Raw genomic sequence first — 72,089 nt, 5'->3', positions numbered from 1 at the left:
AATTAAATAAAGATGTTATTAATTTAGAACTAATTTAGAACAATATATTCAAGCCATTCACTTGGAGAGGTGGATTGCCTTGACGAGACCTGTGCCCTCGTCCATGCATATAGATATGGAACTTGCCATATTGGGTTATTCAGCGGACTATATGCTGTGGTTCCCTTTTAAAAAGCCAGATAAAAATGCAATATTTAGTGTTATCACACAAGGAACTGTCATATCATGTAATAAGACAAAAGCACTCAATATGGGAAGGGGGAAGCTGTCACCTCTGACACCACTCAGAATGTTGCCCCAGATCTTGAACACATCTCATGTTGAGACCAGCCCCATTTGGAAGTCTTTACTGGGAGTAGTGGTAGGGGATTTGGTGAAAACTAGTGACCAGCAAGGATATTATGCCTCCCTTAGTGGAAGTAATAGTATAAAGTGGGATTTCCTTCAAGTGCAGGACTTCGAGAACACATGTGCCAAGTTCAAAAAGTCTAAGTTTGTTCCTCTTGAGGAACCTACCTGGCTAGAAACATACACATTGCTCCCCAAATTTCCCCCGAAATGCATTTCGCTTATTTATAAACAACTGATGAGAGATAGAGGTGATAGCTCTCCTTCTTATGTGGAAGCTTGGGAGAAAGAGTTGGATTGTGTGCTGGAGGATTCGGATAGGAGATATGTTCTGACTCACATGGTTTCTCTAAGTGCATCTTAACCCAAGAAAACTCCCTGAAAATACTCACTAGATGGTACAGAACACCTGAGTGGTTATTCCAAGTGGGGCTAGGACAAGATGATCTCTGTTGGAGGTGTGGGGAAAGTAGGGGATCGCTGTCACATATCTGGTGGTTTTGCCCGAGGCTGAAGAAATTCTGGGATGACATCGAAAAAGCGATTAACCAGATTTGTTTAGTGAACCTGAAGCTCACACAGAAGCTAGTTCTACTATGGCTACCCACGAAGGACTTCAGACCGGGCAAAATGAGTCTGCCCACACACATGATAGCAGCAGCTAAATTATTGATACCTGTAAAATGGAGAGATAAAGAGCCACCGTCCTAAAGATGTGGCATGAAAAAATGGCAGACATATGCAGAATGGAGGAATTAGTGGGTTGGACATATCATACTAGAGAAAGATATTTGCGAGTATGGGAACCATGGATAAAATATGTAAAAGAGAGGGAAGGAGACAATTTAGATGAATCCAGGAATACTGAGTGAACCAGCCATCTTGGAGACATAATTAAAGGTACTAGATACCATGAGGGACTAGTAAATAAGTACTTGACAAGATATATTATGTTAGCTCAGTCTATTGACTACCCCTTTATTCGCGTAGGTGACGAATAGCGGTGATTTTGAAAAAGTAATGGAAGACAGGAATCCCATTTGTTTTTGTATGTTGTTATTTTTTCTCTCCTCTCCTTGTTTGTTTTCTCCAAGCACTTAAGTATACATCTAGTGAATAGCAAATATGTTTTGCATGATTGCAATGGTTCACCGACCTGTATTGTTGGGTTGATACCCTGGAAGCCTAAAATGACTTAGAATATGATAATGTGGATATCTGTAATCTGTCATCTGATTTAAGATGTTTATACATGACCTGCATTTATTTTGTGCAAGCTGAATTTCTTCATAACAATAAAAACAGATTTGACCAATTTAGAACTAATTGAATAATTGTGTCTTTATTTAATATTAGAAATATAGGTGAAAATAAATAATGGGAATTATGCCATCATGTACTTATAAGGGAAACGCATGACCTGTCGCCATTGTCCGTGGACCCTCATAGTAATGCCCTCACGAAACTAAGCTGCAGTGTAAAGCAGGACAAACTATGTGTCTATACATCAATGCATGAAGCTGACACAAAGACAGAGAATGCACAGAGCAGGGCATGGCGGCCTTACACTGTGTCGGTGACTGAGAGGGTGAAGATTCAGGTTCATCTGCGGAACTGAGAGAGTAGAACTTTGCATCAGAACTGTGGTTCAGCATTGGAAATGGGGGGTTCACTTCGCACCCAAAACACATATTACTGACAGCATAGTCACTTCTCACCTGAAGTCATAGTTTCTGCAGAAGTCACTCTCATCATCCTCTATACTGTCACTTGCAAGTTGCTTGCTGAGGAATGAAATCCCGACTCCTGTGGCACAGGACATCAAGTTCCTCTGCTGGGCACTAGGCAAGCCAATCAGCAGCAGGCTCTGCAAGCATTGCTAATGCTGATTGGCCAGCCCAACGCCCAGCGGTGAGACAACATAGAGCGCTAGTCGGGACTCCAGCGGGTACAGCGCTAGCCACTGATGATGTGCTAAGTAAAGGGGCCCCCGAGGACAGGGAGCTGGAAAGCAGAGCCTGAGCCACATACAGGGAGTCAAGACAGGAGCGAAAATTAAGTGTAATTAGACAGCGGGGCCTATTGTCCAAGATAGGGCCCCCTTCCTACAGGGGCCCCATAGCAACTGTGTGGTCTACCTCCGTTGGAGGTACAACGCTAACTGTTCCTCTTAATTTTTATTTTATTTTTTCAGTAGGATCTGTATAAGGCCCCATGCACACAACCATATCGGTTTTTGTGGTCTTCAAATCGCAGATCCGCAAAAAAATATGTATGTGGTCCATGTTACAGCCACATTTTTTGTAAACCCATTGACTTCTATGGGTATGTGGTCTGTAGATAGTTTCTGGCAATACAAAACTTTCCCCTATCCACAGAATATCTGAGACCACCATTGATCATGAGAACTGGATCCTGTGTACCCTTATGAATGAAGAGGCAAGTCGAGCGTGCACATAGCTACTCTGCTAACTCTCTATGGGACTGCTGGAGATAGCCGAGTACAATGCTCAGCTATTTCCAGAAGTCCCATAGACATTAAATGAAGCAGAAGGGAACATGGGTCACCTACCATTCCATTTCTTTGGGGACTCAGGATCCCCAGTCTCATGATCATGGGGGACCCATCAATCTCCACCGATCAGATACTTATCCCCTATCCTGTATGTAGGGAATTAAAAAAATAAGCTGAGCTGTAAAACCAAGAAAGGCCATCAGTATCTGATCAGCAAGGGTCCAAAACCCTGCACCCCCAGTTGACTATGAAGATTCATAAAGAGGCTCAGACACACCACTACTTCTTTATTAACTGCAAGCTATCATATGTACAGTAGATGTTCTCATTAGAAGTCAGGGCACTGGTCTTAAATGTGGCCCTGTTGACAATGGGCCTTCAACTTATAAAGAGTCGGGCCTTCAGCACTCAGGATAGGAACCCCCCCAGTGGAGAAAACCTCTAGGGAACCATGGCTGAAGGACTGCCCTTCACCTAGGCGGTGGAGGAAAACGATGGCACGTGACAAGGACGGTAGATTTTTCCTTGAATCAATGGTGAATGTCAAGTGCGTTGATGTCTGCAGAGACCAAGCCTGGAATCTGCCTTTTGATGCAGTAGGAAACTAACTTCTTCGGTGAATACATCTGACTGTGGAAAGTCAGGTGAATGAAAAGTCCAGTGGTGAATACAGAGACTGAGCCCAGAATCTGCCTCTTAATGCAGCAGGAAACTCACTTCTTTAGTGAATACATCTGCCTGCGGAACATCCGGTAAATGTCAAGTCCAGTGGTTATTGCAGACATCAAACCTGGAATCTGCATTTGATGCAGCAGAAAACTCAGTTCTTTAGTGAATACGTCTGACTGCAGAAAGTCCGGTGGGTAAGTGCAGAGACCAAGCCCGGAATCTGCCTCTTGCTGAAGCGCAGGTTATCTGATCCTGACTTGTGGTAGAGTCATCACCTCCAGCTGTATCCTATATTGATTGCAGGGACACAGTGAGACCCCCGCTCTGGTACAGGAATCTCTTTGGTTCTTAAGACCAATACCTTCTAGCAGGGGTCACGGGTAAAGATCAGGGGATGGTTTATTCTGCGCCTCATTTTGTCTCAGACCTCTGTTGATCCGATCTGCTGCAATTGCCTTCTTAATCCTAGGCTGTTTTTATTTCCAGTGGTGACCAGTGGATACCGCTGTGTCCAAATTATACAGAAAACACCATAAATATCAAGAAGCAGAAAAATCACAAATCATCAATATACCCAATAAAGATACAAGGTCTTCCCTATCATCTGATAGTCTGACACATGTTCCCGGGACACAACTGCCTGATAATCAGGTCTCTAGGACCGAGTTAAAATAATACATTTGCATACCCCCTCATTGATAGGTATAACTACAGAGGCAGCAAAGTTATGGGGCCCATAGGCTAAAAGGCCAATGTTTGTGGGGTGTGATTATCCCGAACCTTTGGTGGTTGTCTAAATACTTACTACAGATTTTTATATTATCACATGCGAAGAGAGAAGACATTATTACAATCAGTACATGAAGATGATCAAACTTAGAAAAGTGAAGAATAGAAAGGCTGAGCACTCTCCACCTGGGCCAGACAGAGACACAGACCAGATAATAGGTAGTAGTGACAATATTTATTACACCTAATGTAGACTCAACAGTTTAAAGGGACTCTGTCACCACTTTCTAACCCCCACTTTTAAAACTATAGTTCTGTCCATGGAGCCCCTGTGATTACAATGGTGTTGTTATATGCGAAATCTGCTGGCTCGTTTTGATAAAAAAAACTTTTATCTAACCTGTCAATCATGAGGATAAGGTGCCCAGGGCGTTTCTCCTGGTCTGAACATGCCGCCGCCGCCGTTGGTGCCCAGCTCCTCCTCTGATCCTTTCAGCGCCGCCTGAATGTGAAGAAATACGCCTCCGGCTCTCCCTCAGTCCCCCCTCCTCCTTTTCTAAGATCCCGCGCGTGCGGCAGTGTTCGCGTTATCGGGAGGTTGAGCGAAGTGCGCATGCGCACTTCGCTCAATGAGGCTGAATCGAAAAGTCCGCACGGGTGCATCAGGCACAGGCCTGTGCGCACGCGCGAAATTTTAGTAAAAGGAGGGGGGACTGAGGGAGAGCCGGAGGCGTATTTCTTCACATTCAGGCGGCGCTGAAAGGATCAGAGGAGGAGCTGGGCACCAACGGAGGCGGCGGGCGGCATGTTCAGACCAGGAGAAACGCCCTGGGCACCTTATCCTCATGATTGACAGGTTAGATAAAAGTTTTTTTTTATCAAAACGAGCCAGCAGATTTCGCATATAACAACACCATTGAAATCACAGGGGCTCCATGGACAGAACTATAGTTTTAAAAGTGGGGGTTAGAAAGTGGTGACAGAGTCCCTTTAAAATCTGTGATACTAAAACAATAACAGTTAGTGAATTGTAAAACAAATGTAAATAATTTGTATAACTCGCAAAATACATCAATACATCTAATATATGTAAATAGCAATAAATATAAGCATACTATTTGATGATGGTGAATAATAAAATAGCTACAATGGCAGAAAAACCTATGGACATAAAAATTATTGATAAAATATGATCAATAAAAATCAATGAGAAAAATCGATGAAAAAAACTATAGAAACTTCGCCAATAAAGTGCTCGATCTTTTTACAGATGTATATGTAGACAAAGTTCATTATCGATAGAATCAGTTCGATCGTTTGGACAAATTCGGCATATGTTCAGTGAATGGAATACACCTCTTAATGCAGTTCAGTTGCCGTCTGACATGAGCTTGTAGTGGCGTCCCATGTGGCTCACAATGTCAGATCCGGCGGTACCTGATTCTAGTTGATTTGTTGGAGCGGTTCGGGTGGTTCTGTAGTCCCCAGTATGAACGGTCTCCAGATGGTCTTCACCAGTTTTAGAATCAGGACCTGGTTTGTTAGTATCGAGGTGTCCACTCTATGTTAAGAAAGTCGAAAATTCGACAAAGTTGAAATCCAAATGCCAAGATGTTGGGGTCTCGTAAGTTTTCATCAGCTGATGTGCGGGTCTTACAGTAACCAGACACGATTCGGGGTCTTTTCCTGGCCCCTTCCTCAGTGGTGACCCGCAATGGGAATCTGTCCCTTTTTATACCCAACATCCTTTAGGGTCTGATGGAACAAAAGTGTGGGGTGGATCCAATCAGATATAAAGTCTGGTGTGGAATAATCGAAATGGTAACTTACAGTCATGTGAAAAAATTAGGACACCCTTTGAAAGCATGTGGTTTTTTGTAACATTTTTAATAAAAGGTTATTTCATCTCCGTTTCAACAATACAGAGAGATTAAAGTAATCCAACTAAACAAAGAAAACTGAAGAAAAGTCTTTTCAAGATCTTCTGTAAATGTCATTCTACAAAAATGCCTATTCTAACTGAGGAAAAAGATAGGACACCCTCACATGTATTCCCTCTTAAATTGGCTCAGATCTCACACAGGTATATCACACCAGGTGCACATAATTAGTAGATCGTTACTCTGCATGTTGAATGAGGCTTGCCCTATTTAAACCTCAGACATTTAGTTTGGTGTGCTCCTGACTGTTGAAGTGAGAGTGAGCACCATGGTGAGAGCAAAAGAGCTGTCAGAGGACTTCAGAAAAAAGATTGTAGCAGCCTATGAGTCTGGGAAGGGATTTAAAAAGATCTCAAAAGATTTTGAAATCAGCCATTCCACTGTCCGGAAGATAGTCTACAAGTGGAGGGCTTTCAAAACAACTGCCAACATGCCCAGGACTGGTCGCCCCAGCAAGTTCACCCCAAGAGCAGACCGCAAGATGCTAAAAGAGGTCTCCAAAAACCCTAAAGTGTCATCTCGAGAACTACAGCAGGCTCTGGCTACTGTTGATGTAGAAGTACATGCCTCTACAATCAGAAAGAGACTGTACAAGTTTAACTTGCATGGGAGGTGTGCAAGGCGGAAACCTTTGCTTTCCAAGAGAAACATCGAGGCCAGACTGACATTTGCCAGAGATAAAGTTGACAAAGACCAGGACTTCTGGAATAATGTTCTTTGGACAGATGAGTCCAAAATTGAATTATTTGGACACAACAGCAGAGGACATGTTTGGCGTAAACCAAACACAGCATTCCAAGAAAAGAACCTCATACCAACTGTGAAGCATGGAGGTGGAAGTGTCATGGTTTGGGGCTGCTTGGCTGCAGCAGGACCTGGTCAGCTCACCATCATAGAATCCACGATGAATTCTACTGTGTATCAGAAGGTGCTTGAAGAACATGTGAGACCATCAGTTAGAAAATTAAAGCTGAAGCGGAACTAGACCATGCAACATGACAATGACCCAAAACATACTAGTAAATCAACCAAAGATTGGCTGAAAAAGAAGAAATGGAGAGTCCTGGAATGGCCAAGTCAAAGTCCAGATTTGAATCCCATTGAGATGCTGTGGGGTGACTTGAAAAGGGCTGTATGTGCAAGAAACCCCTCAAACATCTCACAGCTGAAAAAGTTCTGCATTGAGGAGTGGGGTAAAATTTCCTCAGACCGATGTCGAAGACTGGTAGATGGCTACAAGAACCATCTCACTGCAGTTATTTCAGCCAAAGGAGGTAACACTCGCTATTAGGGGCAAGGGTGTCCTATCTTTTTCCTCAGTTAGAATAGGCATTTTTGTAGAATGACATTTACAGAAGATCTTGAAAAGACTTTTCTTCAGTTTTCTTTGTTTAGTCGGATTACTTTAATCTCTCTGTATTGTTGAAACGGAGATGAAATAACCTTTTATTAAAAATGTTACAAAAAACCACATGCTTTCAAAGGGTGTCCTAATTTTTTCACATGACTGTATATGGAGAAAAGAGCACTTTCAAAGCATATACTTGTATAATAGTTTTCGGTGATAGTGTTTTTTAACATTTGCCATTGGATTCTGTCATTATTATACATAAATACATTATATCAATTATATCAATTTCATACAATTTAACCCTTAAAATATAATATAAAACATTAAAAATACAATATATAAATTAATTACATTTAAAATGGGTAGTTAACATTCTTGTCCAGTCATAACATTTTGCGAGTTATACAAATTATTTACATTTGTTTTACAATTCACTAACTGTTATTGTTTTAGTATCACAGATTTTAAACTGTTGAGTCTACATTAGGTGTAATAAATATTGTCACTACTACCTATTATCTGGTCTGTGTCTCTGTCTGGCCCAGGTGGAGAGAGCTCAGCCTTTCTATTCTTCACATTTGTACCTATTTATGACTGGGTGAGTCATTTCAGGCTTAGCACCCACCCCATAACTATAAACAGAGTGAGCCACCAAAGCTTTGTATATTTTATCTGTAGGTTCTAGACCTGTATCATGGGTCAGCGGTTGTAATCTGGTGTTGGATAGAGATTGCAGCTTTGGTGATGTAGAGGATCCAGGTTTGTTTCGGTAATATCAGGCTTCTAGTCAGGGCGATCTCTTGGCCCATCATAGACTTGACATGTCATGAAAGACATGGAGTTGCTATTTGACCTTTTTGGTAAAGACTGTGATCCTGCTATTCTGCAGGCTGGATATTAGATGGTCTCTCATCACGTTGTGCTGGAAGATCGCCGTGGGTTCACCGTCATCTGCCAGAAACTCAAAAGGCAAATGCTATGGCGAATACCCCAGATTCATAGGTGTTTCTCTGCTGATCCACGTTGAGAAATTTTAGATGTTTTCATTGACCACTACGCTGTAGATGTTATTAATCTGCTTGCCGTCATTTTTGAAGCAGGTGATCAGCCAGTGCACCCTGTCCTTGTCGTAGTGGATTTGTATGGCCTTTTTTTTAGCACACTGTACCCTGTAAAGAGAATAGCAGCGGTGGGCTGCACGCCATCAAAGTCCCAAAACTGATTCTACAGGAGATCCTGGGCCTTGTTAATGATGTCATCATCCAGCATGCCTTCTTGGCCGCTACTCTTCAGGATGGATAAGTGCTTTGGACACAAGTTGTTCTGTGCTCTCCGGGTATAGGCCATCTCCACTTGTGGTGTTCCCAGCTCCGGGCTTCCTACATCTTTGGTAGATGGAGCGGACGTGTTTTCTGCCGCAGCTCTTTTGTCTGGTGGAAATGCCCCGGACTGACTGTCATTGTCGTACTCTTATTCCGGCCGCCTCTCAGCATGTTTCGGTGCTGCCGCCGGAACTCCGGCCTGCCCCGATTATAGCCAATGGGGCCGGAGCGGTAGTCTAGGGGCCACGCGTGCACTAGTGGCAGCACGGATCCGACAGGCTGTTCACCCGCCGGAACAGCCTGCCGGAGTTCCTTGGCGCTAGTGTGAAACTAGCCTAATCCTTTAAATTAATTTACAGAATTTGAGATGCAGATGCCGCAGAACCTCTTTTCTGAAAAGGAAGAGATTCCTGTCCACCGTTTATTGTTTGGATAAGGCCTCGTCCTACCTCATAAGAAGATCTGCACTATATGAGATGTGTATTTTTGTATTGTGCCCACACTGGTGATTACGAAGGGGTTGTCCAAATTGTAGAGTCCATTTAATTTCGGCTATCCATTGACACCAGAGTAATATGCAAGTTGAAGGCTGCCATAATACAGCCCCCAAAGTAGTCCTCTTCTCTCTGAGGGTTTGGGTCCCTATAGTTTATAATCTTCTGTCCTTACTGTAACCTGTCCACGTACTGACCTCCCACTTACATACAGCAGGAAAATTGAACAGGCAGTGCTGCAGTGAAAAGCATGAGGGAGATACAGAAGAGCAGACAAAGTTTATATGGAGACAGGACCTCCTATACACAATGTAGCTAAGCTGCAGCAGTCACTGATCATAGCTGGGAAGCCTCCTGTTAAAGTGCAATGAGCTGCCATGACTTTTTTTAATGAGATATAAGCATAATCATAAATACTGTACCGTATTAGTTTCATGACGGGGTATTGGTTATTAGCCGCTCGCCCCTCCCGATCAGTCACCTACTAACCCTTGACTCACTTACCACAAGCCCTAACATTCTAAACCGGCCCCGTCAGAACCCCAATAAGACACAGACACCAAGTTGGATTATATCGGCCACAGCAGCCGTTTATTGAAAACATATACATAAATAATTAACCTTTTATTTCCCACAAAACATCCCCATAAGATATAACCAACTTAATTCCATGAGTAACACGGGGGAGGTCCTGGAAGCCCCAAACCTCAGAATTTTTCCCAGTCCTTTTTGAGCCGACTTGCCCCCAGCCGTTAAGCACCAGCTCGGAGGCACCACTGACGGCTCGCCCAAATTCCGCCACAACCGACCACCAGCCATAGGAGTCCAGCCCCAACCGTGGAGCCCTCCCATCCTCGTCAACTGAATCTCTCCAACTTCAAGGACCTCCCACCGCCACAGCCGCCGTGACAAAATAATTAACATTGAAGATCACCAATCATTACACGATCACCCCACTCCGACCCCCCCCATCCCCCGCCATCCGCCCAGGCTCTGGAACCTGAACAACCAAGGGGTGGGTGGGTGGGAGCTCCGATTTTTTGCCCAAAATGGCCTCCTTCACCCCGGGCCCTCACCTATTTAACCCCTCATACCCCCGCCCCCATAACTTAAACCAACCAATCCCTCCCCAGGGGCTCCCTCAAACCAGCCCCCCGTCATGGTCGCCTCCCCCTAAGGCTGCGCCCCCAGTCCGGCTCTGTCTTGACGGGGTATTGGTTATTAGCCGCTCGCCCCTCCCGATCAGTCACCTACTAACCCTTGACTCACTTACCACAAGCCCTAACATTCTAAACCGGCCCCGTCAGAACCCCAATAAGACACAGACACCAAGTTGGATTATATCGGCCACAGCAGCCGTTTATTGAAAACATATACATAAATAATTAACCTTTTATTTCCCACAAAACATCCCCATAAGATATAACCAACTTAATTCCATGAGTAACACGGGGGAGGTCCTGGAAGCCCCAAACCTCGGAATTTTTCCCAGTCCTTTTTGAGCCGACTTGCCCCCAGCCGTTAAGCACCAGCTCGGAGGCACCACTGACGGCTCGCCCAAATTCCGCCACAACCGACCACCAGCCATAGGAGTCCAGCCCCAACCGTGGAGCCCTCCCATCCTCGTCACCTGAATCTCTCCAACTTCAAGGACCTCCCACCGCCATGAACGCACATGCTTGACACCTTAAGCCTGTGCGTCCCTCCACATCCGCAAAGCTGTCTCAATGCCCTCCTGTATCGCCAGACACCACATGTCAATCCCCACTGCATTCAAGTGAACGCCGTCAGCCCGCCAAAAAGCTCCAACCCCTTTCTCCAGTTCGGTATGCCGTACTACCACCGCCCCATTCCTCGCCATAAACCGCCCTATGGCCCGGTTGGCTTTGATCCTAGCCTTATTTATCCCCTCCACCGAACGCGCCCCCCTCCACACTTTGCGGGGAACAATGTCCGACCAAACGGAAATAATACCTGGAAACAGCGCCCACAACCGGAGTAGGTCGAATTTAACGTCCTTCACCAATTCCCGCAACGGCCGTGCCCCCAAATCGTTGCCCCCCACGTGCAACACCAACACATCCGGCACTCTATCCAACCTAACAAACCTGTGGACCTCAGGTAACATGCCCCCCCACACCATACCCCGACGCCCCAGCCATCTTACCACCGCCACCGACCGGTCAATCCCCAACTGTTGTCCATCCGGCCGAACCGCTGCCCGGATGGCTCCCCAGAAAACATAGGAGTGACCCATTATCCAGATTAGCGCTGGGTCCGAACCTGCAACGAAATAACAATAACAAAAGCATACCGTGCGGGATGAGACAGAATACAATGCAATATCACAACCGATCTAGACGAATATACGATCTAAAGCGAATCGATTCCCACCTTCCTATCCGCATGATCACATCCTGCCCCAAACCGCATCTGGCCGCCTCCGTCGCTGCACCAATTCTGAAAGAATGGCTAGAGTAGCCCCCCAGCGCTAAGCCCAACTGCCCTAGACACCGCTGAAAGACCGCCGTAAACTGGAAACGGGAAAGGAAAGACCCGTCCGCATGCACCAAGAGAGGGGAATTCGTCCCCACCACCGCAACCCCATACTCCCTTAAGCAACATACCGGACACATCGCGCAACCCGGGACCGCAAACAAAACAACCTTCCGACCTCTCCCCTCTACATCAGTTTTAGACCGCCTAATACGAAACTCCACCCTGTCCAGAAAAAGGTCCACATCGTCCCTATACAACCCCCCCTGTCTCTTGACCGACGGAGAAACCAACTCGCCCAAACGCAAGGCCCCAAAAAATGCCAGCGAAAAAGCCAGCCGAAACAAACGCAACTCCCACGGCGAGGCACAAACGTCGACTAGTTGCTCCCCCAATCTCAACAGCAAAGCAAAAGACACCGGCCTACGGTCATCCTGCCCTGACTGAGAACGCCGCCAACCCTTCAAAGCCCTCACCACCAGAAAAGACTTAGTGACATCCGGCAGATGCCGAAGACGAAAACCGAACGCCAAGCCTGAAATACAACTATTAATCCTGGAGACAGACCACCCTTCCTCCCTATAATGCCCAATGAACAATAGCAAGGGAATCTCAAAGTCATCCGACACAACAGCCAACCTGGTCTTCCAATCCTCCCAACATTGCCATGCCCTATCATAGGTGTCCCACGTACCGGGTGCAAGTGAAGCCCGTATGAGACCAGCTACGGTGTCTCCAGAAGTTCCCATAGGCCACTCGGGCAGTCCAGCCCGTGCTCCTCTGCCCCCGGGGCCAGCTGGCGGAAACGTTCCCACTGTGAACGAGAGAGAGCGTCAGCAATACCGTTATCAACCCCTGGTACATGCACTGCCACTACCCACGCATTAAGTGACAAGCACTCCAGCACCAGCCTCTGCAACAGACGCACCACCAACGGCGAAGAAGCTGACAACCCGTTAATCGCTTGCACCACCCCCAAGTTGTCACAATGGAAACGAACCTTCTTGTTCCTAAACTCCTCCCCCCACAACAGTACTGCCACCACAATAGGGAACAACTCCAGCAATGCTAAATTCTTGACCCAGCCTCTCTCCACCCAGGTATCAGGCCAACCCCCCGCACACCACTGCCCCCCACAATAGACCCCGAAACCGCCTCCCCCCGCCGCGTCAGAGAAAAGGTCAAAATCAAAAGAGTCTACCGCCTCACCCATAAACAGACCTCTGCCATTATAACACTCCAAAAAAGATGCCCAAACTCGCAAATCCGCCCTAAGCTCCTTCCCCAATCTAACAAAATGGTGCGGCGCCGCCACCCCCGCCGTTGCCGCCGCCAACCGTCTACTAAACACCCTGCCCATGGGGATAATCCTACAGGCGAAATTTAGCTTCCCCAGGAGTGACTGTAAGCTCCGCAATTGGATTTTCCGCAGTCGCCCTGCCCTGGCGACCTCCATTCTCAAGTCTTCAACCTTGTCCAAGGGCAGCCTACATTCCATCCTCACTGAGTCAATCACTATGCCAAGGAAGCTCAATTCCGTGGTCGGCCCCACCGTTTTTGCTGCCGCCAAGGGGACCCCAAAGGAATCAAACAACGCCTCCATCGTGTGCAACAGCAAAGAGCACACCCTGGATCCCGGGGGGCCAATACATAAGAAATCATCCAGATAGTGAATGAGTGATTCACATCCGGAGGAATCCACTACCGCCCATTCCAGAAAAGAACTAAACGTTTCAAAATACGCGCAGGACAACGAACACCCCATAGGCAAGCAACGATCAACAAAAAACTTACCCTCCCAAAAACATCCCAACAAATGCAGGCTCTCAGGGTGCACCGGCAACAACCTAAAAGCTGACTCAATATCAGTTTTCGCCATCAACGCACCCCTCCCAAACTTCCTAACCCACTTCACTGCCGCATAAAACGAGGTATAGACTACCGAGCACAGCGCCGGGTCAATACCATCGTTGACCGACGATCCCTTAGGAAAGGATAGATGTTGAATCAGGCGAAACGCATTCGCCTCTTTCTTTGGAACCACCCCCAGAGGCGACACCCGCAAGTTCTGCAAAGGTGGTTCCAAAAACGGGCCAGCCATCCTTCCCAGTCTAACTTCCTTCTCTAATTTCGCCGTCACCACCTCAGGGTGCTCCCTTGCCGACTGAAAATTCCTCTTAAGCAACACCGGCCCTGATGGAACAAACGGAATCTTAAACCCCCCCGAAAACCCGTCCCGCAACAACTGCGCAGCCCCCCTATCCGGATACCTAATGAGAAACCGGTCCATCTCTCCCAGCCGCACTGGCGTCACCCCCTTTTCCAGAACTCTCGCCCCCCTTCTGTCGTGCCCCTCTAAAGCACCGCGTGGCTCCGTGAGACCCGCCACAGGTGGAACATTCGTGCTTAAATTTGCACTTGGCTCCAAATTTACACCCCCCTTCATTGAATAAAAAACACAACCCCTTCGCGGATGCTGCCGCGAATCCGGATTGTCCCCCCGCCCCGGAATCACTCCGAAAGGGCTGACCCGACCGAACCGGCGCTGTCACCTTGAGCCACAAGGCGATATCCTTGTGGTCCCACTTGATGCTAGGGCGTACCGCCTTCCGCTGCCTAAACTGTTCGTCGTAACGCAGCCAGGCCATGCCCCCATACACCCGGTAAGCCTCCCCAATAGCATCCAGGTAACAAAAAAGCGCGGAGCAGCACTCCGGCGCCTTCTCCCCTATCACACTGGCCAATATCGCGAACGCCTGCAACCAGTTAGGGAACGTCCGCGGTATCAGTCGGTGCCTACGCTTCTCCTCGTCCTCCCGCTTACCCTCATCCTTCCGCGCCCTATCCAAATTAAACCTGTCCAAAGGGAGTAAGGAAAATATATCCACATACTCCCCTTTCCAAATGCGCTCCCTAACCTCCAGCTTTAAATGTGCCCCCAATGGGCCCTCAAAACAAACATAAACCTCTCCCTTAGCCCTATCATCTAACCGCATACCATCCTCCTGCTCGGACCCACCTACCTGCGTCTGAACGGACGCCGAAGTCCCACATGAAACCACCGTGGGTGCACTCGAAGCAGGCGGCCCCCCAACGACCGCCCCCACACCCCACGCCGGCAACGGCCCTGACGCTCCCGCCCCGCCGCCGCCACCCCCCAGGCCCCCCAACGGTAACACGGGATTCCCTGCCGCCCCCAAATTCGCTAACAACCCCACCAAACCCCCCACGAGCTGGCCCAGTCCCTTACTCAAATCCGACTGAGACCCCCCAGCCCCCCCAGACACTAACTGACATAAAGGTCCCCAAGGTGCCTCACCTGGCTGCCTGGGTGCTGTGACCCCATCAGCCGCAGATCCTGACTCCCGCCGCTCGGTCCTCTGAGACGGTCCTGGCACCGCGATCTCCCACGGATGTCCCCTGGCCGGGCTGGGGCCAGGGACGTGATCTTCCGGATCCCCTCTGGAGACGACTGGCGCGGCGACGACTTCCTCCTCGCCTTGCCTGGCCGACGAGGGCCTGCTGCCAAGGTCCGCAGCAGCCCCGTGCCCTCTGGAACACTGCTCTGGCTGAGGGGCCTCATCCACAACTGGAACCTGGAGGGAGCCCGCCGTTCCCGGTCCCGACCACAAGGTGGCGCTGCTGCGCTGCTGCTGAGGCCTGCTGAGGCCTGCGCAAGGGCTCCGCCTACTGGCCGGATTCCTCCCACGTCTGGGCGCCCGGGAAGGAGCTGCACCCGGCGCCTGCAGGCGTGGAGGGTCCTGAGAAGCAGGGCTCCGTCTGCGGCGCTGAGCCCGAGGGGAGGCCATGTCTGGGCTGAAGCGCGCCGGCGGCCGGGCCCGCCGCGGCCGGGATGCCCGTGGCTGAGGCGAAGCGGGAGCCTCAGCCGCCCCTCCGAGCAGCTGCTGGACCTGCTCCTGGAGCCAGCCGGGTCCCCGAGCAGCTGCTGCCGACCTAAGCTCCGCCAGAATTGCCTCCACGTCCATGGTACAGTAAGTTCACTCCGTCCAGAGCGCAGTGCATACAGCTCCGATTTTTTGCCCAAAATGGCCTCCTTCACCCCGGGCCCTCACCTATTTAACCCCTCATACCCCCGCCCCCATAACTTAAACCAACCAATCCCTCCCCAGGGGCTCCCTCAAACCAGCCCCCCGTCATGGTCGCCTCCCCCTAAGGCTGCGCCCCCAGTCCGGCTCTGTCTTATGTCCTATTTGTGCACATATCTTTTGCACAAAGTAATCACATATGTGCTATGAACTCCGGCATTCTGTTTTGGTGATGAATCAGACTGAATTCACTGTATCCGGCATACATGTCAGCTTTCTGTCGAACAAAAATACTACACGCAGCATTTTTTGTATGTCCGAAAGCCAGTATATATGCCGGAAAGTTTCCGGATCCCATTACAGTGAATGGGGATCCGTTGGTGCATGGTGGTATCCGGCTATGCCGGTGGAGAAACACACAGCGCATATGTGAACCCAGCCCGAAACTGATAAGGCTTTTGCTAAAAAAATAATAATATATGTTTAAGCGCCCATATGGCGGTCGTGCCTGTGTTGTGGACAGTAAACAGAAAGTCAGCAACACACGGCCACCGGCCCTGTGAACTCCGTGCTGCAATGCAAACCCATCGAATGGGTCTGCGATCTGAAAAATACGGCAAAAGATAGGACATTTCCTATCTTTTTCAGAGCGGAGGCACGGATCGTAAGCCCTTCTCTCTTTTGCACATCACAGAGCCATTGTATGGGTTCGCAGGGTAACACAGCGTTCATGCAGCCGGTGTACGTGTATTGCGGGCCCGCAGTTTGCTGTCCACAACACGGGCACGACGGCCATACGGTCATGTGAATGGGCCCTAACTGATAGTCTTCAGTTTTTCTTATGGGATGGGAAAGCACCGCATGTTGCTCTTTTCCATCCAGCAACAAAACTGATGCAGTGATTTCAGTTGCTATCAGGCAAAAAAAAAACTATTGAAAGTAACAGGAGGATCAGTAAAAGTGATTGCATACTAAGGCCGCGTTCACATCTGCAGTCTGTTCCAGCGGAGGAGGCATAGCCGGATACCACCGTGCACCACCGGATCCCACTTTACGTCATACATGCTGGCTTTCGGCCAAGCAAAAAAATGCTGCGTGTAGTATTTTTTTTGTACTGGCCAAAAGCCAGTATTTTGCCAGATACAGTGACTGGAACAGAGTGCCGGAGATCGCAGATGTGAACCCGGCCTAAGCTAGACGCAGTACAGTAAATGATTAGATATTCCCCATTTGCCAGAAATTGTTGCCAAGACCAAATAGATGTTGATGTGACAGCTGAATGTGTGCACTGTACCTAAGGCCTCATGCACACGACCGTTTTTTGGGTCCACTTCCGAGCCACAGTTTTTGCGGCTCGGGTGCGGACCCATTCATTTCAATGGGCCCGCAAAAGATGCAGACAGCACTCCGTGTGCTTTCCGCATCCGTAGCTCCATTCCGTGGCCCCGCCAAAAAAATATAGCATGTCCTATTCTTGTCCGTTTTGCAGACAAGAAAAGGCATTTCTACAATGGGCCGCCTGTTCCATTCCGCAAATTGCAGAAGGCACACGGGCGGCTTCCGTTTTTTGCGGCTCCGCGGTTTGCGTACTGCAAAAAACTGAACGGTCGTGTGCATGAGGCCTAACAGTGATTCAGGTTGCCTGTTTATTACCTGTAATCCTCTTTGTGGTTTAGGCCACAGGGAGATGTATTACGGCCCAGAACGGTTTGTGCCCAGAAGGTGATCAAATTTTTGCTTTCAAAGGTCTCTAAGGTAATAATTGGGAAAGGTGTGCCTGCTTTGTTCTGAGAGTATTTAATCCCATTCTTGGCAAAAAATATACTGGTGTCTTATTACAGCCACCTGACAAAAAGCTACCGGTATTTATCAGCTAGCTACAGAATCAGTGATCAGTATCAGATAGCGAGGGCTTAAAGGGGTTATCCATCATCTATAATGCCCCCCCTATGTCTGGGGTTCTCACAGAGGTTGTACTCATCTCGCTTCCCGGCACCCAGGTCGTTTCTCATACCGGTATGGCCGCCACTGCATCTCACCGTTGCGTGGATGAAAACATTTGAGGGGGAGGGGAGGTGGAAGCTAATAGGCCACGACAGGAGACTCGTCCCCGTCACCGCCTGCTATTGGCTGCCCCTTGGACGCTGAATGTTTTCATCCACAAGATGGGGAGATTCAGCGGCGACGGTCAGTATGAGAAGTGACGTGGGTGCTGGGAAGTGAGGTCAGTACACATTTCTTCTGTATTTACCACAACCTTAGGGATATTCAGTTTTACCAGTCATGTTGCTTTTTTTTTATAGCGGCTACTGCAAAAACCAACTCTCCCGGATCAGGTGGGACACTTTCAGATTACGGTGGCTGTCCAGCGGTCCTGGAGCGGTTTAGGTATGTCCCGCTGTCAGACAGCTGATTGTAATAGTGAAGCAGGGAGCTGTCTGCTCCCCTCTTCACCATTCAGCTCAGCTGCCGGCGCTCCGCACTGCTGGTCTGTGTAGAAGGAGCAGTGCAGACCTGGAATCCGCCTCTGCTCCTCCAACTCAGTCCAGCAGTGTGATGTGTGGCCGTACCCTGCCTGTGCTGGAGAGCATAGATCATCGGAGGAACTAGGTGACTATTTTCTGTGTTTTGTTTTTAACTTCCTTTGAAGGGACACATATCTGGGCATAACTACTGTGAATAGGGTACATCTGAGCATAACTACTGTGAATAGGGTACATTTGAGCATAACTACCGTGAAGGGGGCACATCTGGGCATAAATACTGTGATGGGGGCACATATCTGGGCATAACTACCAGGAAGGGGGAATATACCTGGGCATAACTACTGTAAAGGAGGCACATATCTAGGCATAACTACTGTGAAGGTGGAACATACCTGGGCATAACTACTGTGACGGAGCGCATATCTCGGCATAACTACTGTGAATAGGGTACTTCTGGGCATAAATACTGTGAAGGGGCACATTTCTGGGCATAACTACCGTGAAGGGGGAACATAAATGGGCATAACTACTGTAAACCGGGGCACATGTCTGATCATAACTACTGTGAAGGGGACACATCTGGTCATAATTACTGTAAAAGGGGCACATATCTGGGCATAACTATTGTGAAGAGGGCACATCTGGTTAAAAAAACTGAGGGGGGCACATGTGGGCATAACTACTGTGAGGAGGACACATATCTGATCATAACTATTGTGAAGGGGACATATCTGAGCATAACTACTGCAAGGGGCACAATGTGGGGGCATTATTACTGTGTGGTGGCATAAAGGGCACTGGGTGGGATTGAGTGTGTATAGTTATGTTTTTGGTGGTCAGAGGCGTGGCCTAGTATGAAAAAATCTGCTACGGCGTGCGTAGCACATATTGTCCAATTTTGTGCTTTTCAATAGTTGAGTTTGACAAATGGGAAAAAAAACACAACAGGGGTCATTTATCAAAGCTGGTGTAAAGGAAAACTGGCTTAGTTACCCACAGCAACCAATCAGATTCCCCCTTCCCTTTTTCAGACCTCCTTTGAAAAATGAAAGGATGAATCTGATTGGTTGCTATGGGACTAAGTTTTCCTTTGCACTAGTTTTAATAAATCTCCCCCCAACAGGTCTGAATATGTCCTTAAAGGGGTTTGCCAGTTTCTAGATATTGATGAGCTATCCTCAAGATAGACGATCTAATCGGGGAGACCACCCCCATCATTATCTAGAAACCAGAACCCCCCCATATCCGCATTTACTGTACAGTTATTATTGACTAATAAAGTTTATCGATTGAAAAAAAAAAAAGTCTCGTTTCCTACATTTGTCTGTGGCGCGCCCTCTTGTGGCTGTTGTCGGAATAGGCGGCGCACTGAATGGAGGCTCATGTTGTGGTCCCGGGACCGCACAGATGACGTCCTGAGCCGCCGGCTCGTCATTTTTCGTCCCTTTCCCATCTTAGTCTACGACAATGGCGACGTTTGTCAGCGAACTGGAAGCGGCTAAGAAGAGCCTGAGTGAGGCGCTGGGCGAGAACGTGAAGCAGTGAGTGCAGTGCCTTCCCCCCCATAGCAGCAGCACCGGGAGGCCTACACATCCTCGGGCTAGAGTTATTGTGTAGCCGGGTGTAGTGGTGTGAGGCTGGGCTGGGCTGTCACATGCAGCTGCCTCTGAAATGATTTCATGCTGGTTAATAATAATCACCTCGGTTATTATATGGTTAACTTATTACATCACGTGTCTGTACTTATTACATCATGTGTCTGGTTCTATCAGTGTGATGAATGGGAATCCTGGGGCTGGGCGCTGTTCACACCAAGGCAATCAATGGGCGGCATATACAGAATATACATTCAGCAATGCACTGCTGCCATATGTAATAGATCTGTGATGTCAGTAAAATTCACAGCTATTGTGCCAAACATTATCAAATGGCATCATATATTTGTAGCAATCAAATTAGATTTTTTACATTTCAACTTTTATTTTTTATGGAACATACAATCGCCTGTATGCTGCAATAAGGAGACCTGTCCCCTCTGCTGACACGTCTGTTTCAGAAACTACTTGCATTCCCCTTGTAATAACATTTCCGCGGCATCCGTTCTTAGGACTCTATTAGGCTTTGTTCACATGGCAGTTATTTCCATCGGTGATTATGAGCCAAAACCAGGTGCAGGCTCAAAAACACAGAACAGCTGCACATCTTTTCATTATACTTTATCTCTGTGTAGTCTCCCCTCCTGGTTTTGGCTCACAAAAACTGATAGAAATAACTGATGTGTGAACTGGGCCTTAGGGCACTTTCACACTAGCGTTTTTTCTTTTCCGGCACAGAGTTCCGTCCTAGGGGCTCAATACCGGAAAAGAACTGATCAGTTTTATCCCCATGCATTCTGAATGGAGAGCAATCCGTTCAGGATATCTTCAGTTCAGTCTTTTTGACTGTTCAGGACAGAGAAAATACCGCAGCACGCTATGGTTTTATCTCCGTCCCAAAAAACTGAAGACTTGCCTAAATGCCGGATCCGGCATTTTTCCCCCCCCATAGGAATGTATTAGTGCTGGATCCAGCATTCAAAATGCCGGATCAGTCCTTCCTGCGCAGACCGAAAAAAATGCTGGTTCCGATTTGCCGGATGACACCGGAAAGACGGATCCGGCATTTCAAAAAAAATTGCTGACTGATCAGGATCCTGATCAGTGTTACTAATGCCACCGGTTGGCATATGTTTTGCCTGATCCGGCAGGCAGTTCCGGCGACGTAACTGCTTGCCGGATCTCTCTGCCGCAAGTGTGATAGTAGCCTTATTCCTGCTAGAAGACATTATGAATTAATTGCTAGCAGTTTGCAATAAAGATCCAACTGGGTGTTACCAGTTAAGGGCGTGCCCTTGCAGAGTATGACACCTGCAGCACTGTTTGGATAAATTGAGACTGTGCCGCTGCTGGGATGTACACCGCGGACGGCGCCAGAAGCTTCTGTCCGCTTTGTGGTGGCCATTTAAGTAAAGGGGCACTGAGCAGTAGTACATTGGCACCGGAAACTGCACCCTGGATGTGCTTCCGGCTCTGTGCCCTATTTAGTGGCTGTCAGACCGCCACTAGAGTATAGGCCAGTGATGGCTAACCTTGGCACTCCAGCTGTGGTAAAACTACAACTCCCAAAATGCCCCCCTTGCTTGGCTGCTCTCAGAACTCTGTAGAAATAAATGGAGCATGCTGGGAGTCGTAGTTTCACCACAGCTGGAGTGCCAAGGTTAGCCATCACTGGTATAGGCCATCAACATTAGGGGTGAGCGGATCGCGCTTTGGATCTAAGATCCAAAGTCAATTCGTTCCCCAACTTCGTTTTAATGCTGTATGGAGACCTGTCTCCGTACAGCATTAAAACGTATGGGCTGTGCAGAGGCAATATTTGATAAATCCGAAGGCCTCACGAGCTGGTACTGAAGCAGACAAATGTTTTTAAAGTTGTAGAATTGAAGGCCAAAGTCTCATGAAACTTCGGACTTATCAAATTTTGCCTCCCTGCGGCCCGTACATTTTAATGCTGTACAGAGACAGGTCTTCGTACAGCATTACAACAAAGTTGGGGAACGAATCGACTTTGGATCTTGGATCTGAAGGGTGTTTCGCTCACCCCTAATCAAAATCAAAGTCCCTGAAAACCCCCTTGAAGAGGTTCTTCAGGATTTACATATTGATGACCTGTCCTCAGGATAGGCCAGTATGTGAATCTTGGAGAACCCCTTTAAGACCTCTTCACACGGGCGAGATTTCCGAGCGGGTGCAATGCGTGAGGTGAACGCATTGCACCCGCACTGAATCCGGACCCATTCATTTCTATGAGGCTGTGCACATGAGCGGTGATTTTCACGCATCACTTTTGCGTTGCGTGAAAATCGCAGCATGCTCTATACTGTGCGTTTTTCACACAACGCAGGCCCCATAGAAGTGAATGGGGCTACGTGAAAATTGCAAGCAAGTGCGGATGCGGTGTGTTGTTTTTTTTTTTTCCCTTCACGCATGCTTGCTAGGTGACGATCGGGATGGGGACCCAATCTTTATTATTTTCCCTTATGACATGGTTATAAGGGAAAACAATAGCATTCTGAATACAGAATGCTTAATAAAATGTGGATTGAGGGATTAAAAAAAAAACACTCGCCTCCCCCTCTTGATCGCGTAGTTGCCGATCTCTTCTTACTTCTTTAATCATGAGCTGCCGGCTAAAGGACCTGTGGTGACGTCACATCACATGGTCCATCACCGTGGTGATGGACCATGTGATGAGCTCAGCAACATCACCACAGGTCCTGAAGAAAGAGCAGAGACCTGCAGCTATGGAGGAGGTGAGTTAATTATTATTTTTTTTAACCCTCAATTGACTTTCTACTATGCATTCTGTATTAAAGAATGCTATTTTCCCTTATAACCATGTTATAAGGGAAAATAATAAAATCTACACTACAACTAACCCAAACCCGAACTTCATTGAAGAAGTTCTGGTCTGGGTACCACATTCAGTTTTTTCTCACGCGTGTGCAAAACGCATTGCACTCGCGTGGAAAAAACTGAACCACGCAATGCAATCGCAGTCAGAACTGACAGAAATTGTGTGCTCACTCGCACGATTTCCCCGCCACGCACCCGCATCCTATCCGGCCCCAATCCGTTACGCCTGTGTGAAAGAGGCCTAAGTGTTGCAGTGTATTATAGCCGTCCGCTTAAGCCTCATGCACACTAGTGTAATACAGCTCTGGGCGGGTTTGCAGTTGTGCCATACAGTGCCCAGAGATTCTATGTGACCACATTGTACAGAATGAATTTTATTCAGTATGAAAGGGACAGGAACAGAGCGTTGTCCCGTCCCATGGAACACGTTATCACAATGCTATACTCCCACCAGAAGTGTTGCACTGCTTAGTGCACTCGTCCGGTACGGGGACACATGGAGTCCCTATGGTCCTATATTATAGATCACACATTTTCCTGGAAAGCCTCTTAATGAATGTATTTGTGTTTTCAGGTACTGGGCAAATCTGAAACTTTGGTTCAAGCAGAAGATAAGTAAGGAAGAGTTTGATGTTGAAGCTCGGCGGCTTCTCACGCAGGAAAACGGTAAGTGAGACTGAGTCTGCTGCTCTTTGGCTTTCTGTAGAGCTGGGTGACCTGCGAGTCACGTGGTACAGGGGCCAATCATTTTAGACCACTCCATTGAGTAATGTATGGTGTGATGGGGATTGATCTGCCTTAATTTGCTATTAAAAGGGTTCCTCCTGAAACCGGACAGCGCTTAAATGTGCATTCAGAGCTGGTTCAGGTGGTCAGCTGGTTGAATTGCTCGTAGATTTAGCTAACCCCCTCAGTCCCTGTAAAAAAAAAAAAAAAAGCCCTCATACAGCTATGGCCTCTTTCACACTTGCGTTGTCCGGATCCGGCGTGTACTCCACTTGCCGGAATTACACGCCGGATCCGGAAAAACGCAAGTGTACTGAAAGCATTTGAAGACGGATCCGTCTTCAAAATGCTTTGTGTTACTATGGCACCCAGGACGCTATTAAAGTCCTGGTTGCCATAGTAGGAGCGGGGGAGCGGTATACTTACCATCCGTGCGGCTCCCGGGGCGCTCCAGAGTGACGTCAGAGCGCCCCATGCGCATGGATGACGTGCCATGCGATCACGTCATCCATGCGCCTGGGGCGCCCTGAAGTCACTCTGGAGCGCCCCGGGAGCCGCACGGACGGTAAGTATGCTGCTCCCCCGCTACACTTTACCATGGCTGCCGGGACTTTAGCGTTCCGGCAGCCATGGTAACCACTCTAAAAAAGCTAAACGTCGTATCCGCCAATGCGCCGAAACGACGTTTAGCTTAAGGCCGGATCCAGATCAATGCCTTTCAATGGGCATTCATTCCGGATCCGGCCTTGCGGCAAGTCTTCAGTTTTTTTGGCCGGAGCAAAAAGCGCAGCATGCTGCGGTATTTTCTCCGGCCAAAAAACGTTCCGTTCCGGAACTGAAGACATCCTGATGCATCCTGAACGGATTTCACTCCATTCAGAATACATTAGGATAATCCTGATCAGGATTCTTCCGGCATAGAGCCCCGACGACGGAACTCTATGCCGGAAGACAATAACGCAGGTGTGAAAGAGCCCTAAGTCAGGCATTGCCAACCTGCGTCTCTACAGCTTTTGTAAGGCCCCTTTCACACGGCGTTGCGGGAAAAGGTGCGGGTGCGTTGCGGGAACATGCACGATTTTTCTACGCGAGTGCAAAACATTGTAATGCGTTTTGCACGCGTGTGAGAAAAATCGGCATGTTTGGTACCCAAACCTGAACTTCTTCACAGAAGTTTGGGCTTGGGATCGGTGTTCTGTAGATTGTATTATGTTCCCTTATAACATGGTTATAAGGGAAAATAATAGCATTCCGAATACAGAATGCATAGTACAATAGCGCTGGAGGGGTTAAAAAAAATTAACTCGCCTTAATCCACTTGATCGCGCAGCCCGGCTTCTCTTCTGTGCTGTGTACAGGAAAAGGACCTGTGGTGACGTCACTCCGGTCATCACATGGTCCGTCACATGATCTTTTACCATGGTGATGGACCATGTGATGACCGGAGTGATGTCGCCACAGATCCTTTTCCTGCACGCAGCAAAGAAGACAGAAGAGATGCCGGCTGCGCGAACAAGTGGATTAAGGTGAGTTAAATTATTTTTTATTTATTTTTTAACCCCTCCAGCACTATTATACTATGCATTCTGTATTCAGAATGCTATTATTTTCCCTTATAACCATGTTATATGGGAAAATAATAATGATCGGGTCTCCATCCCGATTGTCTCCTAGCAACCGTGCATGAAAATCGCACCGCATCCGCACTTGCTTGGGGATGCTTGCGATTTTCACGCAACCCCATTCATTTCCATGGGGCCTACGTTACATGAAAAACGCACAAAGAGGAGCATGCTGCGATTTTCACGCAACGCACAAGTGATGCATGAAAATCACTGCTCATGTGCACAGCCCCATAGAAACGAATGGGTCAGGATTCAGTGCGGGTGCAATGCGTTCAACTCGCGCATCGCATCCGTGTGGAATACTCGCCTGTGGGAAAGGGGCCTAAAACTACAATTCCCACCATGCCCTGCTGTAGGCAGTCTGAGCATGATGGGAGTTGTAGTTTTGCAGAAGCTGGAGAGCCTCAGGTTGGCCATCCCTGGGCTATGTGAATAAAGATATGGCTCTGGGAAGGCAAAGAGAAAAAACGGAAATGAAAAAATGATCGCAAGCTCCTAACAGGGTTAGGGCTCTTTCACACTTGCGTTGTCCGGATCCGGCGTGTACTCTACTTGCCGGAATTACACGCCGGATCCGGAAAAACGCAAGTGACCTGAAAGCATTTGAAGACAGATCCGTCTTCAAAATGCGTTCAGTGTTACTATGGCAGCCAGGACGCTATTAAAGTCCTGGTTGCCATAGTAGTAGTGGGGAGCGGGGGAGCAGTATACTTACAGTCCGTGCAGCTCCCGGGGCGCTCCAGAATGACGTCAGAGCGCCCCATGCGCATGGATGACGTGCCATGCGATCACGTCATCCATGCGTGTGGGGCGCCCTGACGTCACTCTGAAGCGCCCCAGGTGCCGCACGGACGGTAAGTATGCTGCTCCCCCGCTCCCCACTACACTTTACCATGGCTGCCAGGACTTTAGCGTCCCGGCAGCCATGGTAACCATTCAGAAAAAGCTAAACGTCGGATCCGGCAATGCGCCGAAACGACGTTTAGCTTAAGGCCGGATCCGGATTAATGCCTTTCAATGGGCATTAATTCCGGATCCGGCCTTGCGGCAAGTCTTCAGGAATTTTGGCCGGAGCAAAAAGCGCATGCTGTGGTATTTTCTCCAGCCAAAAAACGTTCCGGTCCTGAACTGAAGACATCCTGATGCATCCTGAACGGATTTCTCTCCATTCAGAATGCATTAGGATAAAACTGATCAGGATTCTTCCGGCATAGAGCCCCGACGACGGAACTCTATGCCGGAAGAAAATAACGCAGGTGTGAAAGAGCCCTTAACTGCTGAGACCATGACTTTCCTTTTTATAATATGATCTGATGTATGGTGGAAGCGCAAGGAGCAGGAGGGTATATATCGTCTATATCGGGGATCAGCAACCTCCGGCACTCCAGATGTTCTGAAACTACAACTCCCAGAATGCTCCAGTCACTTTTATGGGAGATGTGAGAACAGCCAAGCTTGGAGTTGTAGTATCACAGCAGCTGGAGTGCCAAAGGTTTCTGATCCCTGGTCTATGTAGACGCAGCCTTATTCCTGATGACACTGAATTCTCTCTGGTCTGTTAACACAAATGTCTACTATCGTTGCAGTGCACTCCCACAACGACTTCCTCCTGGCCATTCTTACTCGATGCCAAATTCTTATTTCTTCTCCTGGTAAGCGAGTTGGGAAAGAGAAATCGGTCACCTGAGCAATAGATATAATGCAACATGACGGTTCACACAATGTTCTGTTAATTCCAGAGGGAGCAGGAGCACTACCCTGTGCGGCCAAGACGAAGCCTAAAGGAAAGAAAAAAATCACATCTGCTCGACAGAAGTTTGATGTAAGCCCATCTATATGTAACGCAGATGATGTTATACTTTGCTGTTTATTATAAAGGGGTTGTCCTCTCATAGACAGTCCTTTTTCAGAATCTGGGCCTGAGATGATCAGTTGATCAGTTACGTCCCGCTCCTATTTTGCCTGGCTATTCAAACGCACGGCCCTCAGATTGGGAGACACCATTACATGTATTAATTACATAGACAGAGGGGGCAAAAATATGCGAGATGGCAGTCCTTCAATGTCTTAGAACATAAAGGGGTTTTCTGGGATTTTCATATTAATGGCCTGTCCTCAGGGTCCAACTCCCAGCACCCCCACTGATCAGCTGTTTGAGGAAGTTAAATGGGTTGTGCAGATGGTATCATTTGACCACCTGTTTGAGGAGGAGGTGGCGCTCCATACGAGGGCTATCTCCTCTTCATCACACTGTCCGTCTTCTCGGAAGTTCAGTGTAATTACCAGTACTCGCTCTATTCACTTGACTGGAATGAGTACTTGTAATTACACAGCGCCGTCCAAACTTCTGAGATGAAAGGTAGTGAAATGAGGTTATGGCGCTTTCATGGACCGCCGCCTCCCCTTCAGAGAGCTGATCGGTGGGGTGTTGGGCCCCGGCCAATCAGACATTGATGACCTATCCTGAACATATACCATCTTTGCAACCCCTTTAAAGGGGTTATTCGAGTTATTTTTTTTGTTCTTTCTATGTTCCTAACTAGGCAAATGTAACAGCTTTCCAATTCACTCACTTTATTTCCGGTGGCTGGTTTCTCAGATTTCACTGAGGGTCACATGACCTGTGATGTCAGCTTCTCTCCCTGCTCTGATAAAGGTTGTTTACAAGCCTGTAAACGAGATGTCACTGTGCTGGCCACGCCCCCCCCTTCACTTCTTTGCTAGGATACTTAACCCCTTCAGCTGCACAGCTCTGCAGGCAGGGACAATTCTGGGCACTGGAGCTGATATACTAGAGAGAGCATTACGCAAGAAGGTAGGGGGAAGATCCTGTGTGTATTAGCAGTGTCATTATACAGCTGGGACTTGTAGTCCTACACATACAACATGCTGCAGTGTCTCCCAGCAGGCGGACATGTCACTCAGGGCAGCTCTTGTATTCACTCCCCTAGCAGTGTCATTATACAGCTGGGACTTGTAGTCCTCCACATACAACATGCTGCAGAGTCTCCCAGCAGGCAGACATGTCACTCAGGGCAGCTCTTGTATGCACTCCCTTAGCAGAGCAGGGGGAGGGGCAGAGATTGTTTTTATTGCATGTAAACAAAGGCCCAGATAAGAACCAGGGAAATGAGGAAAAATATACAGTACAGACCAAAAGTTTGGACACACCTTCTCATTCAAAGAGTTTTCTTTATTTTCAGGACTATGAAAATTGTAGATTCACACTGAAGGCATCAAAACTATGAATTAACACATGTGGAATTATATACATAATAAAAAAGTGTGAAACAACTGAAAATATGTCATATTCTAGGTTCTTCAAAGTAGCCACCTTTTGCTTTGATTACTGCTTTGCACACTCTTGGCATTCTCTTGATGAGCTTCAAGAGGTAGTCACCTGAAATGGTCTTCCAGTCTTGAAGGAGTTCCCAGAGATGCTTAGCACTTGTTGGCCCTTTTGCCTTCACTCTGCGGTCCAGCTCACCCCAAACCATCTCGATTGGGTTCAGGTCCGGTGACTGTGGAGGCCAGGTCATCTGGCGCAGCACCCCATCACTCTACTTCATGGTCAAATAGCCCTTACACAGCCTGGAGGTGTGTTTGGGGTCATCGTCCTGTTGAAAAATAAATGATGGTCCAACTAAACGCAAACCGGATGGAATAGCATGCCGCTGCAAGATGCTGTGGTAGCCATGCTGGTTCAGTATGCCTTCAATTTTTAATAAATCCCCAACAGTGTCACCAGCAAAGCACCCCCACACCATCACACCTCCTCCTCCATGCTTCACGGTGGGAACCAGGCATGTAGAGTCCATCCAATCACCTTTTCTGCGTCGCACAAAGACACGGTGGTTGGAACCAAAGATCTCAAATTTGGACTCATCAGACCAAAGCACAGATTTCCACTGGTCTAATGTCCATTCCTTGTGTTCTTTAGCCCAAACAAGTCTCTTCTGCTTGTTGCCTGTCCTTAGCAGTGGTTTCCTAGCAGATATTCTACCATGAAGGCCTGATTCACACAGTCTCCTCTTAACAGTTGTTCCAGAGATGTGTCTGCTGCTAGAACTCTGTGTGGCATTGACCTGGTCTCTAATCTGAGCTGCTGTTAACCTGCGATTTCTAAAGGCTGGTGACTCGGATGAACGTATCCTCCGCAGCAGAGGTGACTCTTGGTCTTCCTTTCCTGGGGCGGTCCGCATGTGAGCCAGTTTCTTTGTAGCGCTTGATGGTTTTTGTGACTGCACTTGGGGACACTTTCAAAGTTTTCCCAATTTATCGGACTGACTGACCTTCATTTCTTAAAGTAATGATGGCAACTCGTTTTTCTTTACTTAGCTGCTTTTTTTTCTTGCCATAATAAAAATTCTAAGTAAAGAAAAACGAGTTGCCATCATTACTTTAAGAAATGAAGGTCAGTCAGTCCGATAAATTGGGAAAACTTTGAAAGTGTCCCCAAGTGCAGTCACAAAAACCATCAAGCGCTACAAAGAAACTGGCTCACATGCGGACCGCCCCAGGAAAGGAAGACCAAGAGTCACCTCTGCTGCGGAGGATACGTTCATCCGAGTCACCAGCCTTTAGAAATCGCAGGTTAACAGCAGCTCAGATTAGAGACCAGGTCAATGCCTCACAGAGTTCTAGCAGAACACATCTCTGGAACAACTGTTAAGAGGAGACTGTGTGAATCAGGCCTTCATGGTAGAATATCTGCTAGGAAACCACTGCTAAGGACAGGCAACAAGCAGAAGAGACTTGTTTGGGCTAAAGAACACAAGGAATGGACATTAGACCAGTGGAAATCTGTGCTTTGGTCTGATGAGTCCAAATTTGAGATCTTTGGTTCCAACCACCGTGTCTTTGTGCGACGCAGAAAAGGTGATTGGATGGACTCTACATGCCTGGTTCCCACCTGTGAAGCATGGAGGAGGAGGTGTGATGGTGTGGGGGTGCTTTGCTGGTGACACTGTTGGGGATTTATTAAAAATTAAGGCATACTGAACCAGCATGGCTACCACAGCATCTTGCAGCGGCATGCTATTCCATCCGGTTTGCGTTTAGTTGGACCATCATTTATTTTTCAACAGGACGATGACCCCAAACACACCTCCAGGCTGTGTAAGGGCTATTTGACCATGAAGTAGAGTGATGGGGTGCTGCGCCAGATGACCTGGCCTCCACAGTCACCGGACCTGAACCCAATCGAGATGGTTTGGGGTGAGCTGGACCGCAGAGTGAAGGCAAAAGGGCCCACAAGTGCTAAGCATCTCTGGGAACTCCTTCAAGACTGGAAGACCATTTCAGGTGACTACCTCTTGAAGCTCATCAAGAGAATGCCAAGAGTGTGCAAAGCAGTAATCAAAGCAAAAGGTGGCTACTTTGAAGAACCTAGAATATGACATATTTTCAGTTGTTTCACACTTTTTTGTTATGTATATAATTCCACATGTGTTAATTCATAGTTTTGATGCCTTCAGTGTGAATCTACAATTTTCATAGTCCTGAAAATAAAGAAAACTCTTTGAATGAGAAGGTGTGTCCAAACTTTTGGTCTGTACTGTAGGTGGTAGATGTATTATAGTTGTTTTATAGGATATGAACTAAAGTTGTGTTAACATTTCCACTGCATTGGGGAAGATGCCGCTACATCCTGGCCTTCACTGTACGCTATAACTCTGTATAAGACTGCAGGTGCTGGTATGCTCTACTGCAGGGATGCCCAACCTGCGGCCCTCCAGCTGTTGCAAAACTACAACTCCCAGCATGTTCGGACAGCCTATAGCTATCAACCTGCAATCAGGGCATGATGGCAGTTGTAGTTTTACAACAGCTGGAGGGCCGCAGGTTGGGCATCACTGCTCTACTGCAATGGTGTTGCTGATTTTGATAGGACTGAGCTGCGCCTAGGTCACATGCCTGATGAATGTGACGTCATATGGCCTCATTGAGCGCCACAGCCTTTTTGTACAGCTGATTGCCGGGATTGCTGGGAGTCAGACTCCCGCCGGTCTCGATCTTGAGAAAAGGGCATAAATATGAAAATCCCGGAAAACTGAAAGATTTAGATGTAGTTGTTTTTGCTGCAATTTTTCATAATGCGCAGTATAAAAGGCGTCTGTGAATAAACTGCAATTGTTCATTTGCCCCTTCCAGCCTGGTTCTGTAATAGCACCTCATAGTACTGCAGTAAGCTAGCCAAATTTGAAGAGAAAGCACCAAAATAGCATTTTTTTTTTTTTTTTTTTTGTTCATTCCTTTGACTAGAAAATGGAATAAAAAGTGATCACAAAGCTGTACGTACCCCAAAATGGTACCAGTGGAAACTACAAGCTGTTCTACAAAAAGCAAGTCTGTCGATGGAAAAAGAAAGAAGCTGTAGTTCTGATGTCCCCAAAACAATATCAGAATTATTTTTAATTAACACCCCTAAAAAGAAAAAGAGAACTTAAAAGGGTTTTCTGAGATTTTCATATTGATGACCTATCCTCAGGTTAGATCATCAGTATCTGATTGGTGGTGGTGTGACACACGGGACTCCGCTGCCTTTTCCCTGCACGATACATTGTACAGTACTGTGCTTGGTATCGCAGCTCAGCCCCATTCACCGCTAAGGGGCTGAGCCGCTCCCTGGTCAGGTGAGATTAACGTGTCGTCACTGGACTAGGGAAAGCAGAGAGAAGGCCGCAGTGCTACTGTGAACAGCTGATCGGCGGGGTAGTCGCGGGTGTCCTCTGGATAGGTCATCGGGAAATATGACATTACATGTACAAGTAGAAAATTAGGGGTTAACAAGATTTTGCTTGTTAGGTCCACATGCAGCTGATGCTCCCCACACCTCCAATGGTCAGTGGCTGCACGGCTTTATGGGTAAAGCCCGAGGTATTAGCTTCATGTAATACAAATTGCAGGCCTCCACCCACTGTCCCAGAATGGGGGGGGGGGGATACATTTATGTGATGGATGTGACAATGGAAGGCCTTTGCTGAGTTATAGGACATACCCCAAGTACCGGTACCTACTAAGCAAGAATATCATGGACTATGTTTGGTACAATGGACAGACACTGTTTTTTACTGTCCTGTTATTCAAACCCTCACCGTTTACTCTTCGTTGTATGTGACACAGACACAGCTATAACTGTACTTTAATATTCTCCTCTAGCATCGTTTCCAGCCCCAGAATCCTTTGGCCGGAGCTCAACAATTTGTGAGTCGGGATCCTCAAGAGGACTATGAACTCAAGCTGTGTTCTCACACTATGACTTTGCCCACCAGAGGGCAGCTGGAGGGGCGCATGATTGTTACTGCCTTTGAACATGGCTTGGACAATGTAACAGAGGACGCAGTGACCATTGTTATCCATGCGTTAGAGGTATGGGTAAACAAAACTTTGCAGAACTAGACCAGGCGCAATGAATCATGTTCCGCACGGCTTGTCTTCTACCTGTCAGTAGTCTGTAGTCTGCAGACCATGGTGTGACATCAGTAAGTCTACAGTCTCTTGACAGATCCTCAGCCTGAATGTTTTTATGACTTTTTCTGCTTACTGAAATAATAATTTTATTACGATTGTGGGGGTCTGTCTCCAGGGCTCCATGTATATTCATTGTTTATCCAGGCACATCTCCTGACATACAGTGCCTTTGCCTTTTAAAAGTATTCTCCCCCCCCCCCCCATTTTTTTTTGTATTTTGGTGCCTCACAGCCTGGAATTAACATGGATTGTTTGACGATTTGCATCATTTAGGCTACTTTCACACTTGCGTTCGGGGTTCTGCTTGTGAGTTCCGTTTGAAGGCTCTCACAAGCGGCCCCGAACGGATCCGTACGGCCCCAATGCATTCTGAGTGGATGCGGATCCGCTCAGAATGCATCAGTATGGCACCGTTTGACCTCCGTTCCGCTCAGCAGGCGGACGCCCGAACGCTGCTTGCAGCCGTGCGGAGCCAAACGGATCAGTCCAGACTTACAATGTAAGTCAATGGGGACGGATCCGTTTGAAGTTGACACAATATGGTGCAATTTTAAACTGATCCGTCCCCCATTGACTTTCAATGCAAAGTCTGGATGGATCCGTCTGACTAACTTTCAGACTTAGAATTTTTTCTGAAAGATAATGCAGACGGATCCGTTCTGAACAGATCCCATCGTTTGCATTATAGGAACGGATCCGTCTGTGCAGACACCAGACAGATCCGCTCCGAACGCAAGTGTGAAAGTAGCCTAAATTTACAGAACATGTTGTTTTTTTTTTTCTTTATTGTGAAGCAAACAACAAATAGAACAAAATAACAGAAAAAGTCATTGTGCATAACTATTCACCCCCCTAAAGCCAATACTTTGTAGAGCCACCTTTTGTGGCAATCACAGCTCCAAGTCGCTTTGGATAAGTTTCTGTGAGCAGTTGCCACATCTTACCACTGGGATTTTCGCCCATTGCTCCTTGCAAAACTGCTCCAGCTCCTTCAAGTTGGATGGTTTGCGCTTGTGAACAGTAATCTTTAAGTCTGACCACAGATTTTCTATTGGATTGAGATCTGGGCTTTGACGAGGCCATCCCAACACATTTACATGTTTCCCCTTAAACCACTGAAGTGTTGCTTTAGCAGTGTGTTTGGGGTCATTGTCCTGCTGGAAGGTGGACCTCCGTCCTAGCCTCAAATCACGCACAGAGTGGTGCAGGTTTTGCTCAAGGATATCCCTGTATTTAGCACCATCCTTCTTTCCCTCAACTCTGACCAGTTTCCCAGTCCCATCCCCACAGCATGATGCTGCCACCACCATGTCTCACTGTGGGGATGGTGTTGTTTGGGTGATGTGAGGTGTTGGGTTTGCACCAGACATAGTGTTTTCTTTGATGGCCGAAAAGTTCAATTTTAGTCTCATCAGGCCAGAGCACCTTCCTCCATACATTTTGGGAGTACTCCCACATGCCTTTTCGCAAACTCGCAACATGCCCTTTTTGTTTTTTGTTGAAAGTAATGGCTTTCTTCTGGCCACTCTGCCATAAAGCCCAACTCTATGAAGCGTACGGCTTATTGTCCTATGTACAAATACTCCAATCTCTGCTGTGGAACTCTGCAGCTCCTCCAGGGTTGCCTTAGGTCTCTGTGCTGCCTCTCTGATTAATGCCCTCCTTGCCTGGTCCGTGAGTTTTGGTGGGCAGCCGTCTCTTGGCAGGTTTGCTGTTGTGCCATGTTCTTTCCATTTGGTTATGATAGATTTGATGGTGCTCCTGGGGATCGTCAAAGATTTGGATATTTTTTTATAACCTAACCCTGACTTCTCAACAACATTGTCCCTTACTTGTTTGGAGAGTTCCTTGGTCTTCACAGCAGTGTTTGGCTAATGATGCCTCTTGCTTAGGTGTTGCAGCCTCTGGGGTCTTTCAAAAAAGGTGTTTATATGTAATGACAGATCATGTGACACTTAGATTGCACACAGGTGACATAATTTCACCAATTATGTGACTTCTGAAGGTAATTGGCCGCACCAGAGCTTTTTATGGGCTTCCTAACAAAGAGGGTGAATACATACGCACATGACAATTTTCTGTTTTCTATTTCTAAACAATAGTTTTATTTATATATTTTTCTCATTTCACTTCACCAACTTTTGACTACTTTTCACTACTATTGTGTTCTGATGCATCACATAAAATTCAGATTAACAAAACATTGAACTTTCACACTTGCGGCAGAGTGATCCGGCAAGCAGTTCCGTCGCCGGAACTGCCTGCCGGATTCGTCAAAACGTATGCCAACTGATGGCATTTGTAAGACTGATCAGGATGCATTGAAATGACGGATCCGTCTTTCCGGTGTTATCCGGAAAAACGGATCAGGCATTTATTTTTTTCAATTTATTTTTTCGGTCTGCGCAGACCGGAAGGACGAATCCGGCATTCTGGTATTTTGAATTCTGGATCCAGCACTAATACATTCCTATGGAAAAAAAAATCTGGATCTGGCATTCAGGCAAGTGTTCATTTTTTTTGTCCAGAGATAAAACCGCAGCATGCTGCGGTATTATCTCTGTGCTGAAAAGGCAAAAAGACTGAACTGAAGACATCCTGATGCATCCTGAACGGATTGCTCTCCATTCAGAATGCATGGGGATAAAACTGATCAGCTCTTTTCTGGTATAGAGCCCCTAGGACAGAACTCGGTGCCGGAAAAGAAAAACGCTAGTGTGAAAGTACCCATAAAGAGGACCTTTCACCTGGAAAAACATTGTGAACTAAGTATCATGACATATACAGCGGCGCCCAGGGATCTCGCTGCACTTACTATTATGGGCGCCGCTCCGTTCGGCCGCGATGTCCTCCGGTATCTTCGCTCACTTTGTTATAGTAGGCGGAGACTTAGGAGACTTGGTTATAGTAGGCGGAGTCTGCCCTTGTTCTGCTGGGCATCTCCTCCTCCTAGGCTGTAGCGCTGGCCAATCGCAGCGAGAGAGATCACAGCCTGGGAGGTTTTTTTTCTCCCAGGCCTGTGAGCTCTGCGCTGCGATTGGCCAGCACTACAGCATGGGAGAAGGAGACACCCAGCAGAACAAGGGCAGACTCCGCCTACTATAACCAAGTGAGTGAAGATACCAGAGGGCACAGCGGCCGAACGGAGCGGCGCCAAGAAGTGCAGTGAGATCCCTGGGCGCCGCTGTATATGTCATGATACTTAGTTCACAATGTTTTTCAAGGTGAAAGGTCCTCTTTAAGACTGTAATGTAACAAAATATGAAAAAAGTCGAGGGGGTGGGGGTGGTTAATACTTTTGCAAGGCACTGTATATGGGTGACTGTTTCTTTTAATGCAGGGTGTTTTTTGCACCTAAAAATCACCATTTAATTTGTTTTTTGGGGGAATTTTTTTTTTTAACTTTTTTAGGCTACTTTCACACTTGCGTTAGGAGCGGATCCGTCTGGTGTCTGCACAGACGGATCCGCTCCTATAATGCAAACGCTTGCATCCGTTGCGGCAGACCCCCCCCCCCCTCCTGTATTTAACTTATTGGTGGCCAGTGCGGCCCCCCCTCCCTCCCCAGTATTAAATATGACCAGTGCGGCCTCCCCCTCCCTCCCTCCCCAGTATTAAATATTACCAGTGCGGCCCCCTCCCTCTATATTTATTGGTGGCCGGGCCAGTGCGGATTCCAAGTATTGTGAGCAGTGCGGCCTCCCCTCTGTGCGGCGCATTGCCTATAGCACAGACCTGTCACTTACCAGTAGGAGGAGCGCCCGGCCGGTCAGACATCGCAGCTCTTCAGGTAAGTATAATGCTTGTATTTATTGCTAAGTAACCATGGCAGCCAAGACTGCAATAGCGTCTTGGTTGCCATGGTAACCGATCGGAGCCCCAGCGATTTAAACTGGGACTCCGATCGGTACTCTCCGCTGCCACCAATGATGGGGGGGGGGGGGGTGATTTTAATTAGGGGGGGAGAGGGGAGGCCGCACTGCTCACAATACTTGGAATCCGCACTGGCCCGGCCACCAATAAATATAGAGGGAGGGGGCCGCACTGGTAATATTTAATACTGGGGAGGGAGGGAGGGGGAGGCCGCCGCACTGGTAATATTTAATACTGGGGAGGGAGGGGGAGGCCGCACTGGTAATATTTAATACTGGGGAGGGAGGGGGGCCCGCACTGGCCACCAATAAGTTAATTACAGGAGGAGGGGGGGGTCTGCCCCCTGCTGCCTGGCAGCATCTGCCAGGCAGCAGGGGGCAGTCATGTACACAGTTCTCAGTATATTCTAACATGAAGCGTCCCCATCACCATGGGAACGCCTCTGTGTTAGAATATACTGTCGGATCTGAGGTTTACGATGTAACTCAAATCCGATGGTATATTCTAACATAGAGGCGTTCCCATGGTGATGGGGACGCTTCAAGTTAAATATACCATCGGATCGGAGAAAACTCCGATCTGATGGGGACTCCTGACTTTGCATTGAAAGTCAATGGGGGACGGATCCGTTTGAAATTGCACCATATTGTGTCAACGTCAAACGGATCCGTCCCCATTGACTTGCATTGTAAGTCTGGACGGATCCGTTTGGCTCCGCACGGCCAGGCGGACACGAAAACGCTGCAAGCAGCGTTCAGGTGTCCGCCTGCTGAGCGGAGCGGAGGCCAAACGGTGCCAAACTGATGCATTCTGAGCGGATCCGCATCCACTCAGAATGCATTGGGGCTGTACGGATCCGTTCGGGGCCGCTTGTGAGAGCCTTCAAACGGAACTCACAAGCGGAGCCCCGAACGCTAGTGTGAAAGTAGCCTTAGTCTCACAATTTTTGGGGGGCTTTTTCCAGTCTTTTTTCCTATAGTGAAATTTGCCTGAAAAACACCACACCCAGAGCCTACTGCAAGTTGAAAAACGCTCTGTAAAACGCTCAACAAGGAGAAACCAATGCTTCCCTATGGGAATGGTTCTCACCTGGGCGTTTTACAGCGCGTACGATCGCGCTGTAAAACGCCCGACGCTCAAAAAAGTTCTTGAGCTTCTTTGGGGCGTTTTGTCGCGCGTTCCCGTACATAGACTTTCGGGAACGCGCGACAATGGGCGTTCGCTTGTCTCTGTATGCGCGATTGTAAACGCCGGTACAATCGCGCATACAGAGCGCTCCATCGCGAACGCTCAGGTGTGGACCCAGCGTTAGGGAAGCAGCATAGCTGCAGCAGCTCCTTACATTCCCTCAACCACCGTAACGTACTGGTACGTCACGGGGGTTGAAGCGGTGAATGTTTGGACTGCATTTGACCGGCCTTCTGTTTGTTTTCAGATTTTTTTCACTGGACAGGATAGCGCAGTCTACCACACTAATCTCTGTGCTGAAAAAGCCGGAAACCAGGTGGAAATCAGGTCAAATTGATCATTGGTCAGATGATTCCTTTGAACACCGTTTGACCCATTGACGTGAATGCAACCATCATGGTAAATGCTTGAGCACTGTTTTTGGGGTATTCAGATGTATACCCCTGACTAAAATCCTTGCGGAGGGCTGAAATGCAGTGTGAACCTAGCTTTATAGGTGGGTTAGCCACAGATTTCACCCTTTGCTTTGCAAAGGCGAAATCCACAGTGAAAATCTGCAGCGTCAATTGACCCAAGTTCCCTCCAGCTTTTTTCCACAGGATGTCGATTAGATTTCGGGAGATCGCGTCCACTTTGCTGCTAGTGTGCTGCCCCGTGAGATCGTACCCTAAGCTACAAAAGGCCACTTGAGAACACTGCATGTGTTAATGAAGAATTCCTACTTTTTACAGGTCTGGCTTAGTTCAGGGTTTTGTCTTAGTCCCCCTAATACTGCTCCACCAGGGCACACAGCTCACGCTGAAGAGCAGTCCTAGTGTTAGATGACGTGTGCAGTTTGCACAGAATTGACGTAATTATTTTGTCTGTCTCCACAGAAACATTTAAAGAATCTGTTGACTTGCGTGGTGGTGCGTCGACGAGCGTACCGCCTTAAAGATGGACACTTCCGATACGCCTTCGGCTGCAATATCAATCCCCAGCCATACCTAAGAAACAGCGTGGCAACCTACAATCAGCTTGTTGAATGGTAAGTGCTGGCACATATAGATCTGTGGAATTATTTTGACCTCGTACAGTTTGTCACGGTAAATTAAGCAGCATCTGTTCTGTATAGTTATTCTGAAAATGACAAAAATAAGAACTAATATAATTAAAGACCATCATTAAAAAATAGTCAGTCCCTGTGCAACATATGTTGGGGAAGTACACTGAAAGCCAGTGGAAAATACACTCATACAAAGGAACTGGCACTGCCTGAAGTGGCTTTGCTCTTATTATAGGGGAACTCCACCCCAGATGTTGACCCATGGTATGCTGTTATTAATGAAGCGGTAGAATTTTATTTCTGATTAACTGCTTTCCATTGGTTCACTACTCTATGGGCCACATAGGTACAGTATGCACAACAAAGCTATATGGTTGTCTGAGGCAGTGTAACCAGTTTTCGTGGTGACGCCAAGCTTTACATGCAGATATTGTTGATAGGAAGTCCTTAGGGAAGAATTATCTACAGTCTAATGCAACCCAGCATCAAGGAGATGTCAGTCCTGAGTGTAACTCCAGTTGAGCAGGGCTAAATGTGGGCATGTTGCATCGGCTTTACTGACTGTACATTAGCGTTTTATAGATGCCTGTATATGCAGGCATATATACAGATGCAGCTAAGGCTACTTTCACACTAGCGTTCGGGTGTCCGCTTGTGAGTTCCGTTTGAAGGGGCTCACAAGCGGTCCCGAACGCATCCGTCCAGCACGAATGCATTCTGAGTGGACGCGGATCCGCTCAGAATGCATCAGTCTGGCAGCGTTCAGCCTCCGCTCCGCTCAGCAGGCGGACACCTGAACGTGCAGAGGCAAGCGGATCCGTCCAGACTTGCAATGTAAGTCAATGGGGATGGATCCGTTTGAAGATGACACAATATGGCTCAATCTTCAAACGGATCCGTCCCCCCATTGACTTTCAATGTAAAAGTCTGGACGGATCCGTCTGAGGCTACTTTCACACTTAGAATTTTTTTTACAATATAATGCAGACGGATCCGTTCTGAACGGATCCACCGTCTGCATTATATGAGCGGATCCGTCTCAGACGGATCCGCTCTGAACGCAAGTGTGAAAGTAGCCTAAACCGGTGGTGCAAAACTTGTGATCTGAGAGCCCTGTGCGGCTTGTGATGCTATTCTGTGTGGGCCCCGAACCACAAGACATGCTTGTCTGTGTCTGGTGGCCTCTTCAGAGCAAAAAGGAAAGGTGCATATCCTAGGAGCAGAGACAGTGCGCTGTGTGCCTGTTTTTTAGACCCCCATATGTTGGCAGAGAGACGGTCTTATGCAGCTGTAGCTTTTGGGAGTTATGAAATATTTGTTTAAATGGGTTTTCTGAGAGTTTCTTACTGATCGGTTGAGGTCCAACACCCAAGACCCCAGCCAATTTTTTTTTTTTAGAGCTGATACAGATCACCTGTGAACTTTCAGGCTGATAGCCGATAACTTATACTGATATTCCCTAATAACCCTAATGGAGCTCTATTAGGGTGAATAGGACTTCACACTCTCCCTGCTGCCCTGTGCATAGTACACACAGCAGCAGGGAGATTACCATGGCAGTCAGGGCTTCAGTAGCGTCCTGGCTGCCATGATAACCGTTCAGAGCCCAGCGATGATTACATTGCTGGGGCTCCGTTGAGAACTGCCACCAATGAAATTACTTGGATGGGGGGGGCACCGTCACCAATGACTTTTAATACTGCGCCACCTATGATAATTAACCTTTAACCCCTTAAGGACATAGGATGTACCGGTACGCCCTATTTCCAGAGTCCTTAAGGACCAAGGAGGTACCGGTACGTCCTAACTTTAAATCGGGATTCCGGCGCCCCAGGGATTAATCTGAACAGGATGCCGGCTGAAATCATTCAGCCGGCATCCTGTCATAACGCCAGGGGGGGGGGGGTTATCGCAGCAAACCGTAGGTCAATTCAGACCTGCGGTTTGCTGCGCTTTTTGCAGTTTCTGATCCCCGCGGTCAGAAACTTCAGAGTGCCTAAAATCAAGATTTTGCACCCCCACCCTGCACCCCTGCACGATTTGATGGCGGCGGGTGGTGCAGGGGGGGGTGTCGCAGGCGGTGGGGGCGTTGCGTCCGTAACTACCTGATCTATAAAACGGTCATGTTACTTTCCCCGCACGGTGAACGCCATAAAAATAAAAAAATTAAAACTATGAGAAAATTGAAATTTTGCCCACCTTACTTCCCAAAAAAGGTAATAAAAGTGATCAAAAAAGTCGCATGTACGCCAAAATAGTACCAATCAAACCGTCATCTCATCCCGCAAAAAATGAGACCATACTCAAGATAATCGCCCAAAAACTGAAAAAACTATGGCTCTTAGACTATGGAAACACTAAAACATGATTTTTTTTTGTTTCAAAAATAAAATCATTGTGTAAAACTTACATAAATAAAGTATACATATTAGGTATCGCCGCGTCCGTATCGACCGGCCCTATAAAAATATCACATGACCTAACCCCTCAGGTGACCACCGTAAAAAAAAAAAAAAAGGTGTAAAAAAAAAAGCAATTTTTTGCCATCTTACGTCACAAAAAGTGTAATAGCAAGCGATCAAAAAGTCATATGCACCCCAAAATAGTGCCAATCAAACCGTCATCTCATCCCGCAAAAAATTAGACTCTACTCAAGATAATCGCCCAAAAACTGAAAAAACTATGGCTCTTAGACTATGGAGACACTAAACAATTTTTTGGTTTTAAAAATGAAGTTATTGTATAAAACTTACATAAATAAAAAAAATTGTATACATATTAGGTATCGCCGCGTCCGTGACAACCTGCTCTATAAAATTACCACATGATCTAACCTGTCAGATGAATGTTGGAAATAAAAAAAAAAGCTATTTCTTGTTACCTTGCCGCACAAAAAGTGTAATATAGAGCAACCAAAAATCATATGTACCCTAAACTAGTACCAACAAAACTGCCACCCTATTCCGTACTTTCTAAAATAGGGTCACTTTTTTGGAGTTTCTACTCTAGGGGTTCAATCAGGGGGGCTTCAAATGGGACATGGTGTCAAAAAAACAGTCCAGCAAAATCTGCCTTCCAAAAACCGTATGGCATTCCTTTCCTTCTGCGCCCTGCCGTGTGCCTGTACAGCAGTTTACGACCACATGTGGGGTGTTTCTGTAAACTACAGAATTGCGGCCATAAATAATGAGTTTTGTTTGGCTGTTAACCCTTGCTTTGTAACTGGAAAAAAAAATATTAAAATGGAAAATCTGCCAAAAAAGTGAAATTTTGAAATTGTATCTCTATTTTCCATTAAATCTTGTGCAACACCTAAAGGGTTAACAAAGTTTGTAAAATCAGTTTTGAATACCTTGAGGGGTGTAGTTTCTTAGATGGGGTCACTTTTATGGAGTTTCTACTCTAGGGGTGCATCAGGGGGCTTCAAATGGGACATGGTGTCAAAAAAACTGTCCAGCAAAATCTGGCTTCCAAAAACCATACGGCGCACCTTTCACTCTACGCCCCGCTGTGTGGCCGTACAGTAGTTTACGGCCACATATGGGGTGTTTCTGTAAACAGCAGAGTCAGGGCAATAAAGATACAGTCTTGTTTGGCTGTTAACCCTTGCTTTGTTAGTGGAAAAAATGGGTTAAAATGGAAAATTAGGCAAAAAAATGAAATTCTCAAATTTCATCCCCATTTGCCAATAACTCTTGTGCAACACCTAAAGGGTTAACAAAGTTTGTAAAATGAGTTTTGAATACCTTGAGGGGTGTAGTTTATAGAATGGGGTAATTTTTGGGCGGTTTCTATTATGTAAGCCTCGCAAAGTGACTTCAGAGCTGTAGTGGTCCCTAAAAATTGGGTTTTTGTAAATTTCTGAAAAATTTCAAGATTTGCTTCTAAACTTCTAAGCCTTGTAACATCCCCAAAAAATAAAATATCATTCCCAAAATAATTCAAACATGAAGTAGACATATGGGGAATGTAAAGTCATCACAATTTTGGGGGGTATTACTATGTATTACAGAAGTAGAGAAACTGAAACTTTGAAATTTGCTAATTTTTCCAAACTTTTGGTAAATTAGGTATTTTATTATGCAAAAAATAAAAAAAAATTTTTACTTTATTTTACCAGTGTCATGAAGTACAATATGTGACGAAAAAACAATCTCAGAACGGCCTGGATAAGTCAAAGTGTTTTAAAGTTATCAGCACTTAAAGTGACACTGGTCAGATTTGCAAAAAATGGCCTGGTCCTTAAGGGGTTAATACAGATACAGGAGGCGGGTACAGCCTGCATCCGCCTCCTGTATTTGTATTAAAGGTTAATTATCATTGGTGGAACAGTATCCAGGCACCTGCTATGCTGGCTGCTCGACTCTGGGGAGGACACTTAGGAGGAGGATGCTGCTGCCATTCGCCAAGCACATTAGCTGAGACAGTGCAGCGGTAAACCCGACCCTGTCCCTCCTCCTGCTTTGAGTTTCCAAAATGGTGTCACTTTTTAGCAGTTTTTAATGTTGGGGTAAATTAGGGGGTCTTCAAATGCAACATGGCAACTTCAAATTATCCCAGTGAAATCTGCCCTCTAAAATCCATATGTTGCTCTTTCCCTTCTGCTCCCTGCTGTGTGTCTATACAATTTACGACCACGAATGGGGGGTGTTTCTGTGACCTGCAGAATCAGGGCAATAAATATTGAGTTTTGTTTGGCTGTTAACCCTTGCTGTGTTACAGGAAAAATGTTCACCTCCATATTCCTTTTAATTCTTATAGAATGCCTAAAGAGTTAACAAAGTTTGTAAAATCTGTTGAATAACGTGAGGGGTGTAGTTTCTAAAGCGAGGTCATTTATGGGTGGTTTCTACTATGCAAGGTCTCATGCACACATACATATTTTTTTCCCGTGTCCGTTCTGAGCTGAACCATTCACTTCAATGGGGCTTCAAAAAAACAGAAATGACTGTGTGCATTGCATGGTCATTCTGCAGAAAAATAGAACATGTTCTATTATTGTCCGCATGACAGACAAGGATAGGACAGTTCTATTAGGGGTCAGCCCTTCTGTTCTGCAAAATGCGTAATGCACACGGCTGGTATCCATGTTTTGCGGATCCACAATTTACGGACCACCAAACAGCCAGCAGTCGTATGCAACATCCCTCAAGCCCACAAAGTGACATCCTAACTGAATTGGTCCTTTAAAATAGTGGGTTTGGGAAATTTTCTTAAACATTTTAAGAATTGCTTCTAAAATTCCTGGCCTTCTAACATCCAGAAAAATAAAAAATAAAATGTCATTTACCCAGAATGCAGCTACCTGCAGTAGCGTGAACAAGGCAGTCCAACAAAGGCAGAATAAAGGAACAGATGGTCTTTACTGGCAGACAGTATTCAAAAGTAACTTGACAGATACATGCAACATAAAGTTCAGACCAATATAGCATGCAGATATAAGCGGTCTCGTTGTCAGGCAGTGCAGGGTCTGGATCCAGGCAGACTTGCAGGAGGTGATGGGCAGATGCTTTAATAAGCGATCCCACCCTCTGGCTATGAGCTGTGCGCTACGATTGGCCAGCGCTGCAGCAAGGGACAACCCTAATACAAAAACTCTGCCCAGTACAACAGAGGGAGCTGCTTATACCGGGTGAATGGAGCGGCGCCCAGACATACTAGTAAGTGATATAGTTCGTTTTTAAACTAGTGAAAGGTCCTCTTTAATAATTAGGAAGAAAGAGGTAGATATATCTCCAACACAGTCACCCTAAACTGTACATTGTATAGCGGCTGTGCTTGGTATAGCTCTCAGCCCCATTCACTTCTATGGGGCTGAGCTGCTCCTAGGTCATGTGACCAATGTATTTTACGGTCCGCCAAAAATGGATCCGCAAAAAATACGGATGACGTCTGTGTGCATTCCGTATTTTGTGGAAAGGGACAGCTGGCCCCTAATAGAACAGTACTATTCTTGTCCGTAATGTGGACAATAATAGGGCTTGTTCTATTTTTTTTGCGGAACGGAAATACGGACATACGGAAACGGAATGCACACCGAGTACCTTCCGTTTTGTTTGCTGTCCCATTGAAATGAATGGTTCCATATACGGTTCCAAAACCGAAACGGACACGGAAAGAAAATATGTTCGTGTGCATGAGCCCTTAATATGTTGGAAAACCCCTTTAGGTAAATCACGATGGGACATTTATTAAGACCGGGAATGTTTCCCTATACTGTTAGCAGAAACATTTTCTACAATTGAAAAAAAATAAAATGATAAGCCTAAATATTGTACAAAATAGACAGTCATGTGTTAATAAAATAACATTGGCTGGGGACAGTTGGATGCTAATGTCTGGAAAGCGCTGCAGAATATTAGCGCTACATAAGTGCATAAAATAAATATGCAGCATCCTCCAGTGGTTAAATCATCAATTTTAGGAGCCTGCCACTAGGTGGCACTATCTGTTTATAAGATTATTCTGTAAATGTTCTGCCCCGGGTTTTGAACTTCGCATCCAAGTTAATGTTTACACTGTAATAAATGTAATGTTTATTTAAAAAAAGAAAAACAAATAACCCCTTAAAGACCAGGGGCCCATTTTCGTCTTTGCATTTCTGATTTTTTTCCTCCCCACATTCCAATAGCCATAACGTTTTAAATTTTCCATTCACGTAGCTGTATGAAAGCTTATTTTTTCAGGACAAGATGCATTTTTAATGGCCATCATTTGATTTACAGTCTTGTAATAGAAAATGGGGGGGGGGGGGAAATCTTTTATGGGATGAAAAAAAAAAAAAAGCTACAATTCTACCAATTATTTTTTTTTTTTGTTTAGATATAACGCCTCCCACTGTGTGCTTAAAATTACATGAGGTCCTTATTCTGCAAGTCAATATGATTCGGCAATGCCAAGTTTTTATTTTGTTTTAAAAAAAAAAATAAATACATTTGAAAATAAAAAATTTCTTTGCATTCTGACACCCATAACTTTTTTTAAATTTATTTTCCCCATCTACAGAACTTTGAGGCCTTTTTTTTTTTTTTGCAGGATTAACTGTAGTTTTTATTGGTATCATATTTGGGGTATGTACAACTTTTTGATCATTTTTGATAAATTTTTTTAGGGTGATAAGGTGACCAAAAATAGCAAAGCTTGTGAAATGCATTGCAGAGGGGATCAGAAAGTTGAGGTTCCAGAGTGGGACAGAAATTGATTTTGTAATAAAAAAAGGAAAAAACACACATATTAGGAATTACCGTGTCCGTAACGACCGGCTCTATAAATATGCTGTACGAATATGCTGTAAGTTGTAACCAGGCTAGGATCACATGTAATTGAAAAAATTTTTATTAGCCCAAATGATTAAAATGCAATAATAATTTTTTTTTTCTTTTTTTTTTATAGCCTTTAACCCCTTAGGGACCCATGACGTACCGGTACGGCATGGATCCCGAGTCCTTAAGGACCCATGACGTACCCGTACGTCATGAGTTTAAATTGAGATTGTGGCGCCCCAGGGGTTAATCCGCACAGGATGCCGGCTGAAATCATTCAGCCGGCATCCTGTCACAACGCCTGGTCAATTCAAACCGCAGCAAACCGCAGGTCAATTCAGACCTGCGGTTTGTTGCTATTTCTGCTGTTTCTGATCACCGCGGTCCCTGACCGCGGCGATCAGAAACTTTAGTGTGGCACAAATCTATAGTTATTACCCCCCCTGCACCCCTGCATGATTTTAGCCTGGTGGGAGGTGCAGGGGGGGGGTGTTGTGGGCGGTGCGGCAGGCGGGATCGCGATCCCCCGCCCGCCTCCCGCCGAATAATCGTTGGCTTCTAGTGGGTATACCAGGGTGCCAGCACATTGCTGGCACCCTGGTATAAACGGCTGACATCTGTGAATGGATGTCAGCCGTTTAACCCTTTCCATACAGCGGTCCGTACGGACCGCTGTATGGAAAGAGTTAACAGTAAGATGCGGCTCCCTCCCTCTCCCATCGGTGGGCTGCTGTGCCTTTGCAGCCCCCCGATGGGAGAGGGAGAGAGCCCCCAGACAGCCCCCCAAAGCCCCAGTCCTTACCCTTCCCCGTCTGCGAAGTTGTGGCAGACGGGGAAGGTTCCCATGGCAACAGGACGCCTGCTCAGGCGTCCTGCTGTCCATGGTGCTGAACAGATCTATGCTGAAAGCATAGATCTGTTCAGTGTAAGTAAAATACAGTACAGAAACCTATATAGGTTCTGTACTGTATTATGCAGACACCAGACCCACTGGATCTTCAAGAACCAAGTGGGTCTGGGTCAAAAAAAAGTAAGAAAAAGTGAAAAAAAGTGAAAATCAAAAAACACATTTATCACTAATTAAAAATGAAAAAAATAAAATTCCCTACACATGTTTGGTACCGCCGCATCCGTAACGGCCTGATCTATAAAACGGTCATGTTACTTTCCCCGCACGGTGAACGCCATAAAAATAAAAAAATAAAAACTGAGAAAATTTAAATTTTGCCCACCTTACTTCCCAAAAAAGGTAATAAAAGTGATCAAAAAAGTCGCATGTACGCCAAAATAGTGCCAATCAAACCGGCATCTCGTCCCGCAAAAAATGAGACCCTACCCAAGATAATCGCCCAAAAACTGAAAAAACTATGGCTCTTAGACTATGGAGACACTAAAACTTTTTTTGTTTTAACAATGAAATCATTGTGTAAAACTTACATAAATAAAAATAAAAGTATACATATTAGGTATCGCCGCGTCCGTGACAACCTGCTCTATAAAATTACCACATGATCTAACCTTTCAGATGAATGTTGTAAATAACAAAAAAAAAAAACGGGCCAAAAAAGCTATTTCTTGTTACCTTGCCGCACAAAAAGTGTAATATAGAGCAACCAAAAATCATATGTACCCTAAACTAGTACCAAGAAAACTGCCACCTTATCCCGTAGTTTCTAAAATGGGGTCACTTTTTTTTGGAGTTTCTACTCTAGGGGTGCATCAGGGGGGCTTCAAATGGGAGATGGTGTAAAAAAAAAAACTGTCCAGCAAAATCTGCCTTCCAAAAACCGTATGGCATTCCTTTCCTTCTGCGCCCTGCCGTGTGCCCGTACAGCAGTTTACGACCACATATGGGGTGTTTCTGTAAACTACAGAATTAGGGCCATAAATAATGAGTTTTGTTTGGCTGTTAACCCTTGCTTTGTTACTTGAAAAAAGATATTAAAATGGAAAATCTGCCAAAAAAGTTAAATTTTGAAATTGTATCTCTATTTTCCATTATATCTTGTGCAACACCTAAAGGGTTAACAAAGTTTTTAAAATCAGTTTTGAATACCTTGAGGGGTGTAGTTTTTTAGATGGGGTCACTTTTAGGGAGTTTCCACTCTAGGGGTGCATCAGGGGGCTTCAAATGGGACATGGTGTCAAAAAACCAGTCCAGCAAAATCTGGCTTCCAAAAACCATACGGCGTACCTTTCACTCTACGCCCCGCTGTGTGGCCGTACAGTAGTTTACGGCCACATACGGGGTGTTTCTGTAAACGGCAGAGTCAGGGCAATAAAGATACAGTCTTGTTTGGCTGTTAACCCTTGCTTTGTTAGTGGAAAAATGGGTTAAAATGGAAAATTAGGCAAAAAAATGAAATTCTCAAATTTCATCCCCATTTGCCAATAACTCTTGTGCAACACCTAAAGGGTTAACAAAGTTTGTAAAATCAGTTTTGAATACCTTGAGGGGTGTAGTTTATAGAATGGGGTCATTTTTAGGTGGTTTCTATTATGTAAGCCTCGCAAAGTGACTTCGGAGCTGTAGTGGTCCCTAAAAATTGGGTTTTTGTAAATTTCTGAAAAATTTCAATATTTGCTTCTAAAGTTCTAAACCTTGTAACATCCCCAAAAAATAAAATATCATTCCCAAAATAATTCCAACCTGAAGTAGACATATGGGGAATGTAAAGTCATCACAATTTTTGGGGGTATTACTATGTATTACAGAAGTAGAGAAACTGAAACTTTGAAATTTGCTAATTTTTCCAATTTTTTTGTAAATTAGGTATTTTTTTATGCAAAAAAAAATAACATTTTTGACTTCATTTTACCAGTGTCATGAAGTACAATATGTGACGAAAAAACAATCTCGGAATGGCCTGGATAAGTCAAAGTGTTTTAAAGTTATGAGCACTTAAAGGGACACTGGTCAGATTTGCAAAAAATGGCCAAGTCCTTAAGGTGAAATAGGGCCGAGTCCTTAAGGGGTTAAAGGTGTTCTTAGCCTTTAACCCCTTAGTGACCACCCATAAGCCTGGTGGATGTCAGTATAGCGCCGTCAACATAACACATTGCATAAGCAATGCATTATAGAGGCAACCTAAAGATCACTTATTTAAAGTCCCCTTGTGGGACTAGTAAATGGCTTTAAAAAAAAAGTTAGTTTTAGTAAAGAAAAAAAATTCCAAGTTAAAAAATACACTTTTTTTCCCATTTCAAAAAAAGGTTTTCAAAGGAAAAAATTGGTATCGCCGTGTGCATAAAGAACTGCACTACCCAATTATCATGTATTTTATCTCATATAGTAAACGCTGTAAAATAAAAAATACTAAAAACCGGAATTCGACTTACCGGTAATTCAGTTTCCATGAAATCACCATGACGGCCACAAGGAGATTGACCCATGACCTCTGTGGGGGCAGGAACAGAGAAGAGGTTAAATTGCCCCCTCCCACCACCACACCTCAGTGTTCCAAAGACATAAAGTGCCAGAAGTGTATTAGTATTTCCCAGTATTAACATCATACCAGAAAATACCGGTGAAAAAAAATTTCAACAAAAGAAGGGGAGGGAATATATGGGCCGTCATGGCGATTTCATGGAAACTGAATTACCGGTAAGTCTAATTCCGGTTTTCCCATATCATCACCATGACGGCCACAAGGAGAGTTATAAAATTATTTTTTATGGGTGGGGGCAACCGCCTGAAGAACCTTCCGACCAAAGGAGAGGCCAGAGGTTCCAGACAAATCTAAGCGGTAGTGTTTCACAAACGTGTGAATATTAGACCAGGAGGCGGCCCTGCATATATCCTCCAGGGAGGCCCCTGCTCTTTCAGCAAAAGTAGTGGAGACAGCTCTAGTAGAGTGTGCTCTAATATTGGTAGGAGGATCCAGATTTTGATTCTTATAGCATAGGGTAATGGTGTATTTAATCCATCTTGCAATGGAGGATTTTGAGACCTTGGATCCCTTATTTTTTCCAGCAAATTGGACAAGCAGGCTGTCAGACTTCCTGAAGTCCCTAGTGGCTTCTAAGGACTGTACGCCTAACATCAAGGTAATGAAATTTCTCTTCCTCCTGATCCTTGGGATTGTTGAAAAAGGATGGAAGGAGGATTTCCTGGCCTCTGTTGCGGTCTGAGGCTACCTTTGGCAGGAAACCTGGGTCTAATTTAAGCACAATCTTATCGTCAGTGATGGTAAGGTATGGTTCCCTAATAGAGAGGGCTTGAATCTTTCCTAGCCTCTTGGCAGAGGTGATTGCTATAAGAAAAGCATTTTTGAATGAAAGCAATTTAATTGAGCAGCTCTCCAATGGCTCAAATGGGGAACACATAAGGTTGTTGAGTACTAAATTTAAGTCCCAGGTTGGGGTGCGGGATCTTAGCGTGGGTCTAAGTCTTCGGGCAGCTCTTATGAATCGTTTGACCCATCTATGGTCTGCCAGGTCGGTATCGAAGAAGGCGCTTAATGCCGAAATTTGAACCTTTAAGGTGGATGGAGAGAGGCCCATGTCCAGACCTTTTTTGTAGAAATTCCAGAATTTGATTATCTTCACCTGACCACGAACAGAACCTTTTCCAGATCTTCAGGTATATCGCAGACGTTACTTTTTTCCTAGAACATCTCAAGGTGGCTATAACCTTGTCTGACAGGCCCTGAGACTTTAAGAGGGAGACCTCAGGATCCAAGCCGTGAGCTTCAGGAACTCCGGATGAGGAGGTAGCAAAGGACCTTGGTATAGGATGTCCCCTCTGAGTGGGAGTCTCACTGGTTCGTCTATTGCTAGTTTCAAGAGAGGAGCGAACCAACTTCTCTTTGGCCAGAACGGAGCAATCAATATTACTGTGGTTCTTCCCCCCTGAATCTTCTGAATGACCCTCGGGATGAGAGGCAATGGAGGGAATGCGTACCCTAGATCCCAGCACCATTTTAGGGAGAAGGCATCTATTCTCCAGGGATCTCCGGCATTTAGGGAGCAGAATGTTTGTACTTTCGTATTTTTCCTTGATGCGAACAGGTCTATTGTAGGAAGCCCCCATCTCTGGGTTAGCATATTGAAGACCTCTGGATTCAGTGCCCACTCTGTATGATCTACCACTTGTCTGCTCAAAAAGTCAGCTTCTAGATTCTGGGATCCCTTCAGGTGCATTGCCGAGATGGATTTTAGTTCTTTCTCTGCAAAGGAGAAAATTTCCTCTGAAATACTCTGGAGTCTCCTTGATCGAGTACCTCCCTGATGTTTCAAGTAGGAGACCACGGTCATGTTGTCCGATAGGACTTTCACGTGCTGATCTCTTATCAGCTGTCTGGCGGAAAGTAGAGCTTCTCTTACCACATACAGCTCCCTGAAATTTGAAGATTGGCCAGATATCATATGTTTCCACGTTCCCTGGAAATAAGCTCTGTCGATTTTCGCTCCCCAACCAGATTGGCTGGCATCCATGAAGATCGTAATTGAAGGCGGTTTGATCCATGGAACTCCCTGGGAAAGATTCTTCTCCTTCATCCACCATGAGAGAGATCTCTTTACTGATCCTGGGATTAGAAGCTTGCAGTCCAGAGAGCCCTTCTTCTTGTTCCAGTGGGACAATAGCCAGTTCTGTATTACTCGACAGTGAGCCTGCGCCCACTCGACAGAAGGTATACAGGAGGTTAGAAGGCAGAGTAGGCTCATTGCTTCCCTCACTGAGCATCTCTTCCGGCGTTGGAAGTGCCTCACCTTGTTTACCAGGGACTGGATCTTGCTCTGTGGTAGGAAGGTTGACTGAGTTACGGAGTCTAGTGTAACTCCCAGGAACCTCACCTTCGTGGATGGAACTAACATTGACTTGGGTTCGTTCACTATCCATCCCAGCTGAGACAGACGGGACAGAAATATTTCCAAGTCCGACAGCAGGAGTTCTTTTGAGTCTGCTATAATTAGAAAGTCGTCCAGATACGGCACTATATTTAACCCTTCCTGTCTGAGTGGGGCTATCATTTCTATCACCAATTTGGTGAAAAGCCTTGGAGCGGCTGAAATCCCGAAGGGTAGCTCTATGAATTGGAAATGAAGAAGCCGATTGGAAGGGTCTAGGATCGCAAATCTTAGAAACCTCTGGTGATCTGGGTGAATGGGGACATGCAGATAACCGTCTTTCAGGTCGACTGAGCACATAAATGCTCCTAGCTTTATCAAAGGTACTATGGATCTGAGAGACTCCATCTTGAACTTCCTGTAAAGAATAAACTTGTTCAGTTGTTTCAAGTTTATAATGGTCCGGAAGTTTCCTTCCTTCTTCCTTACTAAAAATAGGGTTGAATAGTACCCTCGACCTCTTTGAGACGCGGGAACTGGGATTACTGCACCCTTCTTCACCAAGTCCTGGACTCCTTGGAAAATATTTAGGTTGGAGGATCTGGTAGGCATCTTTGTGACGATGAATCTTGGAGGGGGGAGAGAGGTGAACTCGATCCTGTAACCCTGCCGAGTGATATCCAAGGCCCAAGGATTTTTTGATGTTAGTGCCCATGGACCTAGGAAATCCTTCAGTCTCCCCCCTACAATGGCGTCACTGTTTGTCTTCGAATTTAGATTGGGGCTTAAGAAGGAAGCCTCTTCCTTTACCCCCTTTGGGATAAGACCAGCGGCCTGACTTGCCTTTCCCCCCTAACAGCCTTGTTTTGTCCACCGTAAGACCGAAAGGACTGGTTCTTTCTAAAGGACTTTTCCTCAGGGAATCCCTTTTTCTTGTCGGCCGCTTTCTTAAGAATCTTGTCTAGGACCGGCCCGAATACGTACTCTCCTGAAAAGGGGATAGATACTAACTTTTGTTTAGAAATTCTATCGCCCGACCAAGACTTCATCCACAAAGCCTGACGAGCCGCATTGGAAAGCCCCGCCTCCTTAGCACAGAATCTAATAGATTCAGCCGATGCATCTGCCAGGAATCCCGTAGCTGATTTAAGTAGCGGGATGGACTGCAGGATTTCTTCCCTGGAGGTCTTACTGCTTAGGTGGTTCTCAAGCTCTCCTAACCATAAATACATAGACCTAGCAACAGACGTTGCTGCGATGTTGGTCTTAATGTTAAACATGGAGGCCTCCCAGGATTTTCTCAAAAGGGCGTCTGCCTTCCGCTCCATAGCATCTTTCAATTGAGCGGCATCCTCAAACGGCAGGGCAGTTTTTTTAACTTTCGCCACTTGTTTGTCTATTTTAGGGGTCTCGTCGAACAATAGTCGATTTTTAAATTCTTTGGAAATCCCAAGTCGTTTTTCTGGTTCCGACCATTCCTCCAAAATCATTTCTCTAAGGCTACTTTCACATTAGCGTTGTTTAAATCCGGCATTCAATTCCGACACTGGAACTGCCCGCCGGATCCGGAAAAACGTGTGAAAACGGATTACATTTGAAGCCTGATCAGGATTTTGATCACAATGAAAAAATGCATTGGAAAAAACGGATCCGCCATTTATGGACTTTTTCAAATTTTTCAGGTTTAACATGCAAAAACCGGATCCGGTTTGACTGAACACACTGCGCTGGATCCGGCGTTTATGCAAGTCAATGGGAAAAAGACCTGATCAGGCGTTCAGTCAAAGTGTTCAGGTTTTTTGGCTGGAGGTAAAAATACAGCATGCTACGGTTTTCTGAAAAGCCTGATCAGTCAAAAAGACTGAACTGAAGACATCCTGATGCATCCTGAACGGATTACTCTCCATTCAGAATGCATTAGGATAAAACTGATCAGTTCTTTTCCGGATTTGAGCCCCTAGGACGGAACTCAGCCCTGGAAAAGAAAAACGCTAGTGTGAAAGTACCCTAAGGCTAGTTTCACACTTGCGGCAGGACGGATCCGACATGCTGTTCACCATGTCGGATCCGTCCTGCGGCTATTTCGCCGTGCCCGCGGAACGCCGCTCCGTCCCCATTGACTATAATGGGAACGGGGGCGGAGCTCCGGCGCAGCACGGCGGTGCACGGAGAAAGCCGCCGGACTAAAAAGCCTGACATGCAGTAATTTTAGTCCGGCGGCCTTTCTCCGTGCACCGCCGTGCTGCGCCGGAGCTCCGCCCCCGTCCCCATTATAGTCAATGGGGACGGAGCGGCGGTCCGCGGGCACGGCGAAATAGCCGCAGGACGGATCCGACATGGTGAACAGCATGTCGGATCCGTCCTGCCGCAAGTGTGAAAGTACCCTAATATGTTTGTTTATGGGGAAGACCTTGGATTTTTTTCACCCTGAGTCCCCCGAACATTTCATCCTGAATGGATAAGGACCTAGGGGTTTCTTCAATCCCCATTGTCGCTCTGACTGCCTTTAGTAAGCCACCCATCTCTTCTGAGGGAAAAATAAAATTTTCTATTACTCTCGTAGATTTCTCCTTCAGAGAGAGAGATCATCCTCCCACTGCACGGAAGTAGAAGCTTTATCGTCAGCATCCTCGGATCCAGAGGTAATGATCCTAGAACGCGGACGCTTGCGAGAGGGCTCGCCCTGGGGATCAGACGGAGCAACTCTAGCGGCCCTAATTTCTTCCTGAACCACAGATCTGATATTCTCCATAAGGGACGATTGTTCCTGCTGGATCACATCAGAAATACACTCCTTACAAAGCTTCTTTCCATACTCGTCAGGCAGTCTTTTAGCACAAGCGATGCAGCGAGGAGGTTTTTTAACCTTTTTTTGAGCCTCTTTAGCCTGAAAAAATATGGAATAGAGGCATCAGAAATAGGCCTAGTAGAAATACAGTGCCATAAAAAAAAGCGGACCCCCAGAGGGATACTTACAGGAGGCAGAGAAGGCGCATCAGGCTCCATAACAGTTTGTAATTCAGGACCTGACCTATTCTGAAGTAGAAGTGAAATCACAGTACTCACAGACCTCAGATCCGTCCCGCCTTTTATTCAAACTGCTCTGTCCTCCTGCGCTTTACTTCCGGGTTGCGTCACATGACCGAACCCGGAAGTGACGTCACCGACGTCGGCGTGCGCACACTCCGGCCGCTATCAGCCCGACCCACAGGGGAGGAGGAGGAGGAAGAAGAGTGCGGCCCGGGAGCAGGCTCCAGACCAGCCGGAGCGAGTCCTCCCGATACCCCCCAGCGGCCGCCGGCGGACTGGGGGAGCTCCGATGAGCTTCAGGTAACCAGGAGACCGTCCTCGGACCCACCTGGAGAAGGAGAAAATAAAAAAGAAGACTATTTCCCATCTTCATCTCCCTGCCGACCGCAGGGAGACTCTTCTCTGACCCTGGCCACAGTGGGGACAGGAACACTGAGGTGTGGTGGTGGGAGGGGGCAATTTAACCTCTTCTCTGTTCCTGCCCCCACAGAGGTCATGGGTCAATCTCCTTGTGGCCGTCATGGTGATGATATGGGAAAAATAATGTAAGACTTTTTTTTTTATTTGCCAGATCAAAAATTGTCATGTACCTCAAAATGAAAAAAACTTTCTGGGTCTTGGGATGCGGCGATGTGAAAACATTTATGTATTTATTTTAACAAAGAGTTTATGTGCAAAAGTAGTAACCCCTAAAGAAAAGTATATGTATTTGTTATCACTGTAATTGTACTGACCCAGAAAGTAAAGTTGTCATGTTAGGGCTCTTTCACATCTGCGTTATTGTCTTCCGGCATAGAGTTCCGTCGTCGGGGCTCTATGCCGGAAGAATACTGATCAGGATTATCCTAATGCATTATGAATGGACAGTCCGTCCTTCAGGATGCATCAGGATGTCTTCCGTTCCGGAACGGAACGTTTTTTGGCCGCAGCAAATAGCGCAGCATGCTGCGCTTTTTGCTCTGGCCAAAAACCCGGAACACTTGCCGCAAGGCCGGATCCGGAATGAATGCCCATTGAAAGGCATTGATCCGGATCCGGCCTTAAGCTAAACGTCGTTTCGGCGCATTGCCGGATGCGACGTTTAGCTTTTTCTCAATGGTTACCATGGCTGCCGGGACGCTAAAGTCCTGGCAGCCATGGTAAAGTGTAGTGGGGAGCGGGGGAGCAGCATACTTACCGTCCATGCGGCTCCCGGGGCGCTCCAGAGTGACGTCAGGGCGCCCCAAGCGCATGGATGACGTGATCGCATGGATCACATGATCCATGCGCATGGGGCGCTCTGACGTCATTCTGGAGCGCCCCGGGAGCCGTGCGGACTGTAAGTATACCGCTCCACCGCTCCCCACTACTACTATGGCAACCAGGACTTCAAAATGCTTTCAGTGTTACTATGGCACCCAGGACGCTATTAAAGACGGATCCGTCTTCAAATGCTTTCAGTACACTTGCGTTTTTCCGGATTCGGCGTGTAATTCCGGCAAGTGGAGTACACGCCGGATCCGGACAACGCAAGTGTGAAAAAGCCCTTATTTACGCTGAAAAGTGAGTGCCTAACCCCCCCCCCCCCCCCCAAAAAAAAAAAAACAATGGCAGTATTGCTGCTTTATCTGATCTCTCCCAAAAAGAGTTAATAGGTTAATCTGTAAGTTGTGTACCCCAAAATGGTGCCATTAAAAACTACAAAGAAGCAAGCCCACATACTGCTGTACCGGTGGAAAAATAAAAAAGTTATAGCTCTTGGAATGGGACGGAAAAAAATAAAATACTTAGTCACTGCGGCCCAAAACAGGCTGGTCACTGATGGGTTAATAAGTCTGTGGACTTCTTGTTAATGCCAAGCAAAGCACCAAATACATGGTACCTAAAATGCTATTACATCTCATGCGTATTAAAGAAAGTATGGCACGAGAAGATCCAAATGCTGGGCTACCACATGAAGGCAGGTTAAGGGCTCATGCACACGGCTGTAGTTTTGGTCCGCCTCCAGTCTGCGTTTTTTGGGTACGCATCCAATCTGCATTCATCTTAATGTCTGTCCCGTGGCCATGCACAAAAATAGAACATGTCCTATTTTTGTCCGTTTTGAATTTCTGCAGGAGTAAAAAATAATAATAATAAAAAGGCAGCATGCACTTGTCTGGGATCTGTGTTTCGCAGATCCGTGTTTTAGAGAAGCCCTAAAGGTAATATTACTTACAAACTCTTGTGTGCACACCATAAAATGTACCGTGTAACCATACGTTAATTGTGTGGGTGTGTATGTAATACATGGCTCTGTGCGCACGTTCTCATCAAATTTTCCTGCAGTGGACATTTCCAGTAAGAAGTGACCAAGCAGACTTTTCCACAGCCTTTTACCTGCCTTCTGGTGCGGTCTCGCAGTCATTTGTTGCTTTCGGCCAAGTCCAGGCTTGGCGATCCCCTCTCTGATCGTGGTTATAGAGCAGGGACTGTCCCCTTGACCTTACGAGCTACATAATGTTTCTTTGTGGGGAGAGGATTACTCAAAAGGTTTAATGATTTAGCTGTCGCACTGAGAGATGTTATCGTACTGTGGTAATGAAAGCTCCGTTCACTTAAGAAGAGGAAGTCCTACTCATACTAATCTGTAAATCATTTATTTTATCAGGTTTTTTACCTAGACACCTTTTTTTTTTTTTTTTTTTTTTTTTTTCTGCTGACGTGTTTTCCAGGAGCTTTCGATTAACCAGCAAACATTACATAGATCAGAGAAAGTGAAGATTTATCACTGCGTTCATCTGGATTCTGAGTCTGTGATCGGGTTGGGTTATGCCGTTCATGAGCCAGCGAACACTTAGCTTTAAAAGTGGCCATAACGTTGTTATTCCCCTGCTGAAAACTTAACCACTTCATTACCGGAGTGTTTATCCCCCTTCCTTACCAGGCCAATTTTTCAGTTGTAGCAATGCGTCTATCTACGGTAACTGCAAATAACTGATTAATTTCTAGGCCAGCCTACATATATTTGATATTATTTTTCACAGGACACCTTACACCTTTCTTTTGTGCCATTAGATGATGGATATAATATTTATAAAAATATATTTAAAGGGCTTCTGTCACCCCTCCAAACAGCGATTTTCAGTATTGGACTTAATATAATTGCTAATGTACGCAGAGTCCATATATACCACTCTTACCTCTGGCTGTGCTTTAAATTCTTTAAAAATAGTACTTTTGTGATATGCAAATTTCTTCACTACCAGCAAGTTGGGCTGTTACTTGCTGGTAGCCGCCGCCGCCGCATCCTCGGTCTAAAATAACGCCCCCTCCTCCACTTGATTGACAGGGCCAGCAGACGCTCTCGTCCTCCTCCCGCTGGCCCTGTCTGCAGCTAAAATCCTGCGCCGTACCGGTCCTCATTCGGCGCAGGCGCTTTGAGAGAAGGACGCTCGTTGCCCGCTCCTTCCTCAGTGCGCCTGCGCCGATGACGTCAGCCTACACCCGGAAAAGAAGCATCACGATTACAAAAGGTTTCAAGACGAAACCTTTCTAAAACCATTCTCTTGTACCCTAAGAATGGACTCTATTTATGTAATTTATCTACTGGCTGGGCCCGCCGCAAGAGTTCAAAAGAATGGAGTGTATTTTGGATTTTGGCGGCCTATTTTTCTGTTGCTGGTGCTATAGCACTGTACTGCCAGAGAAATCTTGTACGACGCCAAAATGCTACAAGCCCCTTCAAAGTGACTTGTAGGTGGCGTTCTTACCTAATAAAAAGCGCTCCCTGCCCACTTTTAGATTTTACAATGTAATAGACACTCGTAGCTGGATGCTACAAGCGTCTATTACTGCCTGACCGCTCCCGCTGGCCCACCTCCCTCAGGACTGCAACTGTCTAATGACAGAGCAGTCACAGTGATCTGCGGCGTCACAGGCCGCCGGCAGATCGCTATGTAACCCGACTTTTATACGTCGGGTAACTGATAAGAGCCTACCGCCGCGACTGTAGAAAGTCATGCGGTCATAGGAAAGTGGTTAAAGTGGTAGCCTCACTTGAGCAAATGGCATGTATCATGTATAGAAAGTACAAGCCACTTACTAATGTATTGTGATTGTCCATATTGTTTCCTCTTGCTGGCTGGATTAATTTTGCCATCACATTATACACGGCTCACTTCCATGGTTATGACCACCCTGCAATCCAGCATCGGCGGCCATGCTTGCACACTATAGGGGAAAGTACCTATGCGCCTTGCACGGCCTCGGCCAACAGAGGCCAGCACTTTTTTCTATAGTGTACAAGCATGGCCACCGCTGCTGGATTGTAGAGTGATCGTAACCATGGAAACAAGCAAAGTATAATGTGATGGAAAAATGAATCCAGCCAGCAAAGGAGGCAATATGGACAATCACAATACATTAGTAATTGCCTTGTATTAACTTTCTCTACATAATACATGCTATTTGCTACAGTGAGACAACCACTTTAAGTATAAAGGGGTTTTCCGGTACTTAGATATTGAGGACCTATCTTCAGGGTAGGTCACCAGTATCACATTAGTGGGGGATGCACCACTGTTTAATGCAGGCACCAGAAACTATGCAAGTGCGTGCAGGGGCCGGACTACCTGTAAACCACAGGGAAATTTCCGGTGGGCTGATGCCTAGGAGGGCCACTCAAGCCCTCCTCATGGCCACCAGCCGGTCACATAATGATTTGATTGCCTCCTATGCACCCGACCAGCAGCCGTTCTCCTGAATTCAATTGTATCAATGTCCTCAGGACAGCGATACAAACTGTGGCACGGGTGGCAGTATTTTGTGCTACACTGTGGTATTTGGTTCGGCTGGGGCGGTATATTGCTCTGCACTATGGTACTGTTGGCCCTGCCTACCTATGTTCCTGCCTAATTATGTTGCCCCGCCTTCTGTCAGTTTGGACATGCCTGCAACATAGGGCCAGTTTTACGCTTTTTTCCAGGGCCACTTTTAGTCCCCAGTCCACCCCTAATTGCATGGAAGCCTCCGTCCACTGGGTCTGGCATGGCCACTAAATGGTGGACAGAACCATGTGCTTCCGACTCTGCCCACTATATCACTGAAACGAACCACCCCCTGATCTCATATGATGTATCCTGTGCATAGTCTATTGGTATATAGTTAAGAAAACCCCTTCAAAAAGTACATAATTACAGAATAGTAGGGGGTATACTTGCAGTTTTGGGGCAAATGCTCTTAAATTGGTAATTGGTCCATATTTTTGAACTTCCATTTGCATTTATCAATTTGAGACCAGCTTCCACAATTTGTGGCACATGGCAGTTTTCCATAAGCAATGTGGCCACAGCATATGATGCCAGCCTTATAGTAGCGCATAACTGGCTGGGATTTTTCAATTTGCTCTCACTAATATCAATTTCTTTTATGTTGCAGCCCACCCATGATCCCTGCTCTTACTGGAAACCAGAATCCAGGAACCAGTATACATCCAGATGACGCAGAACAGCAGGCTGCCCTCTTACTAGCATGTTCGGGGGACACCCTACCATCTAGCTTGCCTCCCGTCAACATGTATGATCTTTTAGAAACTTTGAAGGTAATGTTATGGTGCCGTGGCCTTAAAAATGTCAGTACTACTTTGCGAAAACATTACTTCTGAAAGTAAGATGCAGATGGATGGATCGATGGATGGTATTGTAATGCTAGCCCATGTACAGGGCTTTGAAAAGGAAGTTTGTCTATTTCACAAAGTCCCTTGTCAGTGCATTCTATATGAAAGGGGTTCTCCGGGCGTTTAATATTGATGACCTATCCTCAGGATAGGTGATCTATATGAGATTGGCGGGAGTATAGGGCATCGTTGCTGCTATATCTGTAGTAAAGCAGCAGGAAGAGGGAAGGGATGCAGCACGTGCACACTGCGCGCACCTTCCCTTCATACAACTGATCGGCCGGGTGTCGGACCCCCACCTATCTGACTTTTGATGAATTGATAGGTCGTCAATATTAAAACTCAGGAGAACCCCTCGAAGCTTGTAAGAGAAGCAGCACATGTGCTGCTGTGGAAGCCTCCATTCATTTCAGTAGGAGGACACAGTGGGTACAAAGTAGACTAAAACCATCCTTTCTCTCCGGATTGGTTGGGGTTTCCAGCAGTTGAACCACCATCAATTGTGACACATAGGCAATAGAACATGGTGGCAGGATTATGCCGATATTCTGCCAAATCTCTATACCAAAAGTCTATACCAGAAGTGACGAGATCGCCAAGGAATCAGCTGGAGGAGGGTGTGCGCGGTGCTGCGCAAGCGCACATCCACCGGCTTGGCAAAGAATTATTGCAGCGTCGCGATAGAAGTATTTCGTACACCGCGCGTGCGAACTTAGGGGTTTAGAGATTTTGCAGCGCATAATGTTTCATCAGAACTCCCTACCCTTGAGTGCGCAGGCGCCCACAAATCAGTTGCAGTTCATCTTTACCGCAGAGCTGAGTGCTGGATACCGAGCTCACCACATAGTAGAGCTGAACTGAAACTGATGATTTGTGGGCGCCTGCGCACTCAGGGGTAGGGAGATCCGCGCACACCCTCCTCCAGCTGATTCCTTGGCGATCTTGTCACTTCCGGTATAGACTTTTGGCAAGGTATAGAGGTTTGGCAGAACACCGGTACGATCTTGCCATGTTGTGAACGCAGCTCCAGTTCTGGAGTGTGACAGACAGGCCGCATTCATATTATGCTCAGCTGTGCTTGTCTGTCAATGATCCATCCATCAATGCTATCAATTTTGAATGTCTTACTTCTCATGTTAGGTTCACAAGATGTGAAATGGGCAGATGTGTTCAGTGTCCACGAAAAATACCTTCTGCTCACTGAGACCCTTCAGAATCTGTGCAGATTTTAGGACCTGCTCTATCCCTCTAATATGCTGCCGATTTCACTCTTTTGAATTGCATAGGGAACACCCTCACAAAATTGTTACACAATCCATATACAGAAATGCATCCGGATTTACAATACCTATTGTGTGTGGATATCTGGCGTTTCCATGCATTTTGTGGTTTTAATGTGGATGTGAATGCACTGATTTTTAACTTTTTTAATGTATTTTTTTTTGCAGATTCACAGAGAAGTTATCCCTTCTCACACAGTTTATGCACTGAATATGGAACGGATAATTATGAAACTTTGGCACCCTACTCAAGAGGAACTTCTGCAAGACCAAATTCACCGACAGAGGCTAACCGCCAAGGAAGGACTATTGAGTTGAAAATGGCAGCATTTTTTTTATGGAAAATCTCTTTATACCCATACTTGCTCTGAACTGCTGTGTCCTGCAGCAAACAGATTGAAAACATTTTTGTTAGACCAATTTACTACTTTTTTGGACTTATGACAACGTCATCATTTTTTGTTAAATAAACACACACAAAATCATGTTTTACACATTTTGATGAACATTGTAGTTTACATTCTAAGCAGAAAATTACTGGAACTGTGTTTATTTAAAGTGGACCTGTTAGCACGAAATGCAGTGTAACCTGCGGCAGCGTGTTGTAGGGCAGAAGCAGCTGAGCAGTTAGAAACAGTATTTTTTTATTTATTTTTTGCACTATAGGACTCACTTTTTTAGCTGGTAAAATCCTGCGTTCTTAATAATCAGTGCAGGCAGAATTGGAGGCTGAAAGATCATTCAGCTTATGGAGAGGACTACAAGAAACGCCTCCCTCCCCATACTGAAGGTCCTCTGGCAGTAGGGAAATACACAGTTGAGTCACATTATTATGACCACTTTCGACATCGGCAGCCCATAGGTCATGGAGGAAGTCATATGTGCTGAGCTGGCTCGTGGGTATACAGTATAAGGTGTGTGATGGGCTGTCCGCACAGATATCCCTCGGTGGGTATATAAGGTGTGTGATAGGCTGTCCGCATACATATGCCTCTGGGTATAAAAGGGGTGGGGATAGGCTGTCTGCACAGATATCCCTTGGTGGGTATATAAAATGTGTGATAGGCTGTCCGCATACATATCTCTCGGTGGGTATATAAGGGGTGTGATAGGCTGTGCACATACATGTCCCTTGGTGGGTATATAAGGGGTGTGATAGGCTGTCCGCATACAGATCCCTCGGTGGGCATATAAATTGTGTGATAGGCTGTCTCCATAGATATCCCTCGGTGAGTATATAAGGTGTGTGATAGGCTGTCCGCATACATATCCCTCTGGGTATATAAGGGGTGTGATAGGCTGTCTGCATACATATCACTCGGTGGGTATATAAGGTGTGTCATAGGCTGTCCACATACATATCCCTCTGTGTGACTGTGATTTATCTCCTGCACTCTAGACCATTAAAGTTACTGATAATTACCCCTCCACTTCTTCTTTAAGCTCCTCCTGAGCTTAACCCCCTTAATCCACCGTGACATACCGGTACACGACTGTGGTGCAGGGGATGTATGGAGTGGGCCCGATCCATACAGCAGGCACCCGCTGTGTATCATGCAGCCGGCTCCCGCCTGCACTGACAGGGAGTGGTGATTGCGCTGCCCCATCATTTAACCCCTCTGGTACCACGATCAACGCTGTTCGCGGCAACTGTGAGTGAAGGCAGAGGGGTGCGGCTCCGTCTGACTTCCAACCAGAGCCCCCGCAGTGAAATCGCGGGGCTCCGATCGGTTGCCCATGGCAACCGGGATGCCGCTGAAGCGCTCCAGGCCTGCCATGGCATTCTCCATATTGAGCTATGCACGAGGCATAGCTCAGAATAGAGACTAGAAATCATAGTCACCCTAATAGATCGGAAAAAAAAACACGTCCGAAAATGTCTGATCTATTAAAACAGAGATGCTCAACCTGCAGCCCTCCAGCTGTTGCAAAACTACAACTCTCAGTATGCCCGGACAGCCTACTGCTATCAGCCTACTAACGGTATAGTGAGGCGCCAATTGCACGTAACTAATAATGGAGAAAGTAGATGTATAAATATAGAGAAGAGGTAGAACAGCTCAAATGGCAAATATACCAGTAATCAAGTATGGAAGCTGTATTAAAACATGCCATACAGTGTGAACACAATTAAAAACTGAGTTAAGTCAAGGGACTTACTTCACCGAGGAGGAGGATGAACAGGATAAGCTTAAGACACCTGTCCTCCTTGCCTCCCCTACTGAGGTCGCCTGTAAGATGGATACACACCCCGTCCTCGCGATGGAAGTAAACTTGAGAACTTCAAACCAAGGATGCTTGTTTTATTCTTCTTAAAAGCTCGACGCGTTTTGGGGATTACAGTTAGGTCCCCTTTATCAAGAGCATAAGCATAACATAATACAAGAAAAACTCACAATTTTAAAGAGGAGATGCCGCTATCAGCCTACAGCAGTTCTGTGATCCGTGTCCATTTTTTCTTCTGTGGGTCTTCCTTGATTTTTGGAGGATCCACGGACATGAAGGAAAAAGTTGAACGCCTCTATGTTAGAATATATCATCGGATTTGAGTTAGATCGTGGAAACTCAGATCCGACAGTATATTCTAACACAGAGGCGTTCCCATAGTGATGGGGACGCTTCAAGTTAGAATATACAGGTCCTTCTCAAAAAATTAGCATATTGTGATAAAGTTCATTATTTTCTGTAATGTACTGATAAACATTAGACTTTCATATATTTTAGATTCATTACACGCCAACTGAAGTAGTTCAAGCCTTTTATTGTTTTAATATTGATGATTTTGGCATACAGCTCATGAAAACCCAATTTCCCATCTCAAAAAATTAGCATATTTCATCCGACCAATAAAAGAAAAGTGTTTTTAATACAAAAAAAGTCAACCTTCAAATAATTATGTTCAGTTATGCACTCAATACTTGGTGGGGAATCCTTTTGCAGAAATGACTGCTTCAATGCGGCGTGGCATGGAGGCAATCAGCCTGTGGCACTGCTGAGGTGTTATGGAGGCCCAGGATGCTTCCATAGTGGCCTTAAGCTCATCCAGAGTGTTGGGTCTTGCGTCTCTCAACTTTCTCTTCCCAATATCCCACAGATTCTCTATGGGGTTCAGGTCAGGAGAGTTGGCAGGCCAATTGAGCACAGTAATACCATGGTCAGTAAACCATTTACCAGTGGTTTTGGCACTGTGAGCAGGTGCCAGGTCGTGCTGAAAAATGAAATCTTCATCTCCATAAAGCTTTTCAGCAGATGGAAGCATGAAGTGCTCCAAAATCTCCTGATAGCTAGCTGCATTGACCCTGCCCTTGATAAAACACAGTGGACCAACACCAGCAGCTGACATGGCACCCCAGACCATCACTGACTGTGGGTACTTGACACTGGACTTCAGGCATTTTGGCATTTCCCTCTACCCAGTCTTCCTCCAGACTCTGGCACCTTGATTTCCGAATGACATGCAACAGTCCAGTGCTGCTTCTCTGTAGCCCAGGTCAGGCGCTTCTGCCGCTGTTTCTGGTTCAAAAGTGGCTTGACCTGGGGAATGCGGCACCTGTAGCCCATTGCCTGCACACGCCTGTACACGGTGGATCTGGATGTTCCTACTCCAGACTCAGTCCACTGCTTCCGCAGGTCCCCCAAGGTCTGGAATCGGTCCTTCTCCACAATCTTCCTCAGGGTCCGGTCACCTCTTCTCGTTGTGCAGCATTTTCTGCCACACTTTTTCCTTCCCACAGACTTCCCACTGAGGTGCCTTGATACAGCACTCTGGGAACAGCCTATTCGTTCAGAAATTTCTTTCTGTGTCTTACCCTCCTGCTTGAGGGTGTCAATGATGGCCTTCTGGACAGCAGTCAGGTCGGCAGTCTTACCCATGATTGCGGTTTTGAGTAGGTTTTAACCAGGCTGGGAGTTTTTAAAAGCCTCAGGAATCTTTTGCAGGTGTTTAGAGTTAATTAGTTGATTCAGATGATTAGGTTAATAGCTCGTTTAGAGAACCTTTGCATGATATGCTAATTTTTTGAGATAGGAATTTGGGGTTTTCATGAGCTGTATGCCAAAATCATCAATATTAAAACAATAAAAGGCTTGAACTACTTCAGTTGGTGTGTAATGAATCTAAAATATATGAAAGTCTAATGTTTATCAGTACATTACAGAAAATAATGAACTTTATCACAATATGCTAATTTTTTGAGAAGGACCTGTACTACGAACTGTGGACATGACTGCTGCCTGGCAGTACCCGATCTTTTACAGGGGGCTGTGATCAGCACAATTAATCTCTCAGGTGCCGCACCTGAGGGGTTAATTGTGCGTATCATAGCCCCCTGTAAGAGATCAGGGGCTGCCAGGGGGCAGACCCCCCCTCCCTCCCCAGTTTTGGTGGCCAGTGCGGCCCTCCTCCCTCCCTCTATTGTATTAATTTCATTGGTGGCCAGTGTGCGGCCTCTACCCCCCATCATTGGTGGCAGCGGAGAGTTCCGATCGGAGTCCCAGTTTAATCGCTGGGGCTCCGATCGGTAACAAGGCAACCAGGACGCTACTGCAGTCCTGGTTGCCATGGTTACTTAGCAATATTAGAAGCATTATACTTACCTGCTGCGCTGTCTTGACTTGAATGGGTACATGAACCGTTGTCCGTCAAAAAAATAGGACAGGTCATATTTTTTTAAAGGACTGGAAACACGGATCACGGACGCGGATGAACAACGGTGCATTTTCCGAGTTTTCAACGGACCCATTGAAAGTCAATGGGTTCGCAGAAAATCACGGAAAACGGAACAACGGACACAGATGCACACAACGGTCGTGTGCACGAGGCCTTAAAATATTGAAATTCCTGTAAACGCCATAACAGAAAAAAAAATTGAAATGCCATTTTTTTTGTCACCTTCCCCCCCCCAAAAAAAAATTTAATAACTGTGATCAAAAAGTCCTATGTACCGCAAAAATGGTGCCAATAAAAACATTTCATTATGTCAAAAAATAAAATTTAAAAAAGTCAGAAAATGGCGATGGAAAGAAAAGTTGGGTTTATTTTTGAGTTAAAAAAATAAAATACACCAAGTTTGGTGTCACTGGATTTGTATTGAGTTGCAGAATAATGTCATTTTTTAGCCGTGATGACAAAACCCCAAAAACTTTTTTTTCCCCCTGTTTTCCAATAACAGAAATAGTAAATTAAATGGTTGCGTTAAAAAATGTGAACGAAAAAATTAAAAATGTATCGCTATTGGAACGTGGGGAGGAAAAAGTAAAAATGCAAAACAAAAAATGAGATTTTATTGTGTAAAATTAAATATTATACTGAATTTTTTCCATAAACCTAAGGCAAGAATTTATCAAAAATTGGTGTTTTATGTCGGTCATTCGTCTGTGTAGCACACCTAGTCATGAATTGGGCACATCCGCCAGTGCTCCTACACTGATGCTCACAGCTGGCATAGGTTTCAGTCATCATTTACGCCAGAAAACTATCCCTGAGCCTATGGTCCTGCACACAGTCTGCCCCTGCCATGCCCCCTTTTCAAAATCCCCTCGTGTGCCTACATTTAGGTGCAACAGCATCTAACAAATCACAGATCCAGGGTGCAACTGTTTATTTTCACCGGAAACCCACAAGAGGGGATGATAAATTCCCCCCTACGTATTTATCTGCTCAGCTCTTTCTGCTCTACAAATGCGGCCTGCAGATTGCACTGCATTCATAAAAAAAGGGGTATTCCAGAAACCTTTCCCTGGGCTGCACATTAACTTTGACTCATCATGACGGGCAATGGCTTTAAATGCTCTCCAGCCAGTCACTGGCTTCAGTCATCACACCCCCTCCAGGTCAGCGATTAGGAAATCGCACAGGAACTGGAGAGCAGCAGGGAGCCCGACACCATTGGAACAGCAACTGTGGGGGATGGATAAGAATACGTTATGATAGGCGGATATCCTGGAAAAAAGTTTGGTTTGTGAGCTGGAATAGCCCTTTAAAGGGGTTCTCTGGGAATTAAGAAAAAAAAATGAATTATTTTATTATAACTATATTCCCAATTACCTTTTATTAGTTATAATGGCTTGTTTTGTCTGGGGAGCAGTGATTAGGAGAAACAAAATGGCCGCTGTCCTATTAGTACATGCAAAACCCTGTCTTAATCACACAGTAAGACAAGTTACTTCACAACACTGAGGCAAAGAGCTGCCTCATCCTCCTCTCTGCTCTGCTCGTCCGGGATTATGATCCTGAATACAGATTATAAAACCTTCAACTGAGGCCTCTTGCACACGGCTGTTGTGCTCCTGTGTCCATATTGCGGGCCGCATACGGCGGTTCCGCAATACATGGGGTTTCGGCCATGTTCATCCCGCATCATGGATGCGGACCCATTCATTTGAATGGGTCCGCAAATCCTGAGATGTACACAATTCATAAAAGGGAGAGACACCGCGCTGAGCCTAAATCACCTGACCCTTATTAGCCTCTGGTTCCGATCGTGTAAAACCTATCCACCTCCGTTTTTGAATAGCAGGATTACCTTGGTTCTGATGTGTGGGATTAGGGGACCACCTTCTCGGGCGTTCCAGTGTGCACGTTTTCTTCTGCACAGAGGCAAATAGCAGGTAGAAATAGGCTGTATGGAGTTCGCCCCGGCCGGTAGCGAGACTCCGTTTGTACTTACGCTCACGCTCACAAGAGGAGCTGGTGACGTCACCTGTTGAGCTACGGGCTGCTGTAAGCACCAAAAAACCTTCCTACGCGTTTCGAGTGCTACGGCACTCTTCGTCAGTTCCCTGACGAAGAGTGCCGTAGCACTCGAAACGCGTAGGAAGGTTTTTTGGTGCTTACAGCAGCCCGTAGCTCAACAGGTGACGTCACCAGCTCCTCTTGTGAGCGTAAGTACAAACGGAGTCTCGCTACCGGCCGGGGCGAACTCCATACAGCCTATTTCTACCTGCTATTTGCCTCTGTGCAGAAGAAAACGTGCACACTGGAACGCCCGAGAAGGTGGTCCCCTAATCCCACACATCAGAACCAAGGTAATCCTGCTATTCAAAAACGGAGGTGGATAGGTTTTACACGATCGGAACCAGAGGCTAATAAGGGTCAGGTGATTTAGGCTCAGCGCGGTGTCTCTCCCTTTTATGAATTATGTGTATAACTCTTTCATAACAGCTATTGCGGAGCTGTTTCTGACACTGCTGCTTTAACACTGTAATCAGCGCCGGTGGTATATCTTTGTATTGCTAAATCCTGAGATGTGGTGCAGAACCGAAGCACGGAACCAGCAGGAGTGCTTCCGTGGGTTTTCGATCTGTGCTTCCGTTTTGCAAAAAAAAAATAGAACTTGTTCTATCTTTTTGCGGAACGGACGGATCATGGACCCATTCAAGTTAAATATGTCTGGATCAGTCCTGGACATAGCCTGTGCATTGGAGAGACCCCAAATTGCGGTCCCCAATCTACAGAATGCAACCACATGCGGGCAAGAGGCCTGACTCTGTAGGAATGGAGTTCATGAGGAGATGTAAAGTACAGGCAGAGCAGAGAGGAGGATGAGGCAGCTCTTTAGCTCAGTGTTGTGAAATATCTTGTCCTCCTGTGTGATTAGGACAGGTTTTGTATTTACTAATAGGATGGTGGCCATTTTATTTCTCCTAATGATTGCTCCCTTGACAAAACCAGCCATTATACAGTACAGACCAAAAGTTTGGACACACCTTCTGATTCAAAAAGTTTTCTTTATTTTTATGACTATGAAAATTGTAGATTCACACTGAAGGCATCAAAACTATGAATTAACACGTGGAATTATATACATAACAAAAAAGTGTAAAACAACTGAAAATATGTCATATTCTAGGTTCTTCAAAGTAGCCACCTTTTGCTTTGATTACTGCTTTGCACACTATTGGCATTCTCTTGATGAGCTTCAAGAGGTAGTCACCTGAAATGGTTTTCACTTCACAGGTGTGCCCTGTCAGGTTTAATAAGTGGGATTTCTTGCCTTATAAATGGGGTTGGGACCATCAGTTGTGTTGTGGAGAAGTCAGGTGGATACACAGCCGATAGTCCTACTGAATAGACTGTTAGAATTTGTATTATGGCAAGAAAAAAGCAGCTAAGTAAAGAAAAACGAGTGGCCATCATTACTTTAAGAAATGAAGGTCAGTAAGTCCGAAAAATTGGGAAAACTTTGAAAGTGTCCCCAAGTGCAGTCACAAAAACCATCAAGCGCTACAAAGAAACTGGCTCACATGCGGACCGCCCCAGGAAAGGAAGACCAAGAGTCACCTCTGCTGCGGAGGATAAGTTCATCCGAGTCACCAGCCTCAGAAATCGCAGGTTAACAGCAGCTCAGATTAGAGACCAGGTCAATGCCACACAGAGTTCTAGCAGCAGACACATCTCTAGAACAACTGTTAAGAGGAGACTGTGTGAATCAGGCCTTCATGGTAGAATATCTGCTTGGAAACCACTGCTAAGGACAGGCAATAAGCAGAAGAGACTTGTTTGGGCTAAAGAACACAAGGATTGGACATTAGACCAGTGGAAATCTGTGCTTTGGTCTGATGAGTCCAAATTTGAGATCTTTGGTTCCAACCACCGTCTCTTTGTGCGATGCAGAAAAGGTGAACGGATGGACTCTACATGCCTGGTTCCCACCGTGAAGCATGGAGGAGGAGGTGTGATGGTGTGGGGGTGCTTTGCTGGTGACACTGTTGGGGATTTATTAAAAAATTGAAGGCATACTGAACCAGCATGGCTACCACAGCATTTTGCAGCGGCATGCTATTCCATCCGGTTTGCGTTTAGTTAGACCATCATTTATTTTTCAACAGGACAATGACCCCAAACACACCTCCAGGCTGTGTAAGGGCTATTTGACCATGAAAGAGAGTGATGGGGTGCTGCGCCAGGTGACCTGGCCTCCACGGTCACCGGACCTGAACCCAATCGAGATGGTTTGGGGTGAGCTGGACCGCAGAGTGAAGGCAAAAGGGCCAACAAGTGCTAAGCATCTCTGGGAACTCCTTCAAGACTGTTGGAAGACCATTTCAGGTGACTACCTCTTGAAGCTCATCAAGAGAAATGCCAAGAGTGTGCAAAGCAGTAATCAAAGCAAAAGGTGTCTACTTTGAAGAACCTAGAATATGACATATTTTCAGTTGTTTCACACTTTTTTGTTATGTATATAATTGCACATGTGTTAATTCATAGTTTTGATGCCTTCAGTGTGAATCTACAATTTTCATAGTCATGAAAATAAAGAAAACTCTTTGAATGAGAAGGTGTGTCCAAACTTTTGGTCTGTACTGTAACTAATGAAAGATATTAGGAATATATTTATAATAAAATAATATTTGAATTTTCTTAATTTTTGTCGCCGCGCAGTGCCGTGCCAAATCTAGAGTAGGTTCCCACTTGAGGATACAACCTTGTTGTGGTGAGTGGGCCTATGCTTTTTGATCAAAATGTATACTAATGCCTCAGTTATTGCGCTGAGAAGCAGTTATTAGATCAAAGCATAGCATGTGGATGTGCGATCCAGATTCTTTTATTTTTTGTTGTTGGATATTTTCATTTTCTTAAAGTCTTTCTACCATCAGAATTTCTATTATGTAGCTGACTGACATAATGTGCTAATGTCAGCAGTACATAACAGTGTGTTTATAATTGTGTCCCTGCTGCCGTTCTCCTAAAAAATAATAATACTCTTTTACAATATGCTAATGAGCCTGGATTCTGATATTGATGGCCAATCCTTAGCTTAGACCACCAATATCACATCGGCGGAGGTCAATCTGCTGTTCAGTTCATCCCAATTCTGGAATGCCCTTGAAATGGAACAGTTATCTTATGGGATTTCTTTCCTTGTTAAATACATGCTGTTTCCTGCTCAGATGGCAGAGCAGATTATATTAATGACTTACCAAAGATGAGATGCTGAATAGTATGCCGGGATTTTGGCATCTTTATAAAGAAGAACGTTGGGGAGCGGTGAAGCAACATACTTTTCCCCTTCCAGCAACACTTCATTGTTCTGGTTGAGAGCTCTGATTCTTGTTATTCACGGACCGATTTGTACAGATGCAGCAGAGTTAACACACACTCGGTGAGTTATCACGTCTAGTTAAACTCTACTATATCTGTAGGTGAAGATAGCAATAGAAGTGAAAAAAAGAAGAACCTTACAGGCCGTGTCTGTTCCGTTTTTATTTTTTTTGCGGATAGGATTTGGACCCATTGCTGTCCGCATCCGTATTTCTGTTCCGTAGCCCCGCAAAAAATATAGAGCATGTCCTATTATTGTCTGTTTTGCGG

General features: G+C 46.0%; 1 protein-coding gene across 1 annotated transcript; it reads left to right on the top strand.

Moving 5' to 3' along the window:
- Positions 1–19,752: 19,752 nt before the first annotated feature.
- TADA1 (transcriptional adaptor 1) lies at positions 19,753–62,262 on the top strand. The gene is made up of 8 exons (XM_044301307.1): positions 19,753–19,937; positions 23,425–23,516; positions 26,788–26,853; positions 26,941–27,023; positions 32,363–32,572; positions 38,611–38,762; positions 60,260–60,422; positions 61,946–62,262. Exons 1-8 carry the CDS (start codon positions 19,864–19,866, stop codon positions 62,093–62,095), a joined length of 990 nt encoding a protein of 329 aa, XP_044157242.1. The 5' UTR covers positions 19,753–19,863; the 3' UTR covers positions 62,096–62,262.
- The last annotated feature ends 9,827 nt before the right edge of the window (positions 62,263–72,089 follow it).

The sequence above is a fragment of the Bufo gargarizans genome, chromosome 7 (assembly GCF_014858855.1).
Source record: "Bufo gargarizans isolate SCDJY-AF-19 chromosome 7, ASM1485885v1, whole genome shotgun sequence".
Taxonomy (NCBI): domain Eukaryota; kingdom Metazoa; phylum Chordata; class Amphibia; order Anura; family Bufonidae; genus Bufo; species Bufo gargarizans.
Note: the sequence above shows the minus strand (reverse complement) of the source record. Positions and strands in the feature narration are given on the sequence as shown.

Bases quoted from the DNA above. Each gene is read 5' to 3' on its own strand.
- TADA1 (XM_044301307.1), top strand. From the start codon at position 19,864: ATGGCGACGTTTGTCAGCGAACTGGAAGCGGCTAAGAAGAGCCTGAGT. The intron at 19,938-23,424 runs GTGAGTGCAGTG...TTGTGTTTTCAG, and splicing joins CTGGGCGAGAACGTGAAGCA to GTACTGGGCAAATCTGAAAC. The intron at 38,763-60,259 runs GTAAGTGCTGGC...TTTATGTTGCAG, and splicing joins TACAATCAGCTTGTTGAATG to CCCACCCATGATCCCTGCTC.